Below are 72,089 nucleotides of genomic sequence, written 5' to 3' on the forward strand. Positions count from 1 at the left end.
ATTAATTTTAGGTAGGGTTTCATGTTTTCATTGGGGCCAGCCTCAGACCATGATCCTCCTACCTATGCCTCCCAAGTAGCTGGGACTATAGACATGAACCACCATAATTAGCTTATTTGTTGAGATGGGGTCTCCCTAATTTTTTGCCCAAGCTTGCCTGGAATCACAATCTTCCCAATCTGTGCCTACCAAGCAGCTGAGGTGTAAGTGGGAGCTACAGCGCTCCGCTCTTAGTTACTTGAAGAAAACACCTCCCGGCTCCTGTCCATTTCTCCACTCAAATTGAACCTATAATAGCGATTTTTTAAACCTGGTGTGATAGCAAAACACTGCATGAAGGTCAGTAGGGTGCTGAAGGTAAAGCATATCTGTACTGTCAGTTTCCTCCCTTCATTTGTCCCAGCACCACGGTCACACGTAATGACCTCCAAATTCTCTTTGCAGCTATGTCGCTGGTTCAGCATAAACACTTTGGTCTGTGGGAGTAGCTCAGTGGTGGAGTGCACGGTTCGCATGCAAGAGGGCCTGAGTTCAAGCCCAGCACCAAAAAAGAAAAAAAAAAAAAGGATTAAGCACTTTAACACTTAATCTGCTCCCACTGCAGCTAAGTGGGAAGAGAGAGTTTAAATGCTTTAAAGTAATTTGCAAAAGCGAGTGTAACGAAATGCAGCATTTTGCCGTCTACAGATTAAGGCAAGAAAGAATTATCAGTGATACAGATGGGAAGGGAATTAATATTTAGTGCTTTTGAAGGAAAATGCCCTTTATTTCACAACGATGAATCTGTTTGTGAAGAAAAACAGTGCTAGCTTTCTGTTTTCCTTTCCGTGATGGGGAGGTGGGATGGACTGGGTTTTTGTTACTGTTCACTGACGTAAGGATTCCATATTGTCTTCCTGAGGAAGATCTCTTAGGAGGAGGAGGAGGAGGAGGAGAAGAAGAGAAGGGAGGGGGAGGAAGGGAGGAAGCAGGGGAGAGGGAAGGGGGACAGGGATTTTGGTGTTCAAGGGAGTCCTGGAACCAATGGATGGATGGATTTTAACGCAATATAAACAATTCCTTTCTATGATGGTGAACAATTTCTATTTCCAGATTGTGCAAAGATCTGAACTTCCTAGAATTAAGAATGGCCTCTGGTTATACCGTCTGGAACTCCCAGGGTGGAGTCCCACTCCCGTTCCACAGCCGTGAGCTGGGGAGAGGTGTGTATTAGGAGCACCAATTCCACTCTGGGCACAGCCTGGGTGTGCAGAGGGCTTGGGCTCAGGCCTGGGTGCTGGGGAGCCCTGCCTCTCTGCATTACCTGCACCCCAGATCCCCATTTTCCTGGCCTAGTCCCACAGGTAGCACTGAGCCCTGAGCTGATCCTGGACGTCAAGCATTTCTTATCAATCCTGTTCTTTACATCCCCTGGCTGTTGGGTGCATGAGGGATTGGCAGAGAGATGGTCACTCTGTCCTTCCAGACTTTGTGAACTGTCTTCCTCCTCATCCTTCTTTTTCAGTGCTAGGAGCTAGGACAGTGCTCTGAAGAAGACCTGTTTGAAGTTGAGAAAGTTCACAGAAGTTACTGTTCAACCTGCATGCGGTGGACTAAATCATGTTCCCTCAGAATTCACATGCTGACCAGGTGCCTGTGACTCAGGCATGTGGGAGACTGAGATAGAGAAGATGAAGGTTCAAAGCCTTCCCGGGAAAATACTTTGAGAGACACCATTTCGAGAGCAAAATGGACTGGTGGTGTGGCACAAGCAATTGAGCACTGGCTTTGCAAGCTCAAAGGCCTGGGTTCAAACTGCAGTCCCACAAAAAAACAAAACTACCATGTATTGAAGCCCTAACCTCCAACTCCCGTACCACAGGTCGTGACCTTACTTAAATATAAAGCCAGGTGCTCTATCTATTGAGTCTAATCCAGTATTGCTGGTATCCTTATAAGAAGAGAAAGGAAGCTGGGTGCAATGGCTCACTCCTGTAATCCTAGCTACTCAGGAAGCAGAGATCAGAAGGTTCGAAGCCAGTCCCAGGCAAATAGTTCACAAGATCCTATCTTGTAAAACCCTTCACAAAAATAGGGCTGGTGGAGTGGCTCAAGGTGAAGGCCCTGAGTTCAAGCCCCAGTACCACAAAAAAAAAAAAACGAAGGGCTGAACATGTGGTCCAAGTGGTAGAGCACCTGCCTAGCAAGTATGAAGCCCTGAAAAAAGAGAACGAGGCAAGAAGGTGGCCAGGTCACCTGTAACCCAAGGAGAATAGACTCAAGAAAAAGAGAAAAAAAATTCTGGTTTTTAAAACCACCCACTCTGTGGCATTTTGTTACAGTCCTAGCAAACTAATGCACTGGGAACTTTTGAGAATGACCAAGAGGTTGCTACCAATAAATCTGCTGAGATAACAGGTGACAGTGGGATTGCAAGTCAGTCAAGGCCTGCGCCCACACGAGAGAAGAAGGAAGGGAAGAAGGAAGCGAAGGCCTTCCACGCTAAGGGACCGTTGAGGCTCAAACAACCCGGGTGCATTTAAGAAACACCCTAAGATCTGTGGTTCTGAAAGACCACTCAGGCGGCACGTGGCAGAGGGATTGTTGGGGTGGAGGGGAACGAACAGAGTCACAGCCAAAGCCTTGGGAAAAGGGATAAGAGCCTGCCTCGGTCCAGGGACTTACAGGGGTTTCGGGAAGAGACAGATGCAAGGAGTGAAGAAGACTGAACACCAGGAATTGGTCATGGGGTGCAACCCACCTCCATGCCTGTGGGTTCCTCATCCAAGGGTCCGACTAGCCCCAGACCAGACATAATCAAAAGAAAGTTGCATTTGTGCTGTCATTATTCCCTAAACCATACAGTGTCACAACTATTTGCCTAGCATTTATATTGACTTGGCCACCCTAGGATTTTAAATCCATGGGAAGTCCTACAACCAGCTGTCCAGTCCATACTGAGGGACAACTATGTCCATGAGAAACAGGCTTGGGTGACTTAGTCAGAGGCCTGCAGACTGTGGAATATAATAAAGTTTAAGTTGACTTAAATTAGTAACTTTTGGTGGGGGACATACTCTCTATGTAGCCTGGGCTGGTCTTGAACTTGAGGTCCTTCTGCCTCAGCCTCCTGAGTACTGGGATTACGGTCATGCTCGACCATGTTTGGCTCCTTAAATTAGCATTCTAAAATATTTTGTTAAAAGTGAGGTGTTTTCAACTTCTCTTTGAAAAGATCAGTTAGCTTAGATAATCAGTAAGATAAAGTACCTACTAAATTTTGTGTTACTCTAAGTTGCTTCTGCACAGTAAGGACAACTCTTACGTTTAATCACTTATATTATTACTTATTTAGAAACTGTGAGAGCTTTTCATTTGACTAGGGATGAAGGCAACCTGTTCTCAGCACACAGTTCAGCAATCATCAAGGTTTAGCTGTTCTGACAGCAGGCCGATTGGGGCAGTCAACCACGAAGCCCATTGTTTGTAGGCTTCTTGGATGATTGGTCACTGAGATCTTCCCTTTGTCATGACTCATCAGCCTGTCAGTGACTTTATCAACGGGAGTCCTTCATGGAGTCAGTCAATGAAGAGGTATAATGAGCCTGCTGCTACTTGGAAGTCACCAGTGGGTGTGGTGGACACAGTTTAAGGAGAGATGTGACTATTGTCCTCAAGTTTCTCAGCCTGTCATGATGGCACCAACAAGACTTTCAAGGATGCCAGTTCGTGTGGTGGTGCCTTAGTAAGCTATGCATAGCGAGCTCTGTCAATCCCTAGACAAGACACGAGCTACTTCTTAGCACCCCAGGCCCACCATACACTCTTATTTAAACCAGAGGCTCATGAATATTCATATGTCTTAGAAAGATGACAATGATTGCATCCTCAGTCCATTAATGAAGAGGCAACTGTATAGACATATTATCTTAAGTAAGGAGCTACCTACCCAAAGTGCTAAAAACAGAAAAAGCTTCAGACGATAGCCTGGGACCGGAGGCAGCATGGGGAGGGATGGGGCAAAGAACCATTGCTTTATAAACCCTTCTTTTTTTGTGGTGGGGGCAGGTCTGGGGTTTGAACTCAATGCCTTGTGCTTGCTAGGCAAGTGCTGTATCTATTGAGCCATCCCTACAGCCCTTCTGGTTTTCGGTTATTTTTTAGATAAGCTTATGCCTCCTGTGTAGCTGGGATTGCAAAAATGTACCACCATACCTCGTTTGTTGGTTTAGATGGGGTCTTGCTAACTTTTTGCTTGGGCTAGACTTGAACCACAACCCACCTGATCACCACCTCCCAAGTAGCTGGGATTATAGGTGTAAGATACTGTATCCAGTCTTATTACAAGCCCTGCTATAATTATCTTTCAACCATATACATGCATTTAATAAAAGTAAGAAAAATAAAAAAGCCAGTTAGCTCTCTCTCTGTAGTCCTTCCTTTCCTCATGGCTTCCATAGCCACCCCTCAGCTGTTGGAGTGGGAACAGAGTACCTCAAGAGCTCCCTGGACAACTGTGCACAATTCACGTCAACACGCATTTGTGACCTGCTTACTGTGTGCCAGGCCTGGGTCAGGGTGGTGGGCAAGACACATCTTCTTGCTCTCATAGGGCTCACCCGACTGGGAAGGCTGCAAGTGAACAAGTGGCTCCTCTCCCTGTCGACTCAGTAGCAGCATAGTCACTATCAGTCATCAGAACGTGTGAGCAGTGCGGGCATCTGAGCCCAGAATGGAGCTGCAACCAGCAAGATGGAAGAGGAGCCAGGAGGATACAGTCAGAAGTGCTGTGCTATTTCAGTGATACAGATGGACGGAAGGACAGCTTCCCTGTCTCAGTAGATAGGAAAATGGACAGCAGAGTAGCATTAAGAGTATAAACTCAGGGCCAGGAGAGGTGGAGCACATCAGTAACCTTAGCTCCTTTGGAGGCAGAGGTCAGGAGGATCATGGTTACTGAGACCTTATCGCATAAACAGGTGTGGTGGTGAATGCATGTAATCCCAGCTACTGAAGGGGCACAGGTGAAAGGACTGTAGTCCCCAGGTAAAGTTAGCTGAAGACCCTTTGTGAAAAGAAAACTAAAAGCAAAGGACAAGGGGTGTGGCTCAAGTGGTAGAGTGCTGCCTAGAACGTGGACAAGGAAAAAAAACAAAAAATAATATAAACTCTGCACACTTGTAAATCCAGCACTCGGGAAGTTGAGGCAGGAGGATCAAGAGTACCAGGCCAGCCAGGTGCCAGTGGCTCCCACAAATAATCCTAGCTACTTGGGAGGCTGAGATTGGGAGGATTGAGGCTGGAGGCCAGTCAGAGCAATTAGTTCATGAACTCCCATCTCCCAAACAACCAGAGCAGAATGGACTGGAGGCGTGGCTCAAGTGGTAGAGTGCCTGCTCTGCAAGCACAAAGCCCTGAGTTCAAACCCCAGTCCCACCAGAAAAAAAAGAGAGGTTTTTAAATTGAAGAGTTTATGTGTACAGTTTAATGAGTGACCACCACACTAATCAAGACAAACAGCATTTCCAGCACAGAATTTCACACCGGGCACTTCACAGGCCTCAGGCTACATGCAGGTTGTGATGGGGAAGTGTTGGTCAGACAGGGGTTGGGAGAGCAAAGCTTAAGTCTGAGCTCTGCCAAAAGAGGCTGGTTGTATCATCTGAAGCCAGATGAAACAAAAATTCAAATACTGAAGTCAGAGTCCATGGGGACAGGGGACAGTGTTTTGTAAGTGAGAGTAGGTTTGCAGTTGTGCAATTCTGTGTGTGATGAAAGCAAAGGTCAGTGACTGATGGACGGGGTGACATCAAAGCCAGCTTTGAGTCTCTCGCTGAGAGAATCTGTCCTCTTTGAGACCCTGACAGTTGAAGGTTTTGGTTTTGGGTATGTGGTGTTCCTTCCTGAAGTCTGGGGTGATGTAATCACCAGAGCTTTTTAAAAACAGTCTCTAAGAAAAAAGAAGAAATAAAAAAGACAAAGACGCTTGCTCTCTGACTGACTTCTGGTAAGAGGGAGCTCCTGGCTGGCTTGGATATTTCGCTGTTGTTACATTAGCAAATCCTTCTCCCCAGTTCTCCAAATTGGAATAGCAAGTGACTAAGAACAAATGGAAAGCTGGTAGACATTGGTCCCAACAGAATACTCTGCATATGCTGTGCTGTTCCACCTTCTCTTCAAACAGAGCTGTCCACAGCTACCAAAGGTTTTGAGTGTCTACTAAGGTCCATCTGACTCTACTATGTGCTTTCCACCATGATGTCACCAAGGACCCAAAGCAATAAGACAACTTGGTCTTGGACTGGAAACTTCAGAACCATAAGCAGGAAAAAACCTTTTCTCTTTATAAGGTAACTGCCTTGGGAATTTTATTATAGTAATAGAAAGACAACTAACATATTCTCAGTCCTAATCCAATCCTCACCTTCTCTTATCTGAATTACTAAAGTCACTGACCTCTACCAACTTCCCCTGCTTTTTCTTTTACCTTCCGTCATCTACATAGCTATCAAAGTGAAAATTTTAAAATATAGTTCAGACCAAGCCATTCACCCGTTCAAAGTTCCTCCAATAGCTTCCCAGTTGCAAAAGAATTCCAAAGTTCTGACCACAGCCCACGGTCCAACAGGTCTGGATACTCAGCATACAAGTACAGCCCTCCCTTGCCCTAGGTTTACTTCGTGTTGTCCTCCCTGCTGCTCTTAGGAATGCCAGGTCATTCTCGGTGAGGACCTTTGCCACAGCCACCTCTCTTTTCAGGAAAGTTCTTCAGCAGTCTTCCCCTAAAAGCATCCTCATGTCAAGAAAATGTTAGAGAATGAAAAATATAAAAACAGCCCATCTACATCTGAATAGAATATAACGCAGTGTACTGTGAGCTGTTTCATATTAGGGGTGCATGATGATAGAGAATGAGTAAGTGATTGTGGGGGGGTTCATTTGATCAAAGCACGATAAATACAGACCTGAAGTACCAAGATGAAACTCCCTTGGACTATCAACATACACTTAATAAAAAAAAAAAGAAGGGCAGGAGGGAAAACAAGTCTTTTCCAGGAGTGGGTACCAGTGGGAAGGGACGAGCACAAGGAACGGGGAATGAAGATGACTACGGTGGGTGTATTTTGTATCCATATATGAAAATGGAAGAATGAAAACTGTTGAAATCATTCTAAGAAGGGGAGAGAGGAGAATGATCAAGAAAGTTAATCTAAGATATATTTGAAACACATATGTAAATACCACAATGTATCCCCTACACAGCTATTATATGCTCAAAAATCATTTTAAAAAATCCTTGGGCTTGGGATGTAGCTCAGTGGTTGAGTGTTTGCCTAGCATACATGAGGCCCTGCATTCAATCCCCAGTACCACTAAAAAAAAAAATCCTCACTTTGCCCAGCTCCCAGGAAGACACTGAAAGGACTGCCAAAATCAGGGCAACTTTGTTTCCATTTTATCTAAATTTCCCTTTAAGGCCCACTTTGTTTTCCTTCATAGTTCTTATGAGCAGGAAAAACACACTATCAATTGACTTGCTTACTTGTTTAAGGTCTGCTTCTGTCACTATAACAACTTGTTATCATTATGTCCCTGTGACTAAAACAGTAACTGAACACCATAGGAACCCAATAAATACTTTTGAATAAGTGAAAGAATAGATTTTCATATCTCCCCATTTTCTCCACTCATCCTTCAAGTTCAGCACCACGAAAATCATTCAGCTCAACACTCTTGTTTCAGTAGAGTGAAAGGTGACCTTGAGACGACCTTTTACACCTGGTCCAGACTTCTTAGTGTACTTCTCTATCTCCCACCTTCTTCCATCCACACCCCACTGTGCTCAGGGCTGGTGGCAGAGCACAGTGTCCTAAGAACTCATAGCTAAAGGGAATTTTTCAAGAGGTCTTCTCTTTTATCTCCCTCTTTTCTGGAGCCTGTCTGTCTCCTCTCCTTGTCCCCTCTGCCTCTGGCTAGTTAATGCTCAGTGTTCTTCTCTTGACACTGCTCTCCCACTGTCCCCTCCTGGGTACTAACCCAATGCCATGACTTCAGCTGTCACCTACATCCTGATGCATCTGCAGCACCAGCCCTTCTTTCCTCCTCTGCCTCTTACAGACACATCCATCCGGGTATCTCAGGGGTCACACACTTGGCATTCTCAAAGCAAGATCCGTTCCCCACCAACACTGCCCTTCCTCCAGAGCCCTGGGTCTCGTGAATGGTAACAGGTAACCCTTCTGGATGCCTCCCCTGTCTCCTTCAAACAGTCTTAAGGACAAGATGAGGCCACTTTGCAAAGAATTATTCATTGTATCTCCCAATTGCTGCCACGTTAGTAACATGTTTTACTGTCACGATCACCTCACTAAGGATTTTCGAAATGTGGGTCTTGACCCATTCGTGAGGTGTCAAATTAATTTTGTTGATCATCACAGGCTTTTCAAAAAAATTTAATCTTACATATACACTCCAGGAATCTGCAGGACTGATATCAGTAGCAACATGGAGATACTTACTGGTAGCTTTTCCTTTGTTGTAAAGGTCAAAGTCCTCAAACTATTTTCAATAAGCACAAAGACACATCTACCAAAGAAAACCTGCCCCTGCTCCTGCCCGACACACTTGGCCTGAGTGGAGAAATGTTTTATGTGAATAGCACACAGTGAGTAATATCACTAAATGTAGGTTCAATTGCAATATCACTTGAGTTTAATTGCAATATCATTTGAGTTCAATTACAATATCATTTATTAACAAAAACTAAAATTATCATCAATATTATGTCAATATTATTTATCAGCATGAGTGTGAAATACATTTAATTTGTTTCTCTCTATGTCTACTCCAAGTTATCCAGACTGCTCCTCTTGGTAGGTATTTACACCTTGAGCCACTCCACTAGCCCTTTTTTTGTGAAGGGTTTTTCAACCCTTTTTGTGAGGGTCTCATGAACTCATGAACTATTTGCCCAGGGTGGCTTTAAGTCGAGATCCTCCTGAGTAGCTAGGATTTCAGGCATGAGCCACTGGCGCCGGGCTCCAGTCAGGCTTTTTTGTTTGCTTGTTTGTTTGTTTGTTTGTTTTGTGGTACTGGGTCTGAACGCAGGGCCTTGCCCTTGCCCTTGCCAGACAGGCACTCTACCACTTGAGCCATTTGGCCAGTCAGCTATTCTTGTTTCAGGTTGTTCAGTAAAGCTTATTCTTCATTTCTACAATCTGGTCAGGAGTTAGGTTTGCTGGACACTGAAATTGTCCCCAGGGCCCAGTAGTCACTCCTTCCTCTAATCTTTCTCCTTCCTGAAGCAATAACAACTTCTCATTTTGGACAGAAGTCCCCCTGAGCCTCTCCATCAGCATCTCTTGCCAGCTTGCCTCTTCTCAGGTCTTGTGAGCAACCTGCACAGCTGCCCATGGCAGGTGACTGATGCCCCCCGGGGGGAAGGGAGTATAACAAATGTCCCATGTATCCTGGCACCTCCCCAGGCTTCATCCCCCAGCCTGCTGCAATCAGGATTTTAACAACATGAGCTAAAACACCCTGGAATAGATAGCTGAGTACACCCGGAGCAGTCAAGTTCAGCTGTTTTGTATGCGTTCAGGGTTCACCATGGGTACTGATCATGCTACCCTCTCTTTATTTTTGTTCCTCCCTTACTTGTCTTCTACCCTGACAATGACTTTCTAAAAACGGAGCACGCATCAGAAATGTTAAGGCTGTATTCAAACTCAGTCAAAGCTGGAGGTGAAACCTAGTTCTGCCATTTAAGGGCTGTGTGGTCACACATGAGTGATCATGCGTGAGTAACGTCAACAATGACCCTGCTCTCCTCAGTGTGGAGTGGGATACCGTCAGGGACTCAGGCTGTGACCAGCCCCCTGTGAGATACTAGAAATCAGCTAGGTCTAATCTGAACAAGACTCCCACAGTGGTTATTACTGCCCCACGTCGTGAAGAACCGAAGCTCAGAGAAAGTAGTAACTTGCCCATGGTCACAGAGCTAGTACGTTCCTGAGCAAGAATTTTCTTTCAAGATCCCCCATGCTGTTTCAGTTGTTCTAGAACTTCTGAGGTTTGTCAGCTCACTTCCCACACATCCACATAACTCCACATATATAGTAAGTATCAGATTAGCACCTAATACCAAGTTGAAAATAATGAGAAAAACCAAATGAGGTCTCCTCTCATGGCATGTACGTGTAACTTTGATAGACACTGAGCAACAGCAAGTGTACTGCTGGTGCTATGAAAAACACATATAATATACGTTGTGTGTATATATATGTATTTATGTATGCATTTTTTGATGGGACTGGGGTTTGAACTCAAGGCTTCACACTTGCAAAGCAGGCACTCTACCGCTTAAGCCACACCTCCTCCAGTCCATTTTGCTCTGGTTATTTTGAAGATGGGGTCTCTCGAACTATTTGCTTAAGCTGGCCTCCAACCTCAGTCCTCCTGATCTCAGCCTCCCAAGGAGCTGGTATGACAGGCGTGAGCCATATGAGGTTAGAGATTTTTAAATTGTAATGGATGTCTATTATGAATTTAAATTACACTTAATGCATGGAATCAACTTACGTTTATATAGTGCATAGTCAAGTCTAGTGATCTAACTTGCAATGGCGAAATCTATATGGATGTAAATGAGTGTAGCTCTTTGTTTAAAATGTAGCAGAAGACACCCCATTTCAGAGTCTATGACTATGGGAATAACATAGCCTCCTGTGCATTTTAAAAATAAACCCATGTCTTTGTACTTTACCCAATTTTCAACATCTTTGAGAACAAATGAGTCTGGTTTCTCATTAAGAACTAATAGGGAACTATAAATAGGCACACTTACTACATATCAATGAAAAATAAAAAGTATATGCAAAATATGCTTTGCGTATTTTAACTCCCTAACAGTGAGGAAAGGAAGTCATGTGGCAGTCAGGTTAAATGCACAGGTATGGAAGCAGCAGGGAGAGGATTCAACATTGTCCCGCAGCCCTTGTCTGCCTTGTATTTCCTTAAAGAAAAAGATTAAATTTAAAATAATCTCAGAAAGATGGAACTGCTGCTGATATCATAAGTTAGTTAAAGCTGAATGAAACTATTCTAACAGTTGCAATTCTAATGCCAATGAAGTAGAAACAGTTTTTTGGGGACAATATTTATATTTGTTTTATTTGTTTATTTTTCGTGGGACTGGAGTTTGAACTCAGAGCTTCGAGCTTACAAAGCAGGTGCTCTATTTCTTGAGCCACACCTCCGGTCCATTTTGCTCTGTTTATTTTGGAGTTTGGGGTCTGGGCTGGCCTGGCCTCAAATTGCAATACTCCTGACGTCAGCCTCCCATGTGCCTAGGATTACAGGTGTAGCCACAGGCACCCAGCTATTGGAAATTATTTAATGCACATCAGGTGTGCAGTGGAAGAACTGAAGAGCTGATAGGTTGTGGGTGCTCCTCTGTAGCCCACCTCTGTAGGTGGTGTGCTAGAGGAAGGACCAACAGCACTCCCTAGTTCCTTCGCAGGGGTTGTTGTGAAAGAGTCAGGTAGGATTTCTCTTTGAAGTATTAAAAAAAAAAACTGACAGGAGCTATATCATTATCTTGGTCTAACTGATATTTATATTATACTCTGTTGTTGTTTCTTGACACTAAGCTCTATTGTTTCTTAGCTATAATCTACGAGAAAATCCTAAGGAGAAATCTCAGGAAGAATTCAGCTTTTTTTCTTTTATTTTTTAATTAATTATTTTCTTGGTAGTACTGGGGTTTGAACTCAGGGCCTTCCACTTGCTAGACAAGGGCTCTACTACTTGAACCACGCCTCCCACCTTGTTTTCTTCCTTTAACTATCTTTGTTGGCAAATGAAATTAATATTCAAGCCTCTAGAAGAAAATCAGTATTACTCATAAGTTATTTAGGAAGCCAAATTGTGTACCTATTGCTCTGGAAACCAAAAGCATATCTCACACAGTAGAATTTGAAAAGGCCCTAGAACTTTCTCAAAGAGGTGAAAATGTGCATGCTGACAGGAAATGACACTGTCAGGTTACTACGCAAACTTTTTAATTTGCTGAAAAATTGTCAGACCTAAGATAAAATACACAGAAGGAATATTTTAAAACACCGTCCTAAGTATGAAAATGAAACAAAACATTTGACAAGAAAAAGAAAACTTGAGCTCTCACCTACAAAATTCCCGGCTGCTGCACTATCCCCAGCCAACACAGATATCAGGATTCCATTCCTGTGCTGTGTGGGGGTTGGTACAAATAAAAGAAAACAGTGGCCTATGGTTAGTGGAGGGACAGAACGAAGATTGACACAGTATATCATCCCTCATGGCAAATAGGGGATTGGGTTTAATCCACTGTGAACTCATCATGAGGTAGAGGATACGAGGCCCCATGAGACTTTCCTAGGAGGTGTTAGTTAAATGTCACAACAGTAAGGCAGAACCTAAGAAATGGAAAATAGCCACCTATCCCTTCTCCAAAATAATATGAAAAGGTCTGGATTATGTGGAATAGAATAAAAGGTTAATATAGAAAGGTGCACACATTAAATATAAAATTATTAGTACCCTTTACAAAAATTACAATCAGACGAAAAGTTTGATGTCTTGAAGTAAGTGGTGACACTGCCTTTCTCTGGTGTGTCCAGGTGGCATTACAAGGTCTCAGAGGAGAGGCTGTCAGAGAACAGGAAGTACACTTCACTTGAGAAATGCACTCTGAGGGTCTCTTCTGAATATTTCACGTGCTGTATGTGAAGTGATCTTTAAAAACTTACAAGGTGTGATTTTGTGTCCTATCCTAGGCTTGGCATTTTTATAGGCACAACTGAATAGTACCCAGGTTTGGATATATACATACATATGTTTTTAATTTTATTTGTTTTCTTTTGGTGGGACTGGGGTTTGAGCTTAGGGCTTTATGCTTACAAAACAGGTGCTCTACCACTTGAGCCACACCTCCAGTCCATTTTGCTCTGGTTATTTTGGAGGTGGGATCTTGCCAACTATTTGCCTGGGCTAGCCTTAAACCGCGATCCTCCCAATCTCAGCTTCTCAAGTAACCAGGTTTATAGGCACGAGCCTCTGATTCTTGGCTTGGATATGTTTAAAACTCTCAGTTTCCATCCTTTTTGGAGATTTAAGAAAATTAAAGTAGTAATATAAACCAGTGCCGAATTAACCTGAGCTAAAGGAAATTTATGAAACAAAAGGAGTAATATGGTTGTATGAGTTAGTGTGTGTGTGTGTGTGACACAGAGAGAGAGAAGAGAGAGAGAGAGAGAGAGAGAGAACATGCAGGTGTGTGCACATGTGACAGGGAAACCTCCAGTTTAATTGATTATTTTAGAGAAGTCCAGCAGACTACCTCCTGTCCTCTGGCTTTTGTAACAGCCTCCCAGCTTTCCTTTCTTGGTTATTTGGCACATGTTTTGGTAAGAGGAGAGTCTTTTATGCCTTACTGGTGTTCCCTAAAATGCAGGCTTGTTAGGGACTGTCACAGGTCGCTTGCTTTCATTTATAACTTCAAAGGAATATTGATCACAATTCAGGCTGAGGTCCAATGAATAATTATACTTGAGAAGCCAACTGTCACCTGTATTTTTGGCACTTATAATATATAAGATAATATGTTAAGTACAACCAAGTTTTCCTATGTGAAAAACATTTGATAATATATAAAATATTGTGCAATTGAACATTTTTACATCTAGTTTTCAAAGTAATGATGATGGGTGAAAGAAGTCAGCTATAAAATAATACACGTGTGCTCTTGCTTGTATAAAACTCTAGTGAATGCAATAGGTAGTGACGTGGTTGTGTTGGGAAGCAGGTAGGAAAGCAAAGGACGGGGAGTCTGACAAAGGGACACAGGAAGCTTTTGGGTGCTGGAAATGTTTGTCATCTTGATTGCTGGTGGTTTCCCAGATATGCACATATATTAATACATCAAAATCAGCCAGGTGCCCTAGGTCACACCTGGAATCCTAGCTACACAGGAGGCAGAGATTGGGAGGATTATGGTTTTAGGCCAGCCCAGGCAAAAAGTTCACAAGACCCTGTGTCAACAGAAAAAGGTGGGTGCAGTGTCACGTACCTGGCATCCCAATTACCGAGGGAACCATAAATAGGAGGATCATAGTTCAGGCAAGCCCAGGCAAAAAGCAAGATCCTATCTCAAAAACAACCAGAGCAAAAAGGACTGGCGGTATGGCTCAAGCAGTAGAGCACAAGGTCCTGAGTTCAAATTCAAGTAACACAAAAAAAAATCAAAATTGTATACTTTGAATATATAAAGCTATAGTATGTCAATTTTACTTCAACAAAGCCTTATAAAAAAATCTAATCTTGGCTCTCAAGTTCTTCCTGCCCAAATGACCTGTACTAAAATAACTACTCTCTGTTACAGGGGTTTTAAAATGAAAAGTAGACATGAGACAGAGAGGCACAGATGTATGAATGGCAGGAGGACCTAGTCATTCCTTTGATGTGTCTACACGCCAAGTGTCTAGTGACTTGTCTTGGGCTTTTCCACTCACAGTGACCAGTTTGCTTTATCACCAGAGAACAAATAACTTCTGAAGTCCTCACATAGCAGTATTCCCTATGGCGTCTCAAATATCCAATGCTAAATACTGTCGTAGGTTATCTCAGAGGACTGGAGCATAAACCATGGAGCAGGCTGGGCAGCTTTTATCGATAAAGGGAAAGGACAACAGGAAAGACAGTGTGGGACCTTTACTTTACCATTAATATCTACGAGAAAAAAAGGGGTTTTATTAGTTCATATTTAATTGCACCAAATAATGGTTTTCATCATGACATCTTCATACATGCACATAAGGCACTTGGATCGTATTCACAACCTTCCATTTATTTAAAAAAGAAGAAAAAAGGGGGGGGGTTTGAGCTGGGTACTGGTGGCTCATTCCGGTAATCCTAGCTATAAGGAAGGCAGAGATCAGGAAGACATCAGTTCGAAGCCAGGCCCAGACAAATAGTTCTCGAGACCCTCTCTTGAAAAACTCAACACCAAAAAGGGCTGGCAGAATGGCTCAAGTAGTAGACGCCTGCCTAGCAACTGTGAAGCCCATGAGTTCAAACCCCCAGTGCTGCCAAAAAAAACCGAAAACGCACATTTTGGCGTTCAAAGCATCCAGGCAATTCTGCATATCCATACTACAGCCAAAGTGATGCTTCAAAACCACAAATCTGATTGATCTTCACATGTCGGCTTCAAACCCTTTCCTGGCTTCCTCCTAGGCATGGCTTTTAGAAAAACAGCATGGCCTACCCAGGGCTCTGTGACTTGACTACCTGCCTTTTCAGCCCAGCACCCTGAATCCACAGCCACTCTGCTAGCTTACTTTCTCGAGCTGCAGTGCAGTTGGGTTCTCCAGGGACCCACAGAGGCAGAGTTCAGCCTCCGGATGTTTACCAGGGAGTGTTCTGGAGTCAACACCCATGCAAAGGAGGGAGCGGAAGCAGGATTGGGAAGAAGGAGGAATCAGGCCCAGACACAGCCTGGCAGCCCTAGCCAACAGCACCCAGTGCTCAGAAACCAAAATAGCCCATTGGAGGTGGCCTGCATGTAGGGGGAAGGGTGTGACTTTGGCCTGCCTGTGGGAGGAAGGGTGTGACCTTGGTCTGGATGTGGGAAGGGTGGGGCCCTGGTGAGACATCTCTTGCAGCTGAGGCAGTGTCTGAAGGGGCCCCAGCACTGCTGTGCCTGGGGCCTGGTGCTCCTCCTTAGAGTAGGGTCTGGGCTTGGCATTTGTATGTCACCTCACCTCAGTGCCCACCTCCAGTGACACTCTCTCCCCTCCGGTTCATTTCAGCTCAGCCCTCCAGCAGAATGTAATTCTTACTTCCTTCACAGGACTTGCTTTCAAAATTCCCAAACTCAGCTGGCTTCGCTAACATGTCAAACTTCTGTTTCTTCAGTCTTCTGGGGTCAGAATCCTGTTCATACTTCATGATGACTGGCTGCTTATGTTTGCTTTCTTCCTTCCTTACAGTAACTCCATGAGGACAGGGGTAACTTCCACAGTGCTACACAGGTGCCACACACAGTAGGTACTGAAATATTGACTGAATACTTAGGGAATCAAGGTCAAAAGGGCGCTGCAAAAAAAGCAAAAAAGATGAGTTCTTACTAACACATCTGCTTTGGCCTGTTGTAAGGCTGGTGACACTGGGTGGCAAAGGCTGTCATCAGACCACCCACTGGGCCAGTCTTGGCTCAGTCATAGCTTAGCTGTATGATTTGGGATATATGTCAAGTAATCCTTCTAAGCCCCAATCTTTAAAATAATAATAACAAAGGTAGTATCTTTCCCAGAGGCAGTTGGAGAATTCAGTGAGAATTCAAAGGGTTTATATTGTAGGTAAAATGTATGAAATAATGTGTGTAAAAGGCCTATCTTATCGCAAATATAGTCAGGCATCTGTGAATGTTGCTACTGATATTGTTACTCGGTGGACTTGAACTATAAGTGCTTCACACACCTTCAAAAGAGAAGGATGTCAGGAAAAACCCATTACTGCTGTTTTACAATGCATCAAATTTTTTCTAATAGGAAAAAATAGAACTTTGTTGGATTTCTCTGCTTACTTTACAGTTTAACATTGGCTTTTAGCTCGCAAGTTGGTTGGCTTTATTTTTTTATATTTAGGAGTTGGAGAATAGCATTGTCTTTTTATTATTTAGGGTCTTTTGAAGTTTCTTTGTTTTCTTTTGTTGGTACTGGGATTTGAACTCAGGGCCGCACACTTGTTAGGCAGGTGCTCTACCACTTGCGCGCCTCTGCCAGACCTGTTTTGTATTGGATATTTTTGAGATAGGGTCTCATGAACTATTTGCTCAGGCTGGCTTCGAACCTTGATCTTCCCGATCTCTGCCTCCTGAGTAGCTAGGATTTACAGACGTGAGCCACTGGCGCAGGGTGAGGTTTTAGTTGATTCCTGCCTCTGTATTCTCCCCTCAAACAAATTAGGAATTTTTAACTTGGCAATACTGATCTACTTACAGATTTCAAGTGCCTGTAGAGGAAGGGTGTGTGTGGCATGGCGTGGCGTGGTGTGTGTGTGTGTGTGTGTGTGTGTGTGTGTGTGTGTGCTTACACAGGCACATACATGAAACATGCTTTTAACTGTTTATGAAAGGCCTCTCCCTACCTTAAGAAATTCTGACTTGGGTGTGTGTGGTTCTTTGGATTGAAAAGTACTCCCTGACTAAGCCTTCCCATGCTTCTTTGCTACTCAGGATTTACCATTTTTACACATCTGGACTGTTGTTCTAACCCCAGGCCTTACCTCTCCCATCAGACTGTGAGTTTCATGAAAGCAGGTCTTTTCATCTTTTGTGTCATGTACATTCAGACACTCAATAAATATTTCTTGAACTGACTTGAATTAGAGGAAAAACATCCAACTCTGTAGAGAGACAAACAATGACCAGGCATGGACTACACACCTGTCTTCCCAGTACATGGGAGGCGGAGGTAGGAGGACTTTGAGTTTGAGACCAACCATGGGCTACACAGTGAAACCCTGCCTCAAAAAACTAAACAAACAGAAAGAAAGAGAGGGAGGGAGGGAGCCAGAGAAGAAGGGGAAGGAGGGAAAAAGGGCAAATGATAAATAAAGGAGTTCAGGCAATCTGTGATGCTGTGATGTGCTCAAAATGAAGAGTTTGATAAGCTAAACGCCAAACGCTTATTTTTGTCACCCTTTTTGTCTTGAATTGAAAGGCAACACTGGCATTGACCAATGTCCAACACAAAAATTATGACACAATGAAGACAATCAACCAACTAGGACAAGGAGTGGAGCACTGCTCTCTGAATGTGTCCACCTTTATCAAGTGGTTTTCTTTTTTCAGAAATTGCATCTGAACCCTTAGTGGTCATTTCTCTAAGAAATGACCTTTACGACTACTTCCAAAGAGCCTCAGTTTGTCCTTTGTCTCCCTCTATGTATATCTATACCTATATCTATCTATCAGTCTATCTGTATACATATTGGTGATACTGAGAGTTGAACTCAGGACCTTGTACTTGCTAGGCAAGCATGCTATCACTTGAATCACCACCTCAGCCCTTTTTGTGTTGGTTATTTTTGGAACAGTGTCACTTTGTACCCTGGCTGTCTGGACCGCTGCCCTCCTATTTGTGCTTCCCCTTGTGGCTGGGGATGACAGATGCATTCCACCACACCCAGCCACTGTTTGAGATAAGATCTCAATGAACTTTTTGCCCAGGCTGACCTCAAACTGCGATCCTCCCAATCTCTGCCTCCCAAGTAGCTAGGATTACAGGCTTGAGCCACCACGCTCAGCCTTTTATTCTTCATTGAAACAGTTTACCCACTGACCTCCCTTCTCACTTTAACTCCTGGAGTTGAAACTCTTGAGTACTTTCAATAAAATCCATATGTGAATTCTTCATTTCTGCATATGATGTTAAGATGGTTCTATTAAGCTAAGTAGAAAAGATGACCGATTTAGAGAAAATGGTTTACTTTTCTGCATGACAAGCAGAAGAAAATGATGAAACTGAAACACCTGAACAACCTCAAAGCGTTCATAGTAGCAGTCAAAGTCAGGATATGCATATCTCAGTGATATAAACAACAGGGCTACACACAGTTTCAAAAAGTACAATTGACTGAAAATGCTGTTCATTAGTCAGTCCAGGAGGAAGAAAATTAATGATCACAAGAAGTGACTGTTTCCCTGGAAGCACCTCACTTCTCTGTAAGTCCCTGTAAATGAGATTCTTCTCCATCATCACGCTCAACGTTCCTTTCTTTTTCTCGTTAATCTCAGGTCATTTGCAGAACTTCTATCTGTTGAGATTTGTGCTTAAAAGTCATTGCGTGTAAGATACAAATTTGTTCTCCTAAATCTTAGTGAGATACCTCTAATTACATTCTTGATATAAAAAATTGTACCAGTGTGTATGTTTATCGAAGGAATAAAAGACTGGTCAGAGAAAGTCAGTGCTGAGAATACAAGACGACTGTGCTTAATATGAACATATCAGGAGGCTAAGGCAGAAGGATGGTGAGTTTGGGGCCAGCCTGGGCTATAGAGACAGACCCCATCTCAAAAAATAACCAAATTTTGTATGGGCGCTGGCGGCTCATGCCTGTAATCCTAGCTACTCAGGAGGCAGAGATTGGGAAGATCACAGTGTGAAGCCAGTCAGTCTGGACAAATAGTTCATAAAACCCTAGGTCAAAAAAACCTGACACAAGAAAAGGCTAATAGCATGGCTGAAGTGGTAGTGTGCCTGCCAACAAGCATGAGGCTCTGAGTTCAAATCCAGTACCACCCAAAAAATAAACAATTTTTCCAAAGAACAAATGCTAGGATCTTTTAGTGCATACATAATTTAGCATTAGTTCAGTCAAGTGTCCACAGTCCACTGTTCCTCCCACTTGGAAAGGGTACCACAGTGCATCTGGACCCTTCATGGAAGTGTCTGTGTCCCTGAAGATTCTAGAAATCTGAGTCTTCCTCAGCCACAGCACTGAACAGGGCCCGAAACAGAAGGTGCTATCAGCCTCCTAAGCAGAAAACCTCAGCCTCAGTTTCTGTTTCTCTCATTGCTTCCAAGAACTGCATATGTGAGTGGATTTTACCTTAGAGGAGTAGTGACTTTTAAATTTCACCTTTCTTCACTGCCCCCCAACACCACACTGAAGTCCACACCCTCGCCACCTCCTGCCCTGGCCTGTTCCCTGAGCCTGGCGTTCTCTTTCTTGGGATCTGTTCCACTCTGTCTTCCATTTGGCTCATGGAGATTCTTTCTCTCTCTGTCCTCTCTCTTTTGGTGGTACTGGGGTTTGAACTCAGGGCCTCACAATTGCTAGGCAGGAATTTACCACTTGAGCCATTCCACCTGTCCTTTCTTGTGAAGGGTTTTTCGAGATAGGGTCTCAAAAACTACTTGCCCAGGCTGGCTTCAAACTGTGATCCTCATCATCTCTGCCTCCTGAGTAGCTAGGATTACAGGTGTGAGTCCACTGGTGCCCAGCAGAGATACTTTCTTCCATCACAAGGAGAGAGGAAGCTTTTTGAGAGGTAACTATGTGTCCAGTACAGTCCTGAACATTTCAAATTGTATCCTTTTAATAATTGCAGTATCTATATGAAGCAGGATTGTGTCGTTGTGGTATTTCTTCCTGATAGGATCCTCCCTCTTTTGGTGGCCATATCTTTTTTTTTTTTAATGGAGCTGGGTTTTGAACTCAGGGCTTCACTCTTGCAAAGCAGGTGCTCTCCTACTTGAGCCACACCTCCAGTCCATTTTGCTCTGGTTATTTTGGAGATGGGGGCCTTATATGAACTAATTGCTCCAGCTGGCCTCAACCTCCCAGGTGGCTAGGATTACAGACGTGAGCCACTAGTGCCCTGCTCACATTATCTTTTTTTATTTGTTAACACTTTATTATTTTTTATTTTATTTTTATCATTTTTACATTTACTTACATTTTATCATTTTTACATTTACATACAAATTATTTGGGCCACCCCCCCTGCGCCCCATATTATCTTTTTGCTTAAAAAAATGACGACTAAACCAGATGTGGTAGTACACACCTGTAATCCCAGCACTTGGGAGGTAGAAGCAGGAGGATCAAGCTGGGATCATGAGCCCAGGTACTATACTGGGCTGTATAGTAAGGCCCTGTTGGTGAAAAAAATTTCTACTACTCATTTACAGAATAAAATATGAGCTCTTTGTCTTGGCATGGAAAGAAAATAAAATTCTGCAGCTCTACTCACTTTTCACGCCTTGTTCAGCTCTGCTATGGGGAACTGTCAACTCCAGTAGGCCTGGACATCTCAGGATTCCTCAGACTTACAGTCCATTCCACGAGTCCATGGCCTTGCATGGGCTGGGTCCTGTGTGGAATGATTTTTCTTTAACCTGCACAATCTTCTTCAGCCTTCAAGACTCAGCTCACACAAATGAACTTGAACTGTCAGTCCGTTTCTGGACGTTCCCAGGTGGCTGGCTGTGGATCCCATCCATTGACCCCATGGCACTAAGTGCTCATTCCAGATCATCTCACAACCCCCACTGAGACTCGCTTGCCTGTCTGACTCTCTCGCCTTAAAGTCTTCAAGGCTGTATTCACTCAAATCAATCTTTCTTTTTCTGTCTCTCTGTCTCTTCTCTGTCTCTCTCTTTCTCACTTTGGTGGTACCAGGGTTTGAACTCGGGGCCTTGCGCTTGGTTGGCAGGCGCTCTACGACTTGAGCCATACCCCAGCCTCTTACACGCTGTATAACATTCTTCCTGATGGAAGGGTTAAAAGTTGACACTGGATAAATGATTTTTTTAGTTCCTAGAAAGCATCTTAGAGACAAGCTTGCTAATGAGAGCTGTCTGCTTACCTAGCTTTCAAAACAGGCACTTAGTAATATCATTAAGAAGAATTAGCAAAAAATGAAAACTATTAAATCTAGATAAACAATACCTCAGGAATAACAGCTCGCATTTACTCCTCCATTACCAGATACTAAGAAGTACCCTATTGTTTTCATGAGCTGAGCAAACTCATTTAATCCTCTGTACACCACCACTAACAGTTATGACTACTACAGGCCCCCTTTTGAAACTGAGGAAACTGAGGCACAAGAAAGCTCCCCATGAATCCTGTTCAGAAGTGGCATGGATTGAGCCCAGAAATCTCATTCCAGAGCCGTGTTTTTAACTTATATACTATGTTTTTTAAAAGCCATGAAAAATCAGATGACAGAGAGGGAGAGAGGGGTTTTTCGAGATACCGTCTCTCAAACTATTTGCCCAGCCTGGCTTTGAACAGTGATCTTCCTGAGTAGCTAGGATTACAGGTGTGAGCCACTGGTGCCTGGCTTTCTGTTCTGATTTTTAAGAGAATGTTTCAAACAGAAAGATATTGTGTATGAATAGCCAGAATGCCACTTAAGGAAAGCTAGGCCCTGAGAAGTCTTACTGCTTCCAGTGGGGTAGGGAAGGCAAGTAAGAAAAATTATAAGAATTAAATTGAAAGAATACACCCTAAATTCCCTTTTATCAATAAACATCCACATCCTATGTGTCTAAAATTAGGGTAAAAGCTTTTAAAAATATTACTGATGTAAATTAATTGCTCAAAGGGGTTTCATGGGGAAATTTGCATGCATGCATATGGCGTACTTTGACCAAATTCACCCTCTTTGTTATTCTTTCCTAATTCCCCTCTCCTCACCTCCACTTTTAAGTGTTTAGGGAGTTTTATTGTGCCATTAGGGTACATGTTTTAAAAATGCAAGAGAACTATACGTTTCTTGCTCTAACAAAAACAAATGAACACGTACTGCAAAAGATACGACTTACAAAGTAATTAAGAGTAGAAAGGCGGGGGCATGGCTCAAGTGATAGAGCACCTGCCCAGCAAGTACAAGGCTCTGAGATCAAACATCATTACCACACACGCACAAAATTCAAAGTCATTAGAGTAGATGACAGCTAATAAAACTTGTTATATAGTATAGGCAATACATGCAATGACAGTATAATACATATGTTAAATATTTAAGTTATATATATATATATTTATTTGGTGGTACTGGGGTTTGAACTCAGGGCCTAACGCTTGCTAGGCATGCACTCTACCACTTGAGCCACTCCACCAGCTAAAAATAATTTTGAACATCAAACTGGAAATTCTTTTTCTCAAATCCTTCAGAATCATCCCCACAACAGGAAAAATTTTATAAAATGAAGTTGCTACAACCATAAAATTCAAGAGAAATGAAGCTTCAGAAACAAAGAACAAAACTGAAACACAAAGTTCTGGACTGAATTTTAACTAAAAAGAAGCAACCAACCAGAAAGGAGCGAGCTTTGTTTCATGGGTTCCCATTAGGAAAAGCACCAGAGGAAGCCAGAACACAATGTAAACCAGTAAGACTTTCCATACCTTCCTAGTCACAGGAAGTCTTAAAATATCAGCCCATTTGCCTGTGTGTACAGCAAAGGAAGTTTCTAAAGCACTCGAAATATTGCATGAGGCAGAGTTAATATGCCTTATCCAATTAAAGTAACAACTATGGATAGTTTTATTTCTAAAAGTCACTTCAAAACGGAGGACATAAAAAAGGCACAGAAAGTCTTACTAAAACTGAATGAAAGAAGAAAACGATAAGAAATGAAAATTGCACAAGAGAAAGAGAATAAAAGCAAACAAGATCTTTACTAGTGATTGTGTGCTGAAAAGTTTGTGCTTGTGAAATGATAATTAAAGAATCAGGATGGACACAGTTGAAAGTTAGCAAGAGTACAGCTAGAAGCATAGAGGCCACAGACTCAAGGTACATGATGGGAAAGAAGAGGGAAACCCCTGGCCAGCCCCCAGCTTGTCTAAGGAGTCCAGCCCAGGACCGAGACCCATGGGGAAAGTGTTCAATTGGCTCTGCCAACTCCCAGAAAAATGAAATAGAACAATAAATTACTTTTTTTTTAGCAAGTTTTCAGATAGTATGTTACACACAATAAATAAAAGTAATGCATAGGGAGGGAGGAATGACTGACTGACAACGTGTTTATGGCAGTGAAGCCATTCTGTATGATTCTATAATGCCTGGCCGTGTCACACATTCATCAAAACATATAGAATGCATGACACCGAGGGACAACCCTAAGGCTAACCATGGCCTTGAAGGTTTTCAGTCAGGGGAGTAAGATAACATAATGATATTTTCTTCAACATTTTTACTGGTAAGATTTCAATCCATTTCAAAGAACCATGTTTCTTTTGGCCTTTGAGTTTCTGGTTTTCATAATATTAGTCTTATCTGGTTAAGAAAATACTAATCCAAAAGCCAGGAAACATGATATTTTTTTGGCTTCTATCACTGATTTTTCAATCTGACTAAATGTTTATGCTTTTAGTTTGAAAAGAAATTTTTCAAAGGAGCTCCCTGGCGCGAACTCTTCATTCTCAAAATAGCTGCATTTTAAAAGTAAGAACAGAGGAAGACTGATATTTAATGTTAACTTGATAGAGAAGGCGCCCTTGCTTCTTCCCAGTTAATGTTTGTTGAGATGCACGTGGAGTGGATCTGCCACCAAAACCCTCACTGTCTAGTGGGCCACACCGACAAGCAGGCCTCCTGTCGCTCAGGTCAGGTTTGCTGCCAAGTAAACTGGCATCATCATGAAATAAGCTTTTGGTTTTCCAAGCTTTGGGGATTTTAGAATTGCAGCTAAGATATAAGACTTGTATCCCAGTTTTATACATGCATATTCTTGGACATGTGTCAGAAAGAGGAGGTTGTGAGCACATAGGTTTAGCCAACCTCCACTGCTAGAGAGCAGGACTGGTGAAGAAACAGAAGTTGGCTCTTGTTTTCTTGAGATAAAAAGATCTCAAGAACATTATTGTCCCAGGGAGACGCAGTGATATTGAGAAGAAATTATTGCAGATGGTAAAATTTGAGCTTTTTCACTTTATTGTTTTCTTACACATTGTCAGATAAAATTATTGTTGCTACAAAGTTAACAATGAAAACTTTACCTGACCTATTCAATTCCCCTACTGTGAGAATTTTTACAAAGTTGCACACACATTAAATAGCAGCATACTTATTTAAGCATTCAGTTATATCTTGTATGGCTAGCTATTGTTCCAGGCTTTTAATTCTTTCTTACATTGTTTTGTTAGTCTCTTTCTGATTACAGCTATATTTTACCTTAGCTCACCATACAGAGTGGTCATCTCACCGCTGTGCCTGAAAACTTTTAAGAGTAGTCCATTGGAAAAAAATTATATCCATCTGTCTATCTATCCATCCATCCATCCATCTAGCTGGCTGTGAATCCATTTATCTATGTATCTATCTATTCATTATCTATCATCTGTTTATCTAATCTATCCCCATCCATGCATCTATCTATCCATCCATCCATTCATCCATCATCTCTCCATCCATCCACCTTTCTGTCATCTATCTTTCTATCTATCCATCAATGCATCTAGCTAGCTAGCTGTGCATCCACCTATGCATCTAACCATCCATCCATCCACCTTTCTATCATCTATCTACCTATCTATTTATCTATCTAATACAAAGAAATTGAAAGTTAAAATGTAAGCCAGTAGGCCAGGGAAAGGTGAGACAGCAATTCACACATAAGCCCAGGTAGAAATATGCACACAGACACTTCGTGAAGATTGCAGACTTGGTGGAAACAGGCAGAAGGTAAGCAGGACAAATGCCAGAGCTCAGGACAGTCTTCATGAAGCATATTCCCCAGGTCAGCCAAGAGCTCACATTGAAAATGCCCCTTGGAAGTGAAGTGTCTGTTAAGCAGATCTAAGAAACCCTCTAACATGTGCCTAGAGTATCTTAACATTTAAATATATGTTTATAAACAGCCACTTTTAAATATTGTTTGGCTTAACATTTTTATTGTCTTTCTGCCATCTTACCTGCATATATTATCTCTGCAATTTTTCAAGGTGAGCCTTACCAAACAAATGCAAATTCAGTACCTGCTTAAGTTATATATTATCCAATCAAAAGTATTTACTACCAGGCATGGTAGTGCATACTTGTAATCCCAGCACTTGGGAGATTGAGGCAGGAGGATCTTGAGTTGACACCAGCCTGGGCTACATAGTGAATTCCAAACCATCCTGTGGTACATAAGATAGGCTGTGTCTCAAAAAACAAACAAAAAGTATTTACTGGGAATCTCTTTGCTACCTAGCCAGCACATGACAGAAATCTCAAAGTAGTCACTACAAAATAAAACCAGGGAAATCTGAACAAATTCAGTTTTACTACAAAGTCTTATCATTTTCTTGGGTGTAAATGTTTTTAAAATTCTAAAATATCTATAAAATAATTTAATAGTTCTACCTTGAAAACATTAAGGGCCTTAGGGCATTACTTAGTTTCCATAGTACAATCTATTTACAAATATGTACAAAATACAAACATCAGTTATTCATTTTTCCTAGCTGAGACAAAATTAGGGCACCAAATACTATAACTTTTACAATGTTCGTTGGAATTACATTATGACTGGAAAGCCAGAGGCACTCAGTTACACAGGAAAAATAAAAAGACTGTTTCTTGTTCTTTCACTCAAACTGTGATAAAAGGGGCAGAAAGAGGCATTGACGGTGCCTTCCCCATTTCCGTCTCAAACACCCTGTAAGACAGCGGAGCTTAATTTTCCCAAAGTCTCTCTATTGATTACCTTCTCTAGTAATGCCTTAGTTGGGTATTTATTTCAGTGACAATGTTTAAGAAGTCTGTTCACCCAGAATTTAACTTTCCAGAGTTAATGTTCACATGAACCACTGGTTGTAGGTATATGGAGGAAAAGGAGGAATTCACTTCCTGCTTTGAGCAAAGATGAGATTGTACTCCCTAAAACAGCCTATTTTGGTCAGTACTGGGGTTTGAACTCAGGGCCTCAGCCTTGCTAGGCAGGTGCTCTTCCACTTGAACCACTCCGCCAGCCCTATAACCTATATTTGAAGACCATTACTCCTTACAAGGTAAGTTTGAAAGACTACTAACTGGGGCTCAGGGAAGTGAAGACTTATCCCCATAACCCTGTTCATAGGGCTTATTAACAACTACACTCCAGACTCCTAGTTCCCTACACAGTGTGCTTTCACATCTTAATACTTTACGGTAGTAGGATGACATTCACCTATTGATTTATTCCTTGAGCATGGAGCACCCATTCCACGTCAGACACGGGCACAGGACATCAGCCATGAGCAAACGAGACAGTAACAACACAGAGTCTATTCCCTTACAGACTACATTTGTATGGAGAAGATGGAAAAAAAAGACAAAGAAACATCAAAATATAAGTCAGATGGTGGTGAGTCCAATGAAGAAAAATAAAGCGTGCAAGGAGTCAGGCATAATACAGGGGAAGTACACATTTAAATTGGTTGGTCAGAAAAACCCCATTGAGGGCTAGGGATAGGGCTCAAGTGGTAGAGCACCTCTCTCGCAAGCACAGGGCCCTGAGTTCAAAGCCCAGTACCACAAAACAAAACAAAAAGCAGTAAAGAAAATCCCTCATTGAAAAAGTGGCATTTGAACAGTGATTCAAAGAAGAGCCTGGACAAGTTGGTGTCCATGAGAAGGACATTCTAGGAAGGGAAACCAGTGTGAAGGCCTCGATAGGAGAGTGTGTCTACCACGTTCATGGAAAAGCAGAGAGGACAGCAAGACTAGAGCAGAGTGAACAAGGTGAACAGTGCTAGAAGATTGGGCCAGATTGTGCAGGGCCTGTCTGGATTCTACACCAAGTGAGATAAGACAGCCCTGGAGAATTCTGGGTAGAAAAGTGACTGGATCTCACATCATAAACGAACCGTACTGGTGCTACTGGAAAATAGCTTGCAAGTGCCATGGTGGGGGCAAGAAGACCAGTTAGGAGTTTCTAAGAATCAATACGAGCTGGGGGAGTGACTCACTCAAGTGGTAGAGCACCTGCCTTAGCAAGCACGGGGCTCTGATTGAAACCTCAGTACTACCAAAAACAAAACAAAACAAAAAAAAAAGCAGGGAGGTCGGTGTAACAGAGCATAAGGGTTGAACTCCAACAGGTATTTGAAGGTTGAGCCAACATGATTTCTTGATGGTTTAGATATGACAGTGAGTAAAGAAGAGGAGTCAAGGATGGCTCTGAAGTTTTTAATCGAACACGGAAATGATGGCATCTATTGAAATGGAGAACACTGTGGAAGCCACAGGTTTGTAGGAAGGCCAATGAGCTCCACTTGTGGCATACTGAGTTTGAGAAGGCAGGTAGGACTTCAAGTGGAGATGAAACAGGCCATAGATGCACAATTCTGGATGTCAGGGAGAGGTCTGAACTTGACATAGACTCCACATCCATGAAAGTGAAGATCCAGACCAGGATGAGGTCACCAGGCAAGTGACTGTGGACAGAGCAGAGGCCAGAAGCTAGAGCCCTCCAGCACTCTAGTGTTTGGAGATGAGGAAAATGAGAAAGAGCAGACAGAGGGAGGCAAGGCTACTTCACGATACTGAGCACTGTGCTCAGATGCTGCTGAGAACCAGCCACTGCATCTGTCACTGTGAGTGTCACTGCTGACCTTGTCAAGTGTGGTATCGGTGGAGCTGCCTGACAGGAGTGGGTTCAGGATGAATGGTGGGGAGAAAAATGGGAGATTGCATGTACTCAGTGTTTATGTGTTTGCCATGACATCTCTGTATGGCTATTAAATATAAGAAAGTTTTAAAATTATAATAGTAACTTTTAATTGAATACCTCTTACATTATAGGCCTCATATACATTACAAGACCACAGATAGGCACTTCATACAATAAAAAATTATTCAGCCAGGCCCAGTGATGCACCACTGTAATCCCAGCACTCAGGAGGCTAAGGCAGGAGAATGGCAAATTTGAGGCCAGCCTGGGGAACCTAGGGAGACCTCATCTCAAAATAAAAAATGGAGGTAGCTCAGTGGTGGAGTATTTGCCTAGCACACACAGGCCCTGGGTTCAATCTCCAGTGCCACACACACACACACACACACACACACACACACACACAAATTCATTCCAATAAAATGCAGTTTACAGACGAGGAAGTTGAAGTTCAAAGAGGTTAATAGTTTTCCCCAAAGGCCACAGGTATAGTAAAGGTTGGAGCTAAAAGTTGAATTTGGGTCTGCTTGACTTCTCACCTTCACCTTAGCCACTGTGTTATGTTGCCTGTACAATATAACAATGAATGGTCACATCAGAGTGATTCTCTCCTGAGGTTAAATGCTAAATTGGAAGAGAGAGCGCAGCAAGGCTAACAAAGATCCCCCCTCATTGTTGGTGGAGGTCTTCTTAATCCTGGGCAGCAAGATAGAACTCAACAGGGTTGTTCGTCTCAGCGGTCAGCCCACTCATAGCAGGTCACCATCCATGAAGCCCTTTTCAGTATAAAATGATTTGATGAAACAATTTTAGCAAAGATGCCAAACTCAGATAACAACGTGTATTAGAAAGAAACTCAGAACCATGAGCGTTTATGAAATAGAAGAACCTGGGTCTGTCTATAAGTTCAGTAAATCAAATACAGGGAAAGAGACTACATTGTTTACTTGCCTGGTCTGTTTGCATGAAAAGCTGTCTATTTGCCCCTCAGCAGATGAGGGTTTGTGAACTGGGCAGGCCCATTCTCTTCTATACCTTTCATTTCACTTTGACTGGTATTTTAATTTGTTTGACTGATATTTTATTTTACCTTCAACTTTCATATATTCATACTGTGATCTTCATATTTTTATATGTGGCATGATGGGGAAAAAGCACTGCAGTTTAATATGACAATTACATATTGAAACACAAAAACCAGAAAAGCTAATGTAATCGCTTTGGAATGGTCCAAATTGGGTAATATGTCTAAAATTATTCCAGTGGTTCTAAAGAGTTAACACATGAGCTGGTGCTACTAAGTAGCAAAATCAGGGTATGTCATAGCTATAATAGGACCTACTGACTCTGTGCTGGCCTTAGAGCTTTGTGGAAATAGACTAAAAGACTGGGGGAGTGGCTCAGGTGGTAGAGCACTTGCCTGGCAAGAATGAGGCCCTGAGTTCAAACCTCAGTACTGCCCAAAAAAGACTCAGAATAAAAATATGCACACTTCTGTGATATTTCCCATTCTTTTTTTTTCCTCTTATTATTCATATGTGCATACTTTCCCATTCTTTTTAAAGGTATACATGTACAAGGAAAAAAATTCAACCACTACAGTAATGTCAGCTGTGAAAGGGATCCTTGAATCATGGGCCCTCAATTCTTTTTCTCAAAGGTAACCAGAATTTTTAGTTTCTTATATATCCTGTATATCTCGTTATTTTTTGAATTTTGATTTTATATCAATATGTCTATTCATATTTATTACCCCTTTTCTTTTTGGCAGAACTGGGGTTTGAACTCAGGGCCTTGTACTCTAGGCAGATGCTCTACCACTTGAGCCACTCCCTAGCAAGTACCGTAACTTTGAGTAAAAATAATTGGTTCTCACCTGATGGTTTTTCTTGACTCTTTCACATTTTATTAATTTTGTTATGGTAAATAGACTTGATTCTGAAAATAAATAGCATTAAGTTTTTCTGTAAGAATATGCAAGTAATTAATTTTTAAATTATGTAAAAAAATCCACCTGAACAACTTACCAAGGTAAGGTGCCTAACATGATCAGAGATCAGTATTTAAGAACAGTATTTGCCCAGACAAAACTCATTTGCTGTTTTTTGGGTTTTTGTCTTTTTTTTTTTTTAAACCCAGACAAAAGTCTTTAAATGTTTACTATTTAATCTCTTTCTTCCTCTCATTTGTTCTCAATTTTTCTGTTTGTTTGTTTGTTTTCCAGTGCTGGGGATTGAACCCAGAGCTGCCAGGCAAGTGCTTTCTGACTGAAGCACACCCTAGTCCTGAAAAGTTCTGCTCACTGCATTTTGTGGGAAACCAAAGCATAGCGAGAAGCTGGCACTGATGAATTTAACGCTGGGCCTTTGCTGCAGACTGATTTCCAGTTATATCTAATGGAAGTTATACCGTTATGGAAGAGTGATTCTTCTTTCTTTCTTCCTTAGTGTAGTTTCTAAATAGTTTATGAATCCAGGCAAAACTGAAATATACTAGTGAAGGGACAGATAAATGAAGTTTCAACCTGACTCGCAGAGATACAGCTCAGAGTTTCCCCATTTCATTTCTGAGTTGAATGATAAATGAATTACCTCAACTAACCCGAATGCCCATCTATGCATATCTGGCCAGGAATTTTGTCATATTCCTTGTCAGATGAAGGACCTCCTTTCTGGCTAATGGACAGTAGACTTCAAAAACAACATTTCTTTTTTTCTGACCTAAGAGTTTTGGAAGTGTTTGGAAACTGTGAAATTCAACCTGATAGAACAGGGATTGGAGAGGACAAGAATCATAGAAAACAAGTACTTGTCATATTTATATTGCCAATTTTATAATTTAATGTGAGAAAAGACAAAAATGCAATGATTCGAGTAGCATTACACGTAAGCACAGCTGAGGTTATTTCAGGAAAACGTGTGCAAAGCCCTCTGACACAGGACTTCCTTTTACCCCATTGGCCCCCCCTCCCCCTTCCTAAAACAAAATTCCCACTGACCTCACTTGTTTCTGAAGTGACTGTTTGTTTTTTAAAAAAATAAAATGTTTTTTTCATTTAAAGTGTTTTGCTGTTTAGTACATAATAAAAACTCAACCATCAATGCACATGAAATACACAATAAATTCAAGAACAACAAACTTTCAAAATATACTTGTAGGTTATTTGGGGTCAGGAGACAAAACAGTAGAGTAATTGAATTTTTCCCTTTTCACCTGATTATTTTTGGTCATGAAAAGACATAAGCAGAGCTTGGCTGGACACCAATCATTCATTCTCTATGCTACACTTACAAATTCACTCTGTACACAGTGCACTACAATTTCTGCAAAGAAATTCAAATTGACCTCAGAAATAATGCTATTACTGGTAGCATTTTATTGGGGAAAAGTAATTCTGGAATTCTGTGAAAAAAGAGCCACAGAAAAATGGAATCAAACAGCCTGTCAGACACATAGGATGCTCAATTTTAAAAAATAATTGTGGATCAAGCAAACATAAAACAAGAATATGAAGTTATATAAGCTCAAGTGTCGTGACACATAATCTCAGCTACATGGGAGGCTGTAGGTAGGAGGATCAAGGTCTGAGGCTGGCTGGCCTGGGGAAAAATGCAAGATCTTACATGAAAAATAACTGAAGCAAAGAAAGGCTGGAGGCATGGCTCAAGTGATAGAGCACCTGCCTAGCAAGCACAAGGCCCTGAGTTCAAACCCTAGTACCACCAAATACATATTTTTTGTATATATATGATTTTACTTAGGATCAATAAAAGAGGGGAAAAACATGTGATTCTACCTGAATTATAGCATCTACTTCTTTTTGCTTCTGTCGATCAAATGTCACACTTAATAACTGGCTTCTGCTTTGCCCTAAGCCAGAGGTGTGCAGTGTTGGGGAGGGGCTGTCCAGCACCCACCATTCCTTTCTTTCACAGAACATAAGCTCAGTGCTCTTCACTGCCAAAGGAAACCAAACAGCAGATTTGTGAGGGTTTTCCCTTACCTTATTCCTACAGCCAGTGTCAACTTTAATCCTTATCCCTTCAGAGAGGACAGCATTTCCATTTATTTCAAAGCACTGTACAGATGTCTATGAGAATGGGACCAAAATACAAAAGAGATTAGTCACGCTGGGAAATGCCATTGGAACACTGCAAAAACACCGAGCCAACGGCCAGCATAGACCAAGCTGAGCGTCTATCAGTGCTCAGGAAATTGGAGGGAGCTCGGTACTAGAACAGGTGGGAATGAGGCTGCAGCGTTTGACGAGGGAAAAAGGGATTTCTATGGAAAATAAATTAAGGCCCTGCCAAAGGAAATAAAAATTAGGATATACAAATACATTTGCTTCACAACACAAACAAGCAAGCAAATGGGAAGGACTCCCTCAAACCTAACTAGAAAATAGTATAAATAGTATAATTGTATAAACTCTACTGTGTGCTCTAGTCCTGTAAAGAGAGAGAATAACTAGATGCTGTACCTACTATGGCAAAGACAACTGTCCCAAGAAAAGGAGGAAAAACTCAAAATAATTACATCAGCACATGGACTCTGGAAATTGTCTTGTACGGTAATAAGGTCAAATGGTCATTCCTGTTTCACATTTCGAGTACACGTTGTCTTTTGGACAATAACAGTGGGAAACAATAGTTTGGCAGGGATTCAATGCACACTAAGAAGTGCCCAGCCCTTCAAGGTTGAAATGAGTCAGCCTCTGATGGCAAAGATTCCAGTGACGACAAGAAAGGCAGAGACGTGTCTGGGGAGTGGTGGCCCTAGAGCGAGAGGCAGGAAGCACACACATCCCTGACTTCGGTCTTTCACCTCTTTTGGATTTCTTGACTATTTCATGTTTAAATTTACACAGACAGCATCTATGCTCCTGTCTGACTAGCCTGGCTTTTTGGGGGTTGATTTTTGTCAGTTTGCAGAGCAAAAGAAAATGTCAGCGGTTACACTTGGACTGTTAGCCAGGACAGACCATCGTCCCCACTACCCAAACTTCTCCAACAGCCCCGAGCAGTCAGGACAGCTCCTCATCAACTTTTGCAACTTACAGGAAATCTTTCCTCTATCCACAGACCTCGTGGCTCCTTTGAACACCATGAGAGAGGTCCACCCAGAACTGAGTCCTTCCTAAACATGGTCTACCTTCCATATTCTCCAACAGCATACTGGGACTCCCAGCTCATGGTGCCATCAAAACAGTCTGTGTCCACGTAGGAATATTTGTGCAAGTCGTTCCCAATGACATCTCTAATCTCTAATTTTTTGTCACTCAGTTAAGGAAAGTTCACAGTAAAACCATTCTGAACTAAGGCAGAGGATGCAAAGGGGTGGTTAACAGTGGAACAAGCTTGAGGATAAAGTGAGGAGGGGGAGAATCTGGGAGGAAAAGTGGCAATGGAGTGACAACAGAGGAAGAGGCAAGACATGACAGAAGACTGGCCTCTCCTCCAGTGCCAGAGGATTTCAGAGATGAGTGCTGCAGGTCTCACTTGCCCAGCACTTCTGTTTCACTCTTCATCAAAAAATGATCAGAGGGCTAGCGGAATGACTCAAGTGGTAGCATATCCGCCTAGCAAGCATGAAGCCCTGAGTTCAAACCCCAGTACCACCAAAAAAAGAAGAAAAAAAAAAAAAGATATGGGGCTACATTTGCCAGGTGCCAGTGGCTCACACCTGTAATCCTAGCTACTCAGGAGACAGATCAGGAGGATCACAGTTCAAAGCCAGCCCTGGACAAATCAGGACAAATCATTCTCGATACCCTATCTTGAAAAAACCCATCACAAAAAAGGGATGGTGTAGGCCCTGAGTTCAAACCCCATTACCGCAAAAATGATCAGCAAGTCCTTTTCTGTTAAAAATAATAAAGTATTCTTTACTTTAAAGTATAAATAATAAAATATGAAGCCTATTTAAAACTCTAAACAATATTGAAAATATGGAGAAAATACACAAAAGTCATGTCTAATTTTACTCTCCAGCAACAAGCACTGTTTGATTTTTTATGGAAAGCCTTCTAGATATCTCTATATGAAGACATGCATGTTCTTGCACAAACACAAGATGATTTTAAATAAAGTGAGCATGGATATATGAGAAGTTTGATAACCTCTGTTTTCTCTTAATAGGCAAGTCGTAATTTTATATTTTAATACATAAAGAGCTATAAAATCATTTTAATGGTTGCATAATCTTCCATTGAGGGAATATATCATGATTTATTTAACAAATTTTCCATTGAAGAAAATCATTTTTTCAATTTTGATGGCTATCAACAGCACTGAGATAAATACTGTGTGCATGTATCTATGCTGTTATGTGATCTTTACTAATCTATAAGAAAAACAGCTCCTGTGCTTTTATTTCTATTTTGCAAACTCTCAGATGATTTTAAAAATAAACTAGAGAGCATCAAAAAAAATATCCGTATTTAGGTGGAAATGTTCAAAAGATAATGCATACAGAGGATCAAGATTAAGTCCTTACACAGAACACGAGGCTTTCCTGTGTGTGACCTTCCCCTAACTTCCAGCCTCACCTTTCATCATCCTTGATCTTGAATTTCAGCTCCAGCAAACTGAATTGCCCATACCTTCTAAGATATTCCATATCTTAAAATGTGTCCTATATCTGTGGACTCAACCAATGAGACCAAAAATATCCAGAAAAAAATGCATCTGTACTGAATATATACAGATTTTTTTGGTCATTATTCCCTAATCAATACATTATAGCAATTATTTCTATAGCGTCTACCTGGTATTAGATGTGATCAGTTATCTAGAGATAATTTAAAGTATTCAGGAGGATGCATATAGGTTATAGGCAAATACCATGCCACTTTATAGGGGACTACAGCATCTGTAGATTTTGGTACCCCAGGGTCCGTCCCAACAGACACCAAGGGACAACTGTACCTGTTTATGTGCCAGTGTCCCCCACTAGTCAAGGAGATCTTTGATGACAAAAAATTATCTTAATTATCTTATAGCACTTTCTACCTGGCATCCAATAGATGTCATAAATGTCTGTTGAATGAAGAAATATTAAGGCAAGGGAGAAGCAAATCTTTCAACTACGGCTATTTTAACACCAGAACAACACATCCCAAAGATCTTAGGTCTGCAGACATATGTTCAGATTAAGATTTGGGGAAAATGAGCCACACATTTTAGTAGTCCTGAAATGCTAAAGCAGAAACATTCTTCCTTTGTGCCATCTCTTTAGCTTTCTCCCTTCCTACCCCATTTGCAAGCACACACACATTTGCTCCCTTCCTGGGGGAATATCTGGCTTAATTAACAATAGTAGAATAACTTTGAAAGAAAATAAAGAATTAAGATTCCAAGTTCAGATCCTAATGCTGGGAAATAATCCCTGCATGGGGTGCCTGGGCTCAGCAGCGGGATTTACCTCTCCTGCTTCCCAAGACGATTAAGAGTTGATGTGAAATTGACAGTGATATACACTGAAGCATGTTATCAAGTCGAGAAAGGGGCTTTGCCCACCCCCACACGGTTTCCGTTAGCATGAAAGGTAGTTAAGCAGCACACACAGAGCATAATATCCTCTTTGATCTCAGAAAAGGAGGGCTTTCATTGCCCAGATTATGAAATATTGATTAATTCATGTATGCTCAGACATCCATCTAAAAAACGGGGCCATTCAATCTGTCACTTCTCCCCCATCCACCAAGACAAACACAATGCAGTCCTGCAAAGAACAAAAGGAGGGGTGAGGGGGTGGAAATGAGGAAGGAGGGTGGGAGCCCAAAAAAAAAAGGCTGCAAACGAAATTGACACCTAACCCCAGTGACAGCACAACACCTACACACCATCGCACACGCCCAGCACCCCCTCTCCTAATCAACGCAACTTTGCTTTCATGCCAGGTATTAGGGAAACATTAATTACAGAGAAATCTTGCTAATCCATTTCCCAGGTCATTAGTTATGTATCAATGGCAAGTTTTTGTTGGCCTGCTGTAAGACATTCCCGTTCCAATAAAGACCCAAATGTGCAACTTGCACAACAGTTATGGAACTTTCCTGACTCTTCTCCAAGGTAGTTGGGGTCTCCTCAGTTCTTATGTGGTGTGCGTTTGTGTTCCCTAGCAAGTGTTCTGTGATTATGAAATGTCCCTTAGGCTAGCTACAATTGATTCTTAACTAATACGTCATCATCTCTGCCACAGGCACAGTAAGGAATTCTAGTCAGCTGGAAAAAAGGCGATAGATCACTGTGAATTCTTTTTTTTTTTTGAACTCAGGGCTTCATGCTTACCACTTGAGCCATTCCGCCAGCCCTCGTCATTATGAATTCTTGATGCTGAATTGTGCACCTAAAGGTAGTCAAAATGGCTGGGCACTAGTGGCTCAGGCTTGTAATCCTAGCTATGCAGAGATCAGTTCAAAGCCAGCCCAGGCAAATAGCTCTGGAGACCCTATCTCCTGGTCACAAAAAGGGGCTGAGGTGTAAGCCCTGAGTTCGAGCCCCAGTACCAAAAAAAAAAAAAGATGGTCGAAATGGTAAATTTCAGGTAATGTCTATTTTTTACAATAAAAAAGAAAACAAGTATTTGTTTTCTATAGACCTGAAAAAGCAAAATTAAAATGGGGATTATAAAAGTGGAGAAAAAAAGTTTAAAAGTTCTCCAACAGCGCCCAGAAGCTCTCAGGGTATATTTTCCTTTTGAGCAGAGAAAAATATCATGTGATGGATTTCAGATCAGACACCTCCAGTGTGTTACTTGCAAAGGGACTTAGGGAAGGAAAGCAAGGGTGTTTGACTGGCCTCACCGACAAGTATTAAATGAGCATCCAAAAGACTTCTAGGGCTATCCTAGAAATAGGATATTTGGGGTAACAGTTAATTATTTCCATCTCTTACCAAATCATTTCCGATGTTCCTGGCTGATGACTTTGTTGCTGACTTGATGTCACAGCTCCCTCTAACCCAAGGTTAAAAGATTCACCCAAGTTTGAATAGGAGGCAAATACAAGTTGTGGTCTGCTCCCACTGGGGGATAAGGTCACTTTTTCTCCACTGAATCAGTCTCGCTTAAAAAAAAAAACCAGATTTTATTAGCATATAACAGGGGGCTACATTGTGTTATTTACATATGTGTTTAAAATGTATCTCAGTTGGATTTACCCCCTCCATTGTTCTCCGTTTTCCCACCCCCCTCTCAGAACAATTTCTACAGGTTTCATTCTTCTATTTTCATATGTGGATACAAAATATATCCACCATATTCACCCTCGTTCCCCTTTCCTTGTACTCACCCCCTACTTTTCAGGGGTCTTTGGTATCCATAAAATGTCTCATACCTAACATGTACTATAGGGTCACACTCTTAGAGGACCCTCAGTAAATATCAACTGACAGTAAGCTTTGCATGAAGACAGTCGGGTGTTACATGTCATCAAATCCTATCTTGAAAGTGCAAATTGATTGGCTCTGAGCTTGGAAAGCAATTTTCACTCGTATTACATCACTGAAGTTACTTCAGCAGCATGTAGCATTGCTTTGAAGCAAAATTCTAGTTGATCAATTAAAATGAAATGCAAAACAAAGGAAAAAAATAGAAAAAGATCCAGAAAAGCTTTGTTAAGAAATACTTTGCTTAATTTTTCACCATGTAAATATTGCTAACTGATATTTTTCTTAAGTAAAAACAAGCACCAAAGAAAGCTGCCTATTGTATGTGAAGTCCCTTTAGTCATTTTCCCCAGCCTTCAGTATTTAAAAACGTAATTCTGTGTAGCTTTATTCAGGAAACAAGCTGAATTACTTAGCTTCTCTTCTTCCCTGTGGCTTCAAGTTTCCAGATGTATCCAGTCCCCCACACCCAGTGAGTATGTGTGTGGGGAGGGAAGTTGGGATCCGAACCACCTCCAGGAAGCCAAGGAAGGAGATAGGTGTGCCTCTGGCCCAGTACTCCAGTGTATGCGGGGAGAAGGAAAACACCACAGGTTATTTAAAGCAGCTGCTGCTGACGTAAGTGCCTCTGAGTCCTAATGCTTCTCAAACAAGCATCCTTGTCGCAGAACAAATGCAACAGAGGGTCCACATGGGTGGGCTGCATTTCTTCATGTTTCTCAGCGTCACCTTTGTGTGAGCAGACCCCATGCCTTTCATGAAGAGAGCAAGAGGGTCGGGAACAATCATGATCCAATGCCTTCAACATGGGCTAGCAGAGTGGTTCAAGCGGTAGAGCACTTACCTAGCAAGTGTGAAGCCAAATCCCAGTACCATTTAAAGTAAATAAAAAATATATTGACCAATACCCTCAATAAGGAGCAACTAATATGTATATAAACATTTTAAAGTTCTACCTGTAGTTTCTCAGCAGACCCTTGAATCAATGCCGTGAGGCACTTGGTAATAGCACCAGAACAAGTGAGAGCGGAAAAATGTGAGACGAGCATCGGAACAGCCCTGGGGCTTGTCCTGTACTCATCGGGTTACTTAGAAGCAGCCATCTTGGTGCAATGTCAGGTCTCCAGGTGGAGGAGCCACCAGTGGAGGCCTGCCCGCTGTCCACCTATTGGCCGACTGGTGGAAGACGCTAAGTGATGCCACCTGAACTCAGGCCAAGAGGAGGATGGGATACGGGAGGGCTTGGTGAAGCCTTGAGATCTGCTTCTCACTGAAGGAATCCCAGAAGAACATCACTGGGAAGAAGTAGCTAAGTGTCACATCTCATTAAGCTGTCTGCTAATACACCTCCATTTTTTTTTTAATGAATGACTGTGGGTATGTAACTTGGAAGCAATTCAAAGAATTTAAGAAAAATTTTATTAAAAAAAAAAGATTAGCTCAGGGGTAGAGGGCTTGCCTAGGATTTACAAGTACTTGGGTTTGATCCCCAGCACCACAAAAAAGCCAGAACAAAAAAAAATTTTTTTAAAGCCCCTTTTTCAGGTCATCTTACCTATGTGTACACACACAAGTCTTCTCAGGGGATGGGGAGGGAGGGCTTGGAAGAGGAGGGGACAAGAGGGAAGGAAAGGAGAGAAGAGAAGCGGAAGGAAGAAGAAATGCAGATATTTCAAAATCTCTAAAAGCTACTGAAGAAAGTAGAAGACAGTAACTTGAGAGTCACAAAGTCACGCCGTTCGCTATGGAAGCAAACGATGCCAACTGCAGCACGTGTGCCTCAGTCAAGGGCTCTCCGGTTCTGAGTCTCTGGATCTTACAGCCTGCTGGCCACCAGGACAGATAAGGACGTGGGAAGCCGATGTAAACCAAGCCCACAATTTCGTGTGACTTACAGTGATAAGCACCCTATAATTTTCTTATCTACTGCAGGAACGCGCGTACACGTGATCACATGTGCCTCGCTGCCTACTAGAACTCACCTGGCAGAGATGGGCATTACGTCACACCTTCCCCGGGGCTATTCTTAATGACTAATTAGGAAGTCACTTACCCTGATGAAATCGCACACACCTAAACAAAACACTACATGGACACTGTACACAGGAAGAACAGCACATCCAACAGGAAGTGACAACTTGATGTTTCAACTTGTCTTTGGGGCAAATGGACAAGAAGCCATCAAAATGAAAATGGAATGGAAGCTTAAAGAAAAGAAAAACAACCGTGCTGGCCATTAGAGCGTGGAGTCTGTTACAAGAGTGGGTGAAAAAAGTTTCAATCCCAACACGCCGCAACTCCCTCGTGTAAAACACGGAGCTAAATTGTGGGAAAAGTCAACGTCCCAGCAGCCCTAAATGATTGCCCTGCCTCAGAATGAAAAGAAGGAAATGCCCTTCTGAGTGCTTTGCCAAGGTCCCAGAAAAGTAGAACAGGGGCCGAAGACAAATCGGTTGTGACAGACTGAGGGAATTGCTCTAATTCGTGTTCCCCACTTACGTTCTGCAATAGGTGATTATCTTCAAACTGAGGGCAAATCATGTCACATTAGAGAAAAACAGAGAGGGACAGAGGAAGGGCTGAGGGAAAGAGTGGAACAGGTAACTCTGAGAAATGCATTTTGATGTTTAGGTTTTTCTCAACCTGTGCCTCTTATGACCTATTGTGGGCACAAATGCTGTCTTCCTTTCCAGTGTGGTGTGAGATTAGTGCAAGTCCTTGGGTTTGATCCCCAGCACCACAAGAAAGCAAGAATAGGAATGTGGGTATCCCACAGAAAACGGGATTGACGACGTATTTCTCGGGCAGATTTTAGTTATCCACTTAAAGCTCTGCTTCAACAACTCAGCCTCTTTCATATTTGTCATTTCATGATTTGTCATTGATTGAGGACACAATGCAAGAATTTTTAAGTGAAATTACCTCACAATTTGTTTTTATTGGGCTGGGGAATCAAACCCAGGGCAAACACATGTTCTGTTATCAGCAAGTACTCTAGGTACTTAGTGACACCTGCAGCTCTTAACAATTTAGAATAAAGCAGTGACTCCCAACCTTTGTGAGTAAAAACTTTCAGCTTATTATCAGAGACTACTTAATAAAACACAAAGTTAAAAAGAAGAATATAATAAATTTCCATGTATCCATCACCCAGCTTTTTTTTTCCTTCTCTGTTCTTTTTTGGTGATGCTGGGATTTGAACTCAGGACCTTGTGCTTGCCAGGCAGGCACTCTACTACTTGAGCTATGACCCCAGCCCTCCCTCCCCCACCCCCTCGCTTTAATACTTATCAATTTATAGATATAAGGGCAAAATAGTTTCTGCCGGGTATCGAGAGGGAGGGGGTGGAGTGGGTGGTAAGGGAGGGGGTGGGGGTAGGGGGGAGAAATGACCCAAGCATTGTATACACATATGAATAATAAAAAAATAAAAAATTTTTTTAAAAATACTTATCAATTTATTACCCATTTTACTTTATCTGTGCCTTACTCCAGGTTATTTTGAAGCAGATTCAAAATACAAGATGACTTACTTTTGTTCTTAATAAAGCTCCCTTGAGGCTCCTCCTCTCTCATAATCAATAATACCCAACATGGAAATCCATGTATTTGATGTCAATCAACTGAATTTAAAAAAAGAAAAAGAAAATCCTCGAGCTTGTCAATTGTTGTCACCTCCACTCTTCTTTACTATGACTCTGTGCCACCCTCCCTAACCAAGGGTCTTCAGCCCAGGGTGGGGACCCTGTGCAAACAAACTAGCTGCTGGTGCCACTTAGAAATGTGCTTGCTCATATCAGACATGGTGGCACACACCTGGAATCAGAGCACGCCTGCTGAGCCAGAAGGATCCTGAGTTCAAGGGCAGTGGGGCGATGTAGCTAGGCCCTGTCTCAAAAACCAGAGGTGTTCATTTGCTAGCACCTGCATAAACTCACGACACACACACACACACAACTGCTCCTCCTACCGATTCATTTACAAGCATTTTTGGAAAGCTCACACAGGATTAGCACTCTCTACAGGAATTTTTCCTTCTTCATCCACGAAACTGAGCTTCTCTGCTACAACACAACACAGTGCTCAGGCAGGCCACTGCTTTCTAGACGTTGTCACCCCCAACAGCTGCTTAGAGGGCTCTGCAGGACTGACACTACCTAGGAGTACAATCCAGATCCTGGGGGCTGGGCATGTGGACAATGCAGCCTCAGCTCCCACACTTGGCCATGACAATGCCAGGCCAGGGACCCGGGCTGAGAACGGTTGAACACTTCCTGTTCAACCTGGGCCTCTCTTAATAGATTCACTTTGGCAGGAAGAAAAAAAGAGAAAACGTTTCTCCACACAAAACACATCATTTCTTTAGTTTTCTTGGTAAGGTTACTGGAAAAAAAATTCCTTCCTGATTCCTGCCTAGCACACACAGCAGCACGCTAATGAATGCTAATGGGATTCATATATTCAAACCAGAGAGCCCCGAACCTCAGGATTACAAATATCATTTGGAAAGTTTGTGATTGGGACTTACTGGTGTGCCTTCAATCCATTCCAGTTTTAATCCCTAACTTTTATGTTGAAATGAGCAGAATTATCTCCACTAAATCATATTCGACCCTGCTTGTAGCTTTACAAAGAGAAAAATAACAGTGCTGTCATGTTTGTTCTTTATTGAAGAAAAAGCAATCATCTTTTTTTTTCTAGCTTTATAGTATCTTCTTGGGTAATTATAAATTTCTAAAAAAAAGTTATCATTTGACGATTCCAATTTGGGTTTTATTACTCTAAACGTGTCCATTATGGAGCTGAACAAACAAAAATATACAAGATAATGAAATTTTGCTGACATAGTTCAATGTTTTTCTATAAACCATGGTTCAAACATGAAATAAGACAACCTAGTTTTCCACCAGGGAAATTATCATCTGCTTCATATGTACCATATTTAATTAGATTAGATCCAAATCCTACTAGTTTGCATAATTGTATTTAATTTGCCAGAAGGGTTCAAATTGTAGCACCAGGACTCTAACCGCGAGTTAATATTGTCTGATCAGCAAAGGCGGATCACAGACTAAAGAAACTGAAAAGCATTTGTCATTATAGTTTAAAATGTAGAGTTCTCTTCAGAGGCACAGTTTTTTGTATTTGAATAGTAAAGACCCAAGCCAGTGTACCTGGTTAAACATTTATGATCACAGAATCTGCTTAAATGTCAGTCATAAACTCATCTTTCCCATCCTCTTTCAGGCCACTTAGTGCCATTTCCTCGATGTACTCTCAGACTAAGCTAATCTCTCATTAAAACATAAAATGTCAGACACTGAACCTGGCCCGTTATTCTTATTATTCTTAGTAGTCTTACATACTATTTACTTTCTTATTAGACTTCTTTCTCCTGGGGTTCATATGTTTTCTCTATATTAAATAAAGTGTTTTATTCCTCATCTGCATCCCTCAGAAACAAAGTAATGAAAGAAAGTCCCCTGTTTCATGGAGGAAAAAAACAACGCTGCTTATAGTTAAAATTATAGATAGATTCTTTTTTTTTTGGCATACTGGGGTTTGAACTCAGGCCTCATACTCATTAGGCAGGTGCTCTACCACTTGAGCCACTCCACCAACCCTTTTTTGTATTGGGTATTTTTTGAGATAGGGTCTTAAGAACAATTTGCCTGGACTGGCTTTGAACCATGGTCCTCCTGATCTCTGCCTCCCAAGTAGCTAGGATTACGGGAGTAAGCCACAGCTAGATAGATTTTTCTTGTTTTATTTTTTCAAGGTCTATATATTAGAGGGTTTGGGGGCTGAGACCAGGTCTCACTAGGTAGCCCTGGCTGGCCTGGAACTTGTGATCCTCCTGCTTCAACTCCCCAAGTGCTGGGGTTATAGGTGTGTGCCACCATACCTGGCTATGTTCTGTATGCTTTGCAACTCTTCTGAAATTCCTTGTCTTGTAGGTGGATGTACACGTTTTGTGTGAACACACTATATACACATGGTTACAGATAACACTGATGAAGCCTGTGATACTTCCTAGGCAATGTACTTTATGTCATGGGTATGTTTAATTTGTCCAACCCTAGTGTGGTCAGCAGTCTTGCTCTGGAGCACCACAGTGAGTAGCAGACTTACTTCATTTCCTCCATGTTGGTTATGACAGTGGGAAAGACACTGTTCATGAGATACAGACTGCTTTTCTGAGCTTGAAGGAATTTTAGTGGTCAGGGATGACAGGATGAAGAGCATTGCTGTGAAGCTGTCTCGGGGTGGCTCCTTCCAGCCCTGCACCACTCTGCTGGCACCACATGCATTTTTAACATCAAGGTCATCTGAGCACACCAGGCACACACAGGGTATTCATGCTGCCGGGTTTGCCTCTAGATTCCTTCCCTCACTCCTGGAAAACCCCTACCCATTCTTAGGGCTCGGATCAAACAACCGCTTCTGTGGAAATTCCTTCCTTTTACACAGTCCAGTCCTGCCTCCTTTCTTCCTGTTCCCAAAGTATGTCGCATATTCTGCATTACTGCGCTCTAAACGTTGTTTGAAGACCAAACCAAAGACAAGCAGCATTATAAAGTATACTGGTTTGTTGTTGGTTTGTTTTTGTTTTTGGTGGCACTGGAGTTTGAACTCAGGGCCTCATGCTTGCTAGGCAGGCTCTCTACCACTTGAGCCACACCACCAGTCCTATTTTTGTGAAGGGTTTTTTCTAGATAGGGTCTCGTGAACTATTTGCCCTGGCTGGCTTCAAACCATGATCCTCCTGATCTCCTGAGTAGCTAGGAGTACAGGCATGAGCCACAGGCGCCTGACTAAGCTTTTTTTTCTTTTCTTTTCTTTGTTTTTTGTTGCCGTTTGTTTGTTTTTGAAGCTATGTATCCCAGGCTGGCTTCAAACTCACGATCTGCCTGCCTCAGCCTCCAAAATGCTGGGATTATAGGTGTGCACCACAACATAGCAAAGAAAAAATTTGAAAACACAGGTATCGTGGAAAGATGAACATTGGAGATAGGCTGGAGTCAGAATCCCAGTTATACTAACGCTATTCCAGCTGAAAGGGGCACATAGCACGTGCGACAGCATAGCAACTAGTAAATAAATCCGGTTAAATTTGTTCCCTTCCCAGTTTTCACAGTCGTTTATTTCCCTGAGGGCTGCAAGGCCCACATCCTGTCTCTCCAGCTCAGGGCCTGGATCAATGTGTGTTTGCTGAATGGAAGCGAATGTGCTGGGCACTGAATGAAATGGGATCAGTTTCAAGTGGAAAGTTTTGCAAGATAGCGCTATGATAACATTTATGCTTAGCAGACAATTAATTCCAGATTCTTTGCTTTGTTTTGGTGAAAGCAGCTCAGGCTCACCTTGAACTAGAGACCCTCCTGCCTCAGACTCCTGAGTGCTAGAATTACAAGAGTGCACCACCACACCTGGCTGATAATTCTACATCCTTTTTTGTGGGGGGGGAGAGTAGAACTGGGTTTTGAACTCAGGACTTTGCACTTGCAAAGCGGATGCTCTCCACTTGAGCCACACCTCCAGTCCATTTTTGGTCAGGTTATCTTTTTAAATTTTTTTTTTTTTTGGCAGTACCAGTATTTGAACTCAGGGGCTCTTGCTTGCTAGGAAGATGCTTGAGCACTCTGTCATCCCTTTTTTGGTGATGGGTTTTCTTAAGATAGGGTCTTGCAAACTACTTGCCAGATCTGGCTTTGAACCGCCATCCTCCTGATCTCTGCCTCCTGAGTAGCAAGGATTACATGTGTAAGCCACCTGCGCCCAGCTTGGTCATTTTGGAGATGCGGTCTCATGAACTATTTGCCTGGAGTGACCTTAAAAAGCAATCCACCTGATCTCAGCCTCCCAAATAGCTAGGATTGCAGGTGTAAGCCACCATGTCTGACTAATTCTTCATTCTTAACAGAAGGTGTTGGAATGCAGGTTGCCTGAGTGGTTAAAGGGTAGACCTTGAGTTTATATCATAGTCCTGTTGTTTCTTAGCTACATGAGTGACTCGATCTCATGTCTGTCATCTGATAAGTTCGTTTACTAATTGTTTCTACACTTAGTCAATGCATCAACACATATAAGGATTTAGAACAATGCTTGGTATGTAGTAAGAAGCAAATAAGTTTTATAAAAATGAAAATAAGAAGGTTGACTCTTGTTATGATCACATGGCACCTGAAAAGATGCTTGCAGAATGGTTTGAGTTATGCCACAGGGAGCTCTGAATCCTACAGTATTCTTCAGAAACTTCACAGAGCCTTGAGCTGAAAAGCATCCCGTATGAAGTACTGTTGGCAATGGAACTAGAGTCAATTCCTTAGCTATGAGGACAAATTAAAAGCTGAGAATCTCCACTGCCCTAGAAGGAGGTGATTTCCTAGGTTTCTGCAATAATCCAATAATTCAATCAATAGAGCAGATCTAAGTAAAGGGAAAAAAAAAAAAAGGCCACCAGAAAGATGTTAAGTTGGAAATATCTGAACTAAATCAGATCTTCACTGGAGCCCGCTTAAAAGTCTAGGAACCTCTAGCTAGGCCTGCAAGTAGCCTGTTCTGTTGGTAGGATAAGTAGATTCTCTGCTAAGTCTGTATGCATCTGAACACTTGCTCTAGTACCATTAAACACTGGGAGGGTTTATAACACCCAGATCTGAGACCATGGGGTTTCGAGCTAGGAGGTTCTTGACGCTGGCTGGCCCAATGCCCTAATCAGGCATCTAGCAACAAAAATTGCTGGCAGCAGGCCATGCTCTGTACTGTTTTCTTCTTGGCTGTAAAGCACTAAGGACACAGTTCAGGAGCTGCAAGCTGCCTACATGGGCAAGGTTTAACGGGTTTTGAGGCAAACCCTGGGAGTAAAGTAGAGCATTCTTCTTCCTCTCGTGCCAATGTGCTTTCTCCTGTTATGAGCAGAGTAATGGCGCCCAAATGTGTCTGTGCTCTGATTTCCAGAATTTGTGACTATGTCACCTTCACGGCCAAGGGAATTTTCCAGTGTGGTTAAGGTAATGGCTTTGAGGTTGGAAGATGGCTCTCTCCAGCTCATCCTGGGTACTCAAGTGTGTCCGATCTACCCACAAGTCTTCAAAAGCAGAGAACTGCTTCCTCCTCTCATTAGAGAGATGCAAAGAAGACTCAAGCAACATCTCTAACTTTTAAGCCAGGAAAGGGGCCTTGAGCCAAGGAATACAGTGACCTCGGGGGATGTGGGTCAACTGTGAGCATGTCTGCATAGCAAGCATGGGACCCTGACCACAAACCCCAGAACTGAAAGAAAGAGAAAGAGAGAGAGACAGGAAAGGAAGGAAGGAAAGGAAGGAAGGAAAAGGAGAGAGAGAGAGAGAGGGAGAGAGAGAGGGAGAGAGAGAGAGAGAGAGAGAGAGAGAGAGAGAGAGAGAGAGAGAGAAAGAAAGAAAGAAAGAAAGAAAGAAAGAAAGAAAGAAAGAAAGAAAGAAAGAAAGAAAGAAAGAAAGACACAATAGCCTTTAAAAGCCAGGAATGGCAGACAAGGAAAAAAAACTCAGGAACCTCAGTCTTTCAATCACATAGAACTGAATCCTGTCAACACCTGATTAAGCAAAGAAGTGATTTCTCATTTCTTCCCTGGAGCCAACAGAAAGGAATGCAGCCTTGCTGACACTTTGATTTTAGTGTGGTGAGACAATAATGGACTTCTGGCCTGTACAACTGTACGATAAAAACAAATTAGCAATAGTGTAAGCCATTGTGATGATTTTTTTATAGCAGAAATAAAAAAGCTAACATTTCAGGTGAGTTGGGTTTTTTGGGGGGTACTGGGGTTCGAACTCAGGACCTTGTGCTTGCAAGTACTCTACCACTGAGCCACACTTCCAGTCCAAAAAGCTAACATTTCATGTTACTAAATTTTGGGATGAGAATAATTTCCAATAGACTACGGGAAAAACACAAAAATGAAATTTAAAACTAGTTATTTTAAATTAAATATTAATCTTTTATTGCTACTGTGTGACTATAGTTCATTTTAATTAGCTTATGGGACAGTGAGGCACTTTTAACACTCATGAAATAAGTTTCTCCTATTTCACAGAAGGCATTCAAACAATGTAGTCATGTGTTCTTCCCCTGTTTGGTGAACTAAATTTAATAAAAGTGAATCACACACATCCAAATATTTGAGAAAGGATTTCTTAGGATAGGATTATTACAGTATTTAGTAGTTACAGCATGATGATCTTCGGCAGTGTCACCAAGTTGCTGACCTCATTCAAAATGGCGCCTTTGTTGGGCACCAGTGGCTCATGCCCACAATCCTTGCTAATTGTCCTTTGAGGCTAGTTGGGGCAAGTAGTTCATCAGACTCCATTTCCAAAATAACCAGAGCAAAATGAGACTCAGGTGGCAGAGCGCCTGCCTTGTAAGCACAAAGCCCTGAATTCAAACCTCAGTATCACCAAAAAATTTGAAGTCTAAGAAAACAAAATGGTGATGTTAATAGAAACATCAAACACAGGTAAAGACAGAAAACAAAGCTGGGAGAATTTTTTTTAAATAATGTACATGTAAAATTGATTTTAAATTCTATGCTTGACTATTTCATAGACTTGTAATTTTTTACATCAAGAGTTTGTAATTCCTATTGATTTTCTTCACTAGTATCTCACACTTCACAAAATGAGTTCTATCGCCCTATCAAAAACTGACTGACCAAGTATGCACAGGTGCCTCGAACCAGTGGAGTCTCACCCCGAAAACAGGCTTAGAAAATCTATAGATTTTTCTACCATAAAATTTGTTGCAACAGAACATGAACTACAATATTTGTGTTTTGTACTTCTCAATGTCAGATTACAAATCTCTTGTTTAGAGCAGTTGACATCCCAGTCAGAATTCTGCCCATTTGAAAGAAAATATTCCACCTCTGTAAGCCTATTACTGATCCTAAATTACACTGTGACTTGTGTGGGTGGCCCCAGGACTCCTGTGCCAGCTTTTCTTGTTTGTTCTGATGAAGACAGCAAGGCCGAAGTGTGAATTAAAGAAATAAATGTATAGGGACTGCTCTCCCTACCTCCAGCTTGCTCCTGCTCCTTCCTAGGACCTGGCACTTTACTGCCCTCTAACTCTCCTCCTCCATCCAAACAGGAAAGAGTTTGATATCATCATTTATTTCTAAAACTGAGTCCCATATTTGTATTTTTAAGCTCCTTATCTCTAAAACTGTGGAATGCAAGGATTTATCTACAAAGTGTTTTTTGTTTTGTTTTGCTGGCAAAACAGAGTTAGTGGAAGATTTGGCAATGCCAGGCTAAATACTGACGCTGAGCACAGAGCTAGTTCAGTTCCATAGGGTGCTGTGTGTTGGGGTGGGGAAGTCGTGGCGACAGCAGTCTGTGTGAGGAGGCGTGATCACATGCCTTCTCTTAAGTCCAGTGTCTCTCATGTGTGCGTCCTTCCACCTTGACCCTGTCTTCTCATTGCAATTTTCATGAAATTATCCAAAGATCAGTAATTAAGAGCATTGTCTTTACGGAAGGACTTGAATCCTGACTTCTCCACTAATAAGCAGACCTTGTGAACTTGGGTCTGTTATTTAATTTTGCTGCACTCAGTGTTCTCACATGTAAAATTTGGCAACTAATGGCCAGGCATGGTGAGGCAGCGCTATAATCCCAGCACTCTCGAGGCTGAGGAAGGAAGATCAGGAGTTCAAGGCAATCCTGTGCTACAAATCAAGACCTTGTCTCAACAAAACCAAAACCAAGCAAACACCCCACCACCACCAAAAAAACAAAAAATCTCCAAAAAGCAAACCCGACAGCAACAAAACAAATCAAAAGAAAATCTCTTGGGACAATGACAAACACTTAGCAAGTAATCAATAAATATTAACCATTCTTGACATGATTCCAGGTCCAGAGAAACTTAACTCTTCTCTTCCTTTTTGAGATTCCCAAAGCACTACTATTAGGGGTTTGTTTATTTGTTTGTTTGTTTGTTTTGTCGGCTTGGGGTTTAAACTATCTACTGCTTGAGCAACTCCTCCAGTCTGTTTTGCTCTGGTTATTTTGGAGATGGGGTCTCACTAACTATTTGCCCGGGCTGGCCTCCAACTCAATCCTCCTGATCCCAGCCTCTTAAGTAGCTAGGATTACAGGCGTGGGACACTGGCCCAGGGCCAAAGCACTGTTAATGACTTCACTAAGGCACGGATCAGAATATGCCTAACAGTTCTGCTCATATTTGTGTTAGCCTGAATTCCATAGAACACAGAGCCTGAGGCTTAGCTTAAAAGATCATGCTTATTGTGCAAGGTGCAATCTCAGGGCGGTGAGACTGAGGAAGAGGAAGGCGAGTCTGGGTTACCCTGAGCAGGGTCACCACACTCCTCAGTGCTTCAGGACAAGCCAGGCAAAGGCTGAGCCCCTCACTTGTGCTGCTCACCTACTCAGCTACACTGGAAAACTGTGCCTAGGAGAAAGCGGGAGGAAAAGGAAAGAATTAACCCGTTTGTTAACAGTTGCTTTCCTGGTTTTCGTTGGCTTGAGTTGAGCCCATAAGGAGTTAATTCTCCCGTACTTCCAGATGTAATATCTGGTTGATCAAGAGGTCAGATCCCATGCCCTGTGGTGAGGTGTCTCATCCGAGTCCAGAAATGGCAGAAGCAAAAGAGACTCTGGGATGCGGCTGACGACCTGGCTGTCCACAGTGGCAACCAAGGTAAAGGAACAGTACTCTTGGACAAGCAAGAATGTGAGGCATGGGAGGAAGAGAGTAAGAATGCCACAGGAGGATCCAGGAGTTGCTGCTGGCCTGAGAGCCAGGGCACACAAAGCCAACCAGAGTCAAGGAAATGTATGAGCCATGCTTTGTAGGACGTTTTCTATTTTTATAAAGATAATAAGTTCTTTTAGGGTAGGACTATAAATTTTTGTCTTTGAATCCTCTACACAAGTAACATATCTTAGGTGACATTTTGACCTTAAAGCTTGTAAGCATATCAGAGATAGCTAGCAGGGAAGGACAAGAAGCAAAACTGAGCAGGAGAGAGGGATCACACAACTCTCCAAACTGGAGTTAACAAACAAGCTTGTTGAACTGGAACTTTATCAAAGAGTGACAAGCAGGTCTAGCTAGCCCGGGTTGTGGCAACAGTGGGGATATTAGCAACCAGGGGCAGAGCCTCCTGACTCCAGTGAAAGTGAGCTATAAGCATCCCAGCCCACAGCCAAGCACACGTGGAGACAAGATCCAGCCCCCCTCCCTGGGGACAGAGCTCAGGGGGCTAAGGAATCAGTGGGATTGGGGTAAAAATAGGGTGTCAGGGCTTAGGGAATGGTTCAAGTGGTACATGAACGCAAGCACAAAGACCTGAGTTCAAACCCCAGTACCACCAAAACAAGCAAACCTGGCTCATACCTGCAATCCTAGCTATTCAGGAGGCAGAGATCAGGAGGATCAAAACCAGCCCAGGGCAAATAGTTTGAGAGACCCTATCTCAGAAAAATTCATCAGGAAAGAGTAGCTCAAGTGATAGAGCACCTGCCTAGCAAGTATGATGCCATGAGTTCAAACCCCAGTACTGCCAAAACAAAACAAAAAAACCCAAGCAAACAAACAAAAACAACAAGGCTTCAGTTCCAGGCAAGACCTAGAATAAAAACTGGCAAACCGTGGGAAAAGTTCACATACCCCAGCTCTATGAACATGGCAGGGTCTGTACAGAATGGAGAAGGTATTAATTGTACTTGTTAATAATAGCAATGATAATTTAGAGCCAATATCTATTAGGCACACTAGCCATCTCTTTAAACTAGCTTATCAAAATTTCCTCACGACTCTCTTAGGCAGATTTTTTTTTTTATTATTTCCATTTTATAGATGCAGAAATGAAGAGTCAAGAAAGTTCAATCACTTGCCCCAGATCACAGTGACACGGTTAATGAAGAAAGAGCCAACGATTTAATTGCAGAGGCCTTATCTCCAGATCATACACAGTGACTACTGTCAAAAGCATTAAAGGAAATAAGGCTCAGAAAAATTTTAGCAGCGTTCCAGTTGCATAGTAAGTAGTCAATGAATTTTATCAACTGTCGGTCTTAGTAGTGGCAGCAGTATGACTGACTGCAGCCGGCTTGTGGAACCTGGGGTGGGCTAACCTGTGATCACCTAAGATTCTTGACTCTCGTGGCTCCCAGGAGAGGACTGATAAATGGGAACTGTTCTCAGGTCCGGGGGCTGAGATGCAGGAATGATGGCAGAAGTCCAGATACAGGGACAAAGAATGCAGAGCCTTGTCCTTTTAACTAATGTAATTGGAGGTAACATAGAAGAGGATTTAAAAAGAGTTTAGCTGGAGCCAGGTGCTGGTGGCTCACATCTGTAATCCTAGCTACTCAGGAGGCAGAGATCAGGAAGATCTCGGTTCAAAGCCGGCCCCAGGCAAATAGTTCACGAGACCCTATCTTGTAAAACCCTTCACAAAAATAGGGCTGGTGGAGTGGCTCAAGGTGAAGGTCCTGACTTCAAGCCCCAGCCCCAGTACCACAAAAAAAAATAAATAAATAAAGAGAGAGAGAGAGAGTTTAGCTGGGCACCAGTGGTCCATCTCTGTAATCCTAGCTAGCTGGGAGGCTGAGATTGGGAGGATTGCAGTTTAAGGCCAGCCCAAAGAATCCCCAGGATCCCATCTCAACAAATAGCTGGCCACAGTAGCACATGCTGTCATCCCAGCTATGCAGGAGGCTTAGATCAGGAGGATTGTACCTCCGGTCAGCCTTGGCAAAAAATAGTTCAAGAGACCCTCATCTCTCAACAGAGAAAATCTAGGTGTAGTGGTACCCACCTATCACCCCAGCAACGTGCAGGAAGGATCACTATCAGGCCAGCCTGAACAAAGCCCTGAGCTCAAACCCCAGTGCCACCAAAAGAACACACCAAAAAACAGAAACCCACAAACAAACAAACAAACACAAAATCCATGGACTTTAGCGTTGCCCCAGCCCATGTGAAATTACTCAACAGATAACTCACAGTTGTACCTAGCAGAGTGCACCCACATAGTAATCACTCAATAGATGTTTGTAGAATGACTCCGTGCTTCATTCCCTTACTCCTCCCTCCCCCCAATATGGCCCAGTATAGCTGCTGTGCAAGCAAACACCGAGGCAAATTGATCCCTTGAGTGGAGCTTCTTTTCCAACTGGTGTCATTGGTTTCCCGTATCCACCTAACACTTCAGCACCCTCCTGATCTGTGCTCAAAACCACAGACAACTAGAGAGAGGTGTGAGCTGCTGTTTCAGGCATCCCAATTCCACGTGAGTAGACTTGTAGCACTCATGGATCTATTTTGATTTAACAAAGAGGGGCAAAAATTGAAGAGAATGCCAAGTTTCCCCTCAATGCAGATCAGTAGAACACTATCATTCTAACCTTGGTGCTATTATGCATGAAAAGAAATATATATTAAGAGGAACAGGCCACTCTCTCATCGCTAACTTGCACTATAAATTAGAATTCTATTTCCTAAACCCAAAAGATAATGCTTTAATTCACAAAAGAGAGAAAGAAAGGAAAAGAACATTACTGCCACCTCTCGCTCACTTCTCTAGAACCAAGAAAATGTCGAGGAAACCTGGTGCTCGTTTGCCAAAGGTTCTCACAGACAGTCTGACTTTTGTTTTGGTGCCCATGACCTTTCACAGCTCTCGGTGCAGGCAAACCAACTTTGCATGCATCTCCACACTGTGGAAACCGCACAGATAAGCACTTTTGAGTTGGCCTGCTCTATTTACTTTGGCACTCAACAGTGACCACATATTTCCCTGCAAGAACTCCCAAAGGCTTTGTTCTAATCTGCAGTTGCTTTTCTCTTTCGTTTGGCTTTTGGATTGCTTCATAATTGCTCCACAAATGCATGGGTTTGAGAACTTTTTTTGTTGTCTCTGAGATGTCATTCTATTTTGCTGCTGAGAGCCCTGTATTAATGTTTCCTTTAGCGGAAGGAGGAAGGGTCCTGTTCAAGCTGGGAGACTAAACTTCTCCTGCCCAGCATCTGGGGAGCTGCAGATAGAGAAGGCAGGAAGGAATCCCCAGTCACTGGAGGGAGATACTGCAGCGAGACCCCCCTCCCCTGGTCTGTAAGGGTTCCCCATTGCTTTTCACCCAGAGTTTCAGGGTGCCACTCCACGTTTCTGCCTTGTAGAACTAGTCCATGGTATCCTGCCAGCCAGACATCATTTACCCCATTAGCTCATACCCCCTCCAATCATTTAGGACCAAGTAAGTTCCCCTGGGACCCTAAAAGTATTCTAATATTTTATCATGGTGTCATATATCTCACAAAATTGACCATTTAAACCATTTAGTTAAATTAGACATGAATTGAATTTGGTAGAAGACAGAAGGCGTGGACGATTGAAAGATGGCAGTGCCATGTACCAGGATTTGGAAAACATAATTCTTCTCCAGAAGAATTACGATAAATTATACTGCACATACCAGGTGGATATGTTCAGTATGCAACTGAGTCTAGAAAATGAGAAAAAGACTGACTGGGGAAAACTTGGAGTCATTCACCTACAGTGATGCTGTCATCCTAGAGTCCTCATCTTGTGTTGTCTGAGAAGGGACCACAAAGGACAGATCAGTGGCATGCCCCAGTAACTGAGAGTGAGCAGAGGAAAAGTAAGAAGAGCTAGAAGACAGGGATTCTGGAAAGAAAGGTTTTTAAAGTCTACAGTGGACTGGAGGTGTGGCTCGTGTGGAAGAGCACCTGCTTTGCAGGCACGAAGCCCTGCATGCAAATCTCAGTCCCACCAAGAACAAACAAAAGGCTAACAGTGCCAAAACTGCTGACGGGATAAATAAATAATGAAGACTGTCCACTGGATCTGGTATATAAGTAGCTACAGGTGGCAATCACACAGCAGTTGTGATTGAGAAGTGGGGTCAGGAGCTTGGAAAAGCTGGGGGAAGTAGAGAAAGCAGAGCAGTCTTTGGAGAAGTTTGGCAGTGAGTAGAAAGAGAAATTCGGGGTGCAAAATGCACTTTTTTTTGAGTTTTGAATTGGGAAAGACTTGAGCTTGTTTCTGGGCTAAAAAGAAGGCGTTCAAGAAGAGGAGAAAGCTAAAGACACAGGACGTAGAAGTGACCTATGCAGGGCAGGAGGGAATGAGAACCAAAGGCCAGGTGGCTGGATTGACCTTAGCCTAGAAAGGCAAAACTTTAGGTCTAGAACAGGAAAAGGAGGCAAGGTTACACGGGACTGTTATGTTTGTGGAAGTGGGGGAAGGGCAGGAAGTTAGAGCATTCATGCTTGAGGGAGCCTTCGTGAAACAGGAAATAAAGGCATCTATTAAGAAAGGGTGGTTGGTGTTTCAGAAAATCAATATGGTAGAATACTGCAATATACATGGAATGAAGTAAGAGCTAAAGGTAGAAAGAAACTAACAATTGTCTAAGCAGGAAGTGTATGGAACCTCAGTGAAGCAATTAACAGTGAACCTGGGGGAAAAAGAGCTGGAAAAGAGAGAAGTGTCATGCTCTTTGTTTTCCTCAGATTCTTCTGAAAGTTAGAAGCAATACTTTTCTTCTGATGACCAAATCCCAATAGTCAATGTCGATACTATGGGAATTACCATAAGCCATCAATATTTTAAATTAACTGAGCTAGAGAAAAGCATAATTGGAAAACACGATTCTCTATAGACTTACCCTACTTATTTCAGTCTTGGTAGCATCCATTGTAATACCTTCATATACATACACACTTTCATGTGTGTTCAAACACAGAGATTACAACAATTGATTTGAAAAGTAGAGAGAAAGGCAAAAAGAAACCATAGCCAAGAATACAAATCACAATTATGAAAAATTCACTTTTTATTCTGGTAAAATGAACGTAATAGGACCTTATTTTATTTTATTTTTCTTGAGACAGGTCCTCATTTTGTAGCTCTGAGCTGGCCTCAAATTCTCCATCCTCCTACCTCATCCTCCAGTGTTGGGATTATGGCATATGCACCATACCCAGCTAGAAAACTTGCCATTTTAACCATTATTAAGTGTAAGATTAAAAGGCATAACATACTGTATTTTTACATTGTCGTGCAATTTTCACTACCATGTAAAACTAGGACTTTTTCAGCATCCCAAACTGAAACTCCCTGCCCACTAAACAATAACTCCTTATTGCACATAGCATCCTGTATCAGTCAGTTTTTTTAATCACTGTGACAAAGTACCTAGTATAACCACTTAAAGAAGGAAAGATTTATTTTTGACTCACCATTCAGTGTTCAGTCCACGACTGCTTGGTCCCATGTGTGTGGATGGAACATCATGGGGCAAGGGCTTATGGTATTAAGCGTTCTTCCCTCATAGCAGAGAGTAAGCAGAAAAAGGGAGGAAGGAGCCAGGGGCCAGGAATATCCTTCAAAGGCACACCTCCAGTGACCTACTACCTTCAGCTAGGCCCCACCTCCTAAAGTTCCCATGACCTCCCAAAGTAGCTCCACCAGCTGGGGACCAAGCATTCAACACAAGGAGCCTGTGGGGGAACATTTCATATTTGAACCACAATACCCCAGTCTCTGGTAACCACCATCCCACTTTCTCTATGAATTTGACTATTGTAGATACTTTATAAGTGGAATCACACAATAGTTGTCCTTTAGCATCTGGCTTAGTTAGTATAATGTCTTCATTGTACCTGATTTTAAAAAACTAACATTGTACCTGATTTTAAAAAACTAAAGCGAGAGCACACAAGGGAGGGGTGAGGATAGGTAAGACACCTAAAAAACTAGCTAGCATTTGTTGCCCTTAATGCAGAGAAACTAAAGCAGATACCTTAAAGCAACTGAGGCCAATAGGAAAAGGGGACCAGGAACTAGAGAAAAGGTTAGATCAAAAAGAATTAACCTAGAAGGTAACACCCACGCACAGGAAATCAATGTGAGTCAATGCCCTGTATAGCTATCCTTATCTCAACCAGCAAAACCCCTTGTTCCTTCCTATTATTGCTTATACTCTCTCTACAACAAAATTAGAGATAAGGGCAAAATAGTTTCTGCGGGGTATTGAGGGGGGGAGCGGGAGGGGGTGGAGTGGGTGGTAAGGGAGGGGGTGGGGGCAGGGGGGAGAAATGAACCAAGCCTTGTATGCACATATGAATAATAAAAGAAAAATGAAAAAAAAAAAACTAGTCTATTTTGATTAAAGAATATTTGCGGGCTGGGGGTATAGCTCAATGGTAGAACACGTGCCCTATATGCATACCCCTGGAGTTAGATCCCTAACACTGCAAAAACAATAATAAATAAATAAAATAAAAGTTAATAAATAAATATATTTGCACTGAAAAGACAAAGAAACTTTTTCCCAAAAATATTGAGTTCTAATTTGTCCACTTGTTCACTCATGCATTCAACAGAGATGTGTTGAGTCCATATTACACCAGGCTTCTGTCCCATAAGCTAAGGACAGATGACAGTGAAGGAATCACCCTGCTGTCCTCATTAGGCCATCACAAAATTATCTGTGCCTAGCTACAGATGCTACCCGCCTCTGACCTCCTGAATCTTCCTTTTTTGGCAATGATGTATGGTCAGCTGATAGAATAGTAGACAAAAAAAAAAAATCACCTAACTGGATTCCATTATGATAACTCTGAACATGGAAGCAGATCTGGTGATCCTGGACCCATATTTTTATGTGTTGATGTGTTGAGGAATGGCCAGAGCCAAGCGATAACCGAATAGTTGTTGCCTGTAAAGAAGGCAGTCTCACTATCTTCTATTGAAATCTATGAACTATCTATCTATCTGTCATCTATCTCTGTCTGTCTATCTGTCATCTAGCTATCTATTTCTATTCATCTATCAATATCTATCTATCTATCTATATATTGTGTTGGTTAATTTTGTAAAGATGATTGGATTGAAAGAGGCCTAGATTAGTAAAACACACTTTTGGAATGTCTCTCAGGGCATTTCCAGAGATGATTATATCACAAGGTCTCTGTCCTAATCAATTGTTTGATCCACTGATGGATTCAGAATTCAAATAGTGAAACTGTAGTGGGGCCTGGTTAGAGGACGAAGTTCACTGGTTGTGTGCCCTTGAAGGGTATATCTTGTCCTTGGCCCCTTCCTGTTACTCTCTTTGCTTCCTGGCTACTTGAGGAGAGCCACTATGCTCTTGAAAATGTTCCTGCCACCATGATGCCCTGCCTCACCACAAACGCACAGTGCTAGCGCAAACTGAAGCCTTTGAAACTATGAGCCAAAACAAATCCTTTCTCCTGCTGGGTGTCAGTGGCTCACACCTGTAATCCCAGCTACTCAGGAGGCAGAGATCAGGAGGATCACAATTCAAAGGCAGCCCAGCAAATAGTTTGCGAGACCCTATCTTGAAAATACCTAACACAAAACGGCTGGTAGAGTGGCTCAAGGTAGTAGACCCTGAGTTCAAACCCCAGCACCACAAAAAAATGTTTTAAATCCTCCTTTAAACTGTTTCTGTCAGGTGTTTGTCCTAGCAACAAAAAGATTGACTATCATGTGTATGTGTGTACATGTAGACATTCGTTTGTGCATTGAGGATCTACCCTGGGGAGATTATTAAATCTTATTAACATTAGAGATTATTAAACACAATCACTGGACAATTGTCTCTAGGCTATTTGAGGAAGGAGTAAAGCCGAAAATAGACCAGCGGCCCACTCTGGTCAGAAGAGCTAGCCTGACTGGAAGGTCTTCCTTCCTTTCCATAGTGGTAAGTAATGCAGACTGCAAGATTAGGCCCTGTCAGGTTGAGGATGGGTCTCTGACATGGGTCAGAAAGACGGAGCACTGTGATTCCTGTGAAATGCTCTCACTTGTAATAGACTTCTCTGTTAGGAGCATTCAGGGCGAGATCCCACAGAGGGAGGGCTGGCAGGTTCTGGACAGGGGTGGCTATTGTTAATGTGGCAGCAGTAAGCATGGGACTCACCATCTTGTTAATGCCTTGGCCGAGGAGCCGAGCAGGGTTGAGTTTGCAAACTGAGGACGCTCAGTCCCACCACAGAGCATGGTAAGGGACCAGTGTGATGACATAGCAGCAGCCTTGTGTATGAAATATTCTGTGCCACAGGGTCCCCCCAACCTGAGAGAGCCAAGAGGTTTTCAGAGGTGACATTTTGAGCAGATCTTCAAGGACAGAGTCAGTGTTTTATAGATGGAAATAAGAATAGATGAATGGCCACTTTAAAAACAAATATTAAGCACCAAGTGAAAAAGACACGGTATGTGAAGATGAGTATTTTCTGCTTCCCAGTAGCATAAAGTCTAGTGGGAAGAAAAGCACACAGAATAAATTGAAATTAGTGCAGTAATGCAAGTGTTAGTGTCAAATAAGTTGACAATAGAAAAGCAAAAGCAGTGAGTTCTGGGAGGAAGGGAAGCTCACAGAGAAGTGTGATATAAATTGGGTGCTGATGGATGTGGAGGAGTTCACCAGGCATTATTGCAAGGCATTCCAACCTAATGATAGCTTCTGACAGAGCATCAAACCTTGGAAATGCATTTCAGGGAGCTGCAAACAATTCCCCACTGCTAACACCAAGGGAGGAAGGAGGAAGTAAGGGAGATGGAGCGACTGAAGGGCTCTCCCAGTGTTGGAAGAGTGTGAAATCATCTGGTGTGGCTAGAATGTGGAGAAAAACAGACGCCACTGAGGTTGTGAGTAACACGTAGAACCGAGGAAGGCCAGTGTGTGCTCTGGATTTGTGGCTTTTAACTTTTTACAAGGACAGGCCCTTAAAGGATTCATTTTCTGTGGACCCACACCCCAGAGACTTACGGATGGATGCTGAAGGATGCAGATATACCCCCCTCTCCCAGGGGCTCTCAGGTTAAGAACACTTGCTTTCCAGCAGGGCTTCGAACTTTTTAAGTAGTGGCCTAATTTTTCAAACGGTGATGTTCGACTAGTACCCTGAGGTTACCAGAAGCTACTTGAGGTTAGAGGCAATAAACTGGGGTTCTGGTTACTTCCTCTCACCCAGGTGCCCCCAGTTCTGTAGTGATTAAACATCCCGTCACACCTATAACCCATTATGGGAGCTATGAACCACTGAAGAGTTCTAAGCAGGAGAAGGAAGTTATCTGTGCTGTGTTTAAAAGGCCAAGTGTGACAGCCATGTAAAGAGTGAGCAGGAGGCGACTGGACCAGGTTTCAGCTTCTAGCAGAGCCTTCTTTTGACATTGGAGAGAAATACAAAAAAGAGGGAATTCTAAAGAGTTTTTAAAGACGGAATAAAATACCAGGCCCCAGTGATCATGTCTGAATTTCTGTACAACTGGAACTTTAGGATGTCAATTGTGTTAGAGAAAGAAGTAGAGGATTTGGAGGACTCTGGAATGTTTTTCTGCAAATTGCTTTCTGCACCATGTACACTATGGAGCTGGCTTACTGATGTATGCAAACAAACTGACCAAATAATTGACCCGAAGTCTGTGGAATTTTAAAAACTCAAATGCAAACATGATTTAAAAAAAAAAAATCACGTAAGCATTCTCATAATGGAGCAGTTGCAGATTTTAACCCAATAAAAGGCGACTTGATTTGCAATAGTATTGCTTAAAATGTCACAGATTCAGTAAAAAGTCCAATAAATAGATTTGCATTTTCAATATTCAGTATTTTGTATATTTTTATAAGCATTGGTTATGAACATCAGGGCTTTTTTTCTCGTCTTCATCATCATATTTTGGTTTTATCTGATCAAGAGGGTGTGGTCCTCTCCACGATAACCACGAAGCCCGCCCGAGAAGGAGCGGCTCAGTGTGTGAAGAAAGCATTTCAAGTGTGCAGTGGTAAGTAAAAATCAGGCCGATTACATCCAGTGCTCGTGAACTCGATGCTGCGAACAGTAATAATCTAATTAAAAACACACCTGCCAAGTTCTCCTGCATGATGTTTCTATTCACCGACGTGAACGTGGCACAGAGACAGATTTTTTCTAAATAAAACCGTTGAGGGGATTTCCTGTCTCTTTCCTCCTTCATTCTTTAAAACTGTTTCAGAGATTTTTTTTTTAATTACATGAATTTTGGAAGGATTTTGGTAGGTTTTTTCCCTCCTTTTGGAATCAAACATGGTCAGATTTCCTTGAACTCTGGCAATTGGGAACTCAGAGACCCTCAAGGGAGCAGACTGGGCTTAGGAAGGGAAGGCTGACCACAGTGGCCTGTGACCTGGGGCTTTGCTGTTATCTGTTACAGGCAGCTGCACTATTCACTTGAAGACTAGGAAAAAACACATGGGAAAGCAAAGCTGAATGTGTGAACAAAGAGAATGGGCTTCATTTACTGCCTACTCACAAGGAAGAAGAAAAGGAACAAGAAGCCAGGAAAACAGTAGATTCCGAGAGGTTCCCACCCCAATTACAGCAGGAAGGAAGCCTAGCCCTCCAGGAGTCAGAGGAAAACAGAGAGGGACTCTCTTGCACCAGTGTGTTCCCCACACACACACAGAGGTGAATTTGCATAGATACACCGTGCATGCAGCACTTCCTCCCTGGTGGAAGCTGTTCTGAACATGTGCTTCTGTGCCAGGCTACCTGTGGCTCCCTCAGTGTAGATCAAGAGCCAGAGAGGAGAGGACTCCCCAAACAGGAGGCAGTGGGCGGTGAGCTTCCCCAGCCAGGCAGACTGCAGAACACTTGCAGTCCTTTCTCCACAAGCCTGAGTCCTGTCAAAAAGTGTCTCTGAGCCAGGAAACTGTAGCTCACACCTGTAATCCTAGCTACTTGGAAGGCTGAAATTGGGAGGATTGAGGTTTAAGGCCAGCCTGGGCAAATAGTTTGGGAGACCCCCATCTCCAAAATAACCAGAGCAAAATGGACTGGAGGTGTGGCTAAAGTGGTAGAGTGCCTGCTTTGCAAGCATGAAGCCCTCAGTTGAAACACCAGTCCCAGCAAAAAAAAAAAAAAAGTACAGGGTCTCTGAGCCAGGAACCCGTGGCTCACACCTGTAACCTGGGTGAGGTGGTACCTGCCTGTCATCCAAGCAACACAGGAGCTGAGATCAGTATTGTAGCTTCAGGTCAGCTCCAGCAAAAAACGTTCTCAAGACTCCATCTCAACAGCAAAAAGCTGGGCGTAGTGGCACACACCTTTCATCACAGTGGCAGTGGGATGTCTAAAATAGGAGCATGGTGGTGCAGGCCAACCTGGGCAAAAAGCAAGACCTCACCTCAAAAATAACAGAGCAGAAAGTGTTGGAAGTGTGGTTCAAGCAATAGAGCACCTGACTAGCAAGGGAAAGCCCTGAGTTCAAATCCCAGTACTCCCTCTCAACCCTCCCCCCACCCAGGGCTCTGAAAAATTTATAACCTTTATAAATATTGTCTTAATTGCTACCCCCATGCCTGGATCTTCAGAATTTATCAATTTATGGCATTTCTGACAGTAAAGTTTTATTAAGTGTATCTCAACTTTTAGTGCTAAAATAACTCTATCCAGGTTCCCAGTAGGCTTAATTTCCATCAAAAACATGCACATTTTCCATAAGAAAATGCTCCTATTAGAAGCAGTGGATTATTAACATATGTTCAGAAACAGGGAGGGTATGGCTAGGAATTCCAAAGGCAAACCTAGAACTATCAGATGTGGTTTGTGCAATTCAAATGGTACCTTTTCCCTGACTAATCAAAAGTTATCTATTTCTCATTTCACCCAGAAAATCAGGATCTACTTGTGGTTTGGTAATGACAAATTTAGTAATAGTCCTGATTATAATTGTTATCTGGCTGGGCGCAGATAACATCAGTACATCAGTAGGATGTAAGTTCTAAGCCAGCCTGGGCAAATAGTTTATGAGAGCCTTTCTAAAAAATACCCATCAAAAAAAGGGGCTGGTGGAGTGGCTCAAGTGGTAGAGTGCCTGCCTAGCAAGTGTGAGGCTCTGAGTTCAAACCCCAGTACCACAAAGAAAAAAAATATTGTTATACTCCATAGAATGTAATTGTGAAGGAAGTTGTCGAGAAGATTGCCTGAGATAACTCTCGTATTTAAAATCTACAAGTGAGCCCCAGACTTTCATTTCAACCATTCTTTCTTAAAGTGGTTAAGTTCACAGTTGAAAACAAACTAACACAAATATGTGCTAAGCTTTAGCAGAAACTTTGAAAACTAGAATCGAATCCATATTTTACTAGTATAGTTGGGAAATTCTTCTGATTGGATACATTTTCTAGCTTAGCAAGGATAAAATAATTCTGTTTTGTTGGTCTGTGTGGGGAAAACCTTGACTGTATTGTTTTACCATTTTCCCTTAGAAGGACAAATGTGACAAACATAAGTAAATTATTCCAGATTGCAGAATGCCTAGGACTTTATCTCCCCATTTCCTAATCCATCCATTTGACAGATATTTACTGAGCTTCAACTACGTGACAGGCACTGTTTGCATAAGCTGTGTTTTATAATAATTAAACTTGCATCAAGAGAGTATAAGACAATGGAAATCCAAAAGCAGAGATTCCAGGTTATATCTTGGAAACTTCTCCAAAAAATTCCTATCAGTTTGTTTTCGGTAATATTGTTGTTTTACCTAAAAGTTTATAATGTCTTTCCTTTGCATGCTCTTAAAATAAACTCTGTATAATTGAAGATTTTGGTTAATCACAGTCTTACTGCATGGCAAGATAATCCATGAAGCAATGACTACCATGTTATCGGGCATTGCTGGATTATTTACTGGATTATTTACTGGATTATTTACTGGCAGAAATCTACTCTGTAATCGGCAGTCTTCACTGATGAGGAGAGGACATCTTTTGATAAAAAGGATTGGCAGTAACAGAAACCCAAGTTCCACAAACCTTGAAAAATGGGATAATGTCCAGCCTAAAGTTATTCTGAGACTTAATGCCAAACATGGTGTGCACAACTGTAATCCCAGGTAAGGAATTTGTGAGGCTGAGGCAGGAGAATCATGGGTTCAAGCCATCCTGGGCTACACAGAGAGACTATCTCAAAAAAAAAAAAAGATTTTTTTTTTTTTTGGTGGAACTGGAATTTGAACTCAGGATTTCACACTTGCAAAGCAGGCATTGTACCACCAGAGCCAACACCTCCAGTTCATTTTCCTCTGGTTATTTTGGAGAGGCCTGGGCTGGCCTTGATCCTCAGTCCTCCCAAGTAGCTAGGATTACAGGCATGAGCCACCAGACACCCAGGTGATAAGATAAAAGTTGATAAGCTAATTCATTCAACAGATATTCACAAAGTGTTTCAGCCTGAGGGCAAGTTAGCTCTTAAACAGCAGTAGTAACAGAAGTAGATTTGAGCTTTGAAAATCTCTGGCAAGTAAAGGAGGGCGAGATAAGATGGGAGGAAGGGAAGCCAACTGGGGGCTTGTTATTATTCAGAAATAAGGAAGGCCTTCTTATAAGCAGAGGCAGTGAGAATAAAGGGAAATAAAAGGATTTGAGCATTAGTAAGAAATTTTAAAAGGAGTATCATCAACAGCAAAGTCTGATGTGGATGGTATGAGCGTAAGGTAAGACACAGAACGTCTAGGACTCTTGCTTGGTTCCTTGAGTGGGTGGTAGTGGCTTTAACTCAGAGAGGGAACACAGGAAAAAGCAGCAGGTCCATGGGAAAGGTGACGGCTTCTGTTCCAGACAGGATGTCTTCGAGGTGTCTATGAGAACTCCAAGGAGTGATATCAACATATGGTTAGAAATACAGGTCTGCTCCTCCCCCTGGTCTAGAGACATCCACAGTTGAGGGAGCACGGGCACCTCATTACAGTGTGGCATAAGGAATCCATCATTTGGAACTGCTGGGCCACCCTCTGACAGTACCTGAAAAACCCATCTAGATCCTTCTGTCTCAGCCTGTTTCCCTAAGGCTGCTCCAAATGAGCCTCTGTTGTTTCACTTCTAGTAGTCAGTTTACTAGGGGTAGGCTTTGGATGTGGTTTGTTCCCACTGCAACTCTCAGATTGAGGCCTAATTCCAAAGTGCAAAAGAGTCAGGAGGTAGAGCCTTTGGGAGGCGTAGGTCATGGGGACCTGTCCTCATAAATAGATCAGTGTCTTTTTCGAGAGGCTGGGTTAAGTCTCAGAGGAGCATGTGAGTTTTGTGGGATTGGATTGTTACAAAGCAGAGTTTGCTCTTTCTCACCATGGAATTCCCTGGACTGCCTCAGAGCCCAGCAGAAAGGTCCTTACCAGATATGGCCCTTCAACTTTGGACTTCCAAAACCATGAGCTAAATAAACCTTTGTTCCTTATAATTTGTTCAGTCTGTGGTATTTAGTTACAGCAACAGAAAACAAACATACAAGTTCATAACTTCAGAACTGTATTTGAAGACAGACTGATTTCATTTTTCCTGTCCAGTTACTGAGTGTAACATGTTGGAATCACATAGGAATACTTCATGATTTGGGGGGATGGGTCAAGTTAAAGAAGACACAATAGCCTTAAGACAGAACACTCTTAGCACATTTAAGACCAACGTGGAGCAATGCTCCAGGGAGGGGGACAGTGGTATGAGGTAATGCTAGGGACAGACAGAAGCCACACAAGGAATGTGCAAAGATGCAGAGGAAAGAACGTCACCTCTTCAGGCAACTATAAGATCAAACTGTAAAGCAGTGAAGCTGGAGCTTTGTTCAGCTCACCAAGAGCCTCGTAAGCCACATGAGGAAATATGGACACACTTTCTGTGACTCTGCCAGCAATGGTAAATTATTAAATTATTTTACAGTGAGGGGGACCTTCAGTTTAGAAAAGTTACTTTGGTCATCACATGGAAAATGGAACAGATGAGGAAAATGGGCAGCAGCTGGTGACAAAATGCCAGGTGAGATGTAACAGTGGCTTAGCCTCTGCTGGAGGGGCACTGAGGAACAACAGTGGAGGCCTCAAGAGATGCTGAACAGGCCTAAATGGAGACTGGATGTGGGGAGGGACGTGAAGGGAGGGGGTGGGTCAGGCATCCAGGCTTCTGCTATGGGCAACAGATGGGGCCTCACTCTGCTGCCCCTTCCTGGGTGATGGTGGTCCCTGGAATGCCTCATTTTTAGAGAAAGAGCACCTAGGGGATCAAACCCTGTTCGATTTAAGTTTCCTACTCCTTCTGCCAAAGTATAATGTAGAGACTCACAGTTTCTTTAAAATTAGTCATCTATATGTCTTAACCACACACCATAAAACTCTACAAATTTAGTTACCACGTGGAGGGAAATGCCTGCACCTACTGATTCTGAGATTTGATTTGTTGAAACCCTAAGTATATTTGATTTCTCACACGCCAACTCTACAATGAACCACAACTTTCTGTTGACCAAGTGTCTTAAAAAGTATGAGGGCTTGCGACAGCACTTGGGGAGGTCTTTCTACGTATATATGAAAGGCTGTTCATCAGTTGTGCTCAGAATAACTTTTTATAAGCTGTTGCTTCATTCAGTTACCCTGAAGTTCTTGCTGTTAGTTACCTAGTAAGTCTGCTTTCAACAGGATGTATTTCATTTGAAAAGAAAAAGATAGCAAAGGAACTTCCAAGACCTTATTTCTCTGAAGCCATCTTAAAAAGCAATAAAAAGTCACAACTTTCTAAGAACTCAGACTGGATTTTAGAAATGCTATAAAGAAATTTCTTTTTTAAAATTGGCATTTAAGGATGAATTTGCAAGTCACTGAATGTATCTGGGAACTTTTGGTACAGAATGAAAATATCACAGAGGAATTTTATGAGTCTTTTGTTCATTGGTTGTATGGGCGACAATGAAAACACACTTCGATCCATTGTGTTTACCATGTTCATTCAAAAAGGATTGTTTAAGAACGATGGTGTTAGTGATATTGAAACCAGAAAGTTTTTCTAGAGCTTCACCTACGCACAGCATGCCTTCTAGTAAACAAAACAGTTTTCAGGGATGGGGGCATGGCTCAAGTGGTAGAGCACTTGTCTAACAACTGCAAGGCCTGGGTTCAGTATCCAGTATCACCACACACACACACACACACACACAAAAAACAATCACAAAAAATGGCTGGTGGAGTGGCCCACCTGGTAGAGCACCTGCCTAGCAAGTGTGAGGCCCTGAGTTCAAGCCCCAGTGCTACCCTCCAAAAAGGAAAGGAGTGAAGGTCCTAGCTAATTCATTAGACCAACTGTGAATGGATCAGAGTTTATATATATATATATATATATATATATATATATATATATATATAGTGATTGGATACATAAGACATTAAATGTATCATTTCAAAGTCTACAGTTCAAGGCGTTGTGCACTCATTACAACCAAGTTGGTCCAAAACCCTCCATCACTCCTAAGGGAAACTCCACATGTATTAAGCAGCATTGGCCTCCCTGCAGCCTCTGGAAGCCACTCACCTGCTTCCGGTCCCTGTGTACTTGCCTGTTCTGTCAGTGTCATGCAGGTGTACGATATGTGCTGTCTGCTCCTTTCATTTAGCGTAATGTCGCTACGATTCATCCACGTCACAGCATATACTGGCACTCACCATGCTTGTGGCTGAGTACCCTTGGTTATGAGTATGCAATGCACATTTTGTGTATATATTTTGCCAGTAAATAAAGTGAAGTATATTCACCAGCTCATCAATTAATGGATCAAGGATTTTTTAAATGGACTCTTACAAAAACTAGAAAAAATATGCTTTAATGTTCTTATAAGTTATGGCCAGGCAAGGCCTTTGAAGAATGAAAATAAATCTATGAAATATAATAGGTAAATGAAAAACCTGTGTAAAAGGGGGAGGGAAGCTATAGTCTTCCAAGATGTCAGTGTCATAAAAGACCAAGAAAAGCTATAAAAACATCCCAAAGGATCGTGAGAAATGCAGTTTCTAACTTTAGACTGGATTCTGTACTTGAGAGGAAAAAAAAATGCTACAAAGAGCACAATTAGGCCAATTGAGAAAATCAAGATGCAAATGGTAGACTAAAATAAGTTATCAAGGTTAAATTTACTAAAGCAGACAAGTGTGTATGCTGTGTCCATGCAGGAGAACGTCTGTATTCTAGTGAAAATATTCATGCAAGAATATAAAGGTGGGTTTGGAGGAGTAGCTGAAGTGTTAGAGCACCTGCCTAGCAAGCATGAGTGCCCAAGTTCAATCCCCAATACAGCCGTATGTATATATCGACCATGAGGCAACTCACTTCAAATAAAGTGGGTATGTATATGAGGGAAAGAAAGAGGGAGGGGGAGAGAGAGAGAGAGAGAAAGAGAGAGAGAGAGAGAGAGAGAGAGAGAGAGAATCGCAACTTCTCTGTAAATTTAAAATTACTTTCAAATAAAAACTTTTTAAAAAAGAAGATAGGCAGAACCTATGACAGTAGGGGAAAAAAGCTCTGTTTAGATATGTACGTGTGTGTGTGTGTGTGTGTGTGTGTGTGTGTGAATTATGTATACACAGATGTGGTTTGAAAAGATCTGTAAATGAGTCTCTCTGGGAAGTGAGATTACAGACAAGCAGGAAGAGCACTTATGTTAAAGGTGTCTCTATCCAGAAGATCCTGCCTCTGGCGTGGAAGAATCCATGCAGAACACGTGGGTGTAATGGAGTTTCTTTAAAGTCAGGGAAGGGAATTACAAAATGGGCATAGTGGGACCTTTCCTGGTGCTTTTCAAACTCATGCTAACCTAGGGGAAGGGAAGAACCTGGTGATTCCCAATCATCAATAATCAGGAGTGGGGAGAGCATGGGTGGTCCCTGGGTTGAGGTGAGGGTGGTTTGAGATCTCCCTACCCCACCCCCCAGGGTGTGAACAATCTACACACATTTGCAATTGAAAAGAAGGCTCAGAGAAAGAGAGGAACGTACAACCTGAACCACAATGCAAGTCATCTGCGTTAGAGTCGCAAACTGTAGCAGCTGCTGTAGTTGTAAATTGAAAGATAACTAGACAGGTTGGGGGGTGTTTTGTCTGTGTAAGTATGACAATCTGAGATTGGTGCTAGATTCAAACAAAAATTCAGATTATAAATCAATGCTTTTATACTCCCTGCCTCACAACCATGGAGAAAAGGTAGTCTTAGGAACACAGTTCAATGATGGTGATAGTGACAGTGATTGCAGTCATTGCTACCTAGCAGTGGCCTGTCGTGTCCAAGAGTTCTGCTAGTGCTGTACCTACTCTTTCAGATTTCAGCCTCGCAGGACACCTTTAAAGACTGATAATGAGGAAGCTAAAGTTAAGAGAATACAAATCAGTGTTCAGGATTACCTAAGTCTATAATACCAACTCCTTTTCCTACAACAGCCAAATTGCCTCTCATCGAAATGTAGAAACAAAAGGATTCTTCATTAAAATACATATACTTTTCTCTTCTCTTTCTTTCTTTTTTTTTTTTTGTTCTGAGATAGGATCTTGCTATGCAGCCTAGCCTGGCCTTGAACGTGTGATCCTGTGAGCTGGGATTATAGAAGTCTACCACCACACCTAGCCTGGCCTTTTTTTTTTTTTTTTTTGCTATTGGGGATTGAACACAAGGCTTTGCACATGGTAGACAAGCGCTCTACCGTTGTGCCAACACCCCTGCAAAATACATATATTAAAAAATTATTCTAACTGAAATTTAGTGTATCTGGATGAAGACTATTTAACTGTAATAAATGGGGAACACTCTTCTGGTTACACTTTTCCAGTGGCTGACCACTGTCAGCCACTTGAGTTTTACCGAAACGCTTTCCAGTGTCTGTCCTCCAGGTCAAGGCACCAAACAAAGATCTTGAAGTAGCACAAAATCACTTTTGTGTTAGTAAAGGACTCTTCATTAAAAAAAAAAAGTCTTTCCCTGCACACACGGGACACAATCGTGCATTTGCTCTGCTCATTCCGCCACAAGAGAGAATCCAAGTTCATTCAAGTTCATTACTGGCAAGCTTCTGGGCATTTACATAGATGATAGGTTTGTCTTCACCTACTACTGGATTCAGCAGATTACAAGCGAAATGAGCAGACATGATTAAAAACCTTTGATCTTTTAATCAAAAGAGTAAGCAGTATTAATTTATTCAGCAAGTATAATATGAATACTTTATTGTAGAATTATCTTGCATTTGAGATTACCATACTGCAATAATTATTCTTCATTAATGGAGGCTTGTTGCTATGTAATTTCACGGTGGCTTGAGGCAATAAAATCCTTTTTTTAAAGAATTAGTTCAATTTTGTGTAAAGTTATTTCATGAAATACTCATATGATTTACAAATAAAATCTTACTGCCCTGGTATATGACTAAGTAAAGCTCATAGGCAGAATTATTACAGAGAATCGTAAAATGAAACAGTGGAATAAAGTTCAAATGGACTCACAAATAAGCTTCAAATTCAAAACCTATATATTCCTGTGAATACTCATTTTGTGAAGCCAAAAAAAAAAAAAAAACCTCCCAAATCTTAATCTTTTCCCTGTCTAATAATGGAGACACATAAATAATTATAACACAAAGCAGGATGCACATTAATGTTCTAACAAAAAAAGTGACAAAATTACTCGTAGAAGGGTCCTGAAAGACTTTACAGCCAAGATACCATTCTAATGAATCTTGAATGAGTGGGCAATAAAGCCAGAAGTAGAGGAGGAAGTGGTCAGGGTGGAGCAGGAAATAGGAGCCTTCACTGCCATGCTACATGGTGAGTGTTTATTCTGCAATAAACAGAATTTTATGGAATTTGCACTCAAAAAATAATATGATCACAGCCTGTGAGCAGCACTCTGAGGGTGACTGTGAGGGGACATAAGATTGGGATAAAATTGCCAGGTGCTGGTGGCTTATACCTGTAATCCTAGCTCCTCAGGAGGCAGAGATTAGGAAAATTGTGGGTTCAAAACCAGCCTGGACAAATATTTTGTAAGACCCTATCTCGAAAAAACCCATCACATAAAAGGGGCTGGTGGAGTGGCTGAAGGTGTAGGTCCTGAGTTAAAGCCCCAGTACCACCAAAAAAGACAAAAAAAAGGGCAGAGGAATTATGGGACAAAAGTCAGTGCTCTCCTAGTTACTGGCTTTCCAGTTGTCTTCCTTCCTTTTTTTTTTTTTTAACCTCTTGCCATAGCCCAGCCCTCTTAATTTCAGCTCAGTTTTCATATAGGGTCTCATGCATTTGCCTGGGCCAGCCTCAGACCATGTCCTGTCACCTTCCCTGAGTAACCACCATGCTCAGTGCCAGTTATTTCACTGACTGGGCTGGCAGTCTTTCCATCCAGAGAGTTGTCAAGGGGTCTTTCAGGTCAGAGAGCACATTTCCCGCAATTTTACAGTCCCAAACCACACACCTTTAATAACTGTTCCTAAATTCATGCTTAAAATGGAATGAGCTCTTGTTCTATGCTAAAGGTAGTGGGATGAAAATATAAACAAAAAACAGTAAAATTAACTATTAAATGTAAGTAAATAAATTGAGTAACTCAGTAAAGGTAATCTAGGGGATAGCATAGTAAAAAAACGTTAACTGGTTATGGATGCTGAGGGAGATAAAGGAATAAAATTGTTAGTCAATTTATTCTAATAAAAATATACTGGCATTTATTATGTGGCAAAAGTGTGGTCAGTGCTAAACACACAAAGATGAATCAGTACCTGGTCCACGCTGTTAAAAAGTAATAATATAGCTGATATAATAATATTGCTTATAATGTGCATACAGAATTCACAAACAACAAAGAAAAAGTAATTAATTTTGTCTGGGGAAAGCGAGGGGAATCTTCACTAAGGAAGTGATGTTTTCATAGGACTTTGAAAAATGAACAGGAATTTTCCAGGTGAGGAGCTTCAGGATGCAATCTCCCATAGAGGATTTAGTATCTGTAAAAATGTGGAGGTCTCACTGCACTTCATTCGTGTGTGTGTGTGTGTGTGTACCTATAAGCATTTGGAAAGTGCAAAAACAGAAAGAATGGGACTTAGGGAAAAGGATATTGGGGATCTGGGTAGGTGAAAAAAATCTTTGTGTTGAGGTGTATGCCAGTGCACTCCTGTAATCCCAGCACACTGCGGGTGGAGGCAGAAGGATCTCCACGTTCAAAGCCAGCCTGGGCCTCATAGCAAGTTCAGGTCAGCTGTTACTTAGTGAGGTTGTCTCACACAAGCCAAGGAACAGGAATTTTATTTCAATGGATGAATGGGAGTGAAAGGCCTTTTTTTTTGGTGGTCTTGGAGGTTTGAACTCAGGGCCTTGTGCTGGCCAGGCAGGTTCTCTGCCACTTCTGTGATGCCCCCAGCCTATTTTGTTTTTTGTTTATTTTTGGGATAGGATCTCCTGCTTTTTGCCTGGGTCAGCCTTGTACAGCAATTCTCCTACCTATGCCTCCTGCATGCACCATAATGCCCTGATTGTTGAAATGGGGTCTCGAGAACCTTTTGCCCTCCTGGTCTAGAATTGCAATCCTCTGGATCTCTGTCTCCTGAGTAGCTGATACTACAGGTGTGCACACCACGCCTGGCTGAGGAATAAGAGTTTTTAAGCTGCTTGGCCACTGG

General features: G+C 42.1%; 1 long non-coding RNA gene across 1 annotated transcript; it reads left to right on the forward strand.

Moving 5' to 3' along the window:
- The first annotated feature begins 5,361 nt into the window (after nt 1-5,361).
- Nucleotides 5,362-31,195, forward strand: LOC141414952 (uncharacterized). Its single transcript, XR_012439972.1, has 3 exons — nt 5,362-6,329; nt 29,747-29,841; nt 30,406-31,195. It is a non-coding gene; the product is annotated as an uncharacterized lncRNA (long non-coding RNA).
- Nucleotides 31,196-72,089: the final 40,894 nt, after the last annotated feature.

The sequence above is a fragment of the Castor canadensis genome, chromosome 12 (assembly GCF_047511655.1).
Source record: "Castor canadensis chromosome 12, mCasCan1.hap1v2, whole genome shotgun sequence".
NCBI classification, from domain to species: domain Eukaryota; kingdom Metazoa; phylum Chordata; class Mammalia; order Rodentia; family Castoridae; genus Castor; species Castor canadensis.